This window comes from Lepeophtheirus salmonis, chromosome Z, assembly GCF_016086655.4.
Source record: "Lepeophtheirus salmonis chromosome Z, UVic_Lsal_1.4, whole genome shotgun sequence".
NCBI classification, from domain to species: domain Eukaryota; kingdom Metazoa; phylum Arthropoda; class Copepoda; order Siphonostomatoida; family Caligidae; genus Lepeophtheirus; species Lepeophtheirus salmonis.
The window spans coordinates 17041294-17113382 of NC_092584.1; the positions used below are offsets into that span (position 1 = coordinate 17041294).

Below are 72089 nucleotides of genomic sequence, written 5' to 3' on the forward strand. Positions count from 1 at the left end.
ATGGTTACCAAACTAAGGCTCTATAAAAATGAACTGAAAGCGATAGAACCACTGAACCTCAACCTCGGTTATAACTTATTAATAGACGGTGGATTTGTGAGCGATCGATCAATTGCACCAAAAAGTTGATCATTTTAACCTTAGATTACAGAACAGCTTGTAATATATTTTTGCACGGAAATCCTCGTGCAATTGCCGTACTTCATAACTTTTTCCCGGTTGGTAAGTAAACTATTAAATTAGGATATAGGTGAGGGAGGGAGATTAAGACAACAGCTAACGAGAGGAACAGGAAATTTGTCGGAAAAATATTGTGGAATAATCCCCCCTGAATCTTGCAAAAAGGAAAAATACTTTATTGCAATGTTTTTTTCACTCTTGTCCGATGTTCTTCAATTGTTTCTTGAATCTGTTAAAATTCTATGTAATGCGCAGATTTTAATGAAAATTGTAGTGATGGGAAGATTAATCGGACTCGAAAATAGGATAGTTGGTTTTTTTCCCCCAGAATCAGAGTAGTGCCTGGAAAGTAATGTTTAATTTGTGAATCCGCTTCTTATTATTATGGGTCTTTAACTATTTATTACTTTTCTAAGATATTAACAAAATATCCGCCCCCCATTAAAAAAGAAAAAAATTAAGGAATTTTTGCTTTTTACCAGAAAATGTAATATTTGAAATTTAATTTTTTTCCAAAAAAAAATTAACTTATTGGGAACAACTGTAGATTTTGGGAATTTTTCTTCAAAATATTTAATTTTTTGTTAATAGCTGTAGATTTTTGTAATTTTTTGTGAACGGTTGTGGATTTTGGAAAAAATTTCCATACAATTTAACTTTTTGAGAATAAAAATGGGTTTTTGTGAATAGTTGTGGATTTTTGAAGAAAATTAAATATAAAATTTTAATTTAGAATTTTTTTTTCAAAAAAATTAATATTTGAAAAGTTTTTTCGCTAAAATTGATTTTTTCAGATTTTCCAATAACCCCCCTCCCAATAGAATCATGTGGACGCCCTTAATAGAAAAATGTAATTTTTTAACTATTAATTAAAATATTAAAGAATCAGAATTGGAATCCTAATTTTAACTAGAACCGCATCGGAGTCGGCATCATAACTTTTTTTTTGGATTCGTCTCATCACTAGCTTTTAGTAACTACCAATATTGATTGAATATAAAAATTAACAAAAGAAAATATTTTTTAAATCTTGACTTTAAATTATACTAATTGAACTGAATTTTTATTTGAATACAAATTGCTCAATTTTGATATTTTTGGAAAGTCATTGTGCAAAATTTTAGTGGTTTTTTTTTTCCTCACTTGAACAAAACATTGCTCAAAATCCTATATCCGTATATTAGTACTTACTTAATTTACGAGAGAATCGAGGGCTGAAAACAAAACACGAGGTGTGTTTTTAGGTGAGGGACGTAACGGTGTGTGAAATCATTATCTAAATATATATTCTATTCAAGAATTTGTAGAAAAAAAAACAACACATCAAGTTTTATCAGATTCAAGTTTGTCTTGAATTTCACTTCTTTTCAATATTCTGTATCACCTTATCTGGTTGTTTGTAGAGAATTCAAATACAAAGAGCAAAAATTGTACATGTCTTGTACGTACAACACATAGGCAATGAAATTCCCTTGTCTAAATATAAAGATCGTCTCGTACTTATTTTATTTATATATGAAACGTTTAATGATCAAATGAATATATATATTAGTGTTGCAACTCTGGCTCAGATCGATTTTTTTTTTCAGCTCGGTCTGAAGGGATTTTTTTCTAGACCAATTGGACCAATTTTTTTGTCCAAATCGCAATTTTACACACATCCTTACCTTGCCAACACAAAATTACATTTTTTTATGTTGTCAGCTGTAGATTCCTTCGTCTATCTTGATACGTCATGCTCATTTCATAAATAATTATTTTTGATAAATAAACAAAGTTATAAGCTATTCTATATTTTTTCTTCGTTTCCAAAAAGACAGAAATACAATTTCTTGGTAATCCTTCCTCGTTTATGTAATATATATTTTCAGGGGTGTCCGCATGGGATGGCCTTGAAGGGTTGTACCTTCCTAAATTAAGGAGTTTTTGCTATTTACTATAAAATTACAAATATGAACTTGTGTTTCAAAAAATTTTATCTCTGAAATTAAATTTATTATTTAAATTTTTTTCGCAAAAATGGAATTGATTTTCCCAAAAATGTAATTTTTCAAATTTTTTTCCAAAACATTTGATACTTTAAATTTTTTTTTTGTCAATAAGAATGGATTTTTAAAATTTATCTCTAATTATTTTATATCTAATTTATTTTACAAGAAATTTAATATTTTAAATTTATTTAATTTTTGTAAACAGTTGTGGATTTTTGAAATTTTTTTTCAAAAATTTAATTTTCTTTTACTATTTAAATTTTTGAAATTTTTTTCCAAACATTTTTCATTTTATAATTTTTTTCATATAAATTTAATTTTTCAAATTTTTCCAAAAAATCTGCAAATAACTGAATAGTACTTACATAGACTATAAAACATACCATTAAATAATGGTGTGATAGAATATGAGTGAGTCATTTTATATCAATCACCGTAGCCCTCATACTGATAAGGTGAAAAGAGGGATGAATGTCGACAGCTGACCAAAAAATACAGTGGTAATTAATAAGTTAGTGAGATCACTCAGTAAAAAATGTTCATAACGATTATACCTTTGAAATGCCATACGTGATTCTTACGTATCACAACAATCAAAACTAAGATGATATATAAAAGTAGGATCTACATATCTAACCGACTTCCTAACACTCATCCCCCCCTCTACTATCGTATGAATGGAATTATCTCTTATTTTGTAAAATGGTTTCAAAATGACCTTGTAATACCATTATTTAAGAGTGTTTCTCTTGTATTTAGCTACCTAGGTAGATATTAGTGATACAAATCAGTTCAAGCCCGATTTTTTATCCCGTTGGGTCTTTGTTGCTGTTTTTGTACACCGATTTGGTCCGGTATTTCCCTCCAGACCACAATCTCAGACCTTAGAGAAAATGTAATCATTTCAATCGTGCATCAATCTGAATTCTGCAGATATAATTCATCCAACATAAAGCCTTAAAACAAATTAGTGAAACAAGATCACGTGATCACTATTTGTAGAAGGTAGTGGTCGTCGTAACATATTTTTTGTCCGCTAGGAGCGTCGAATACTGCTTCAGAACTAACAGCAATGTCTACAAGAATTCCCCGAAAGTAAATTCTGAAAAGGGAAAAAAATCTTGCATAAAGCATCTGAAAAAATGACAAAAATGATATAATTACGTCATCTGCGGTATTATGGAAACTAACATTTTGCCTAGGAAAAAAATATAAGCCATCAACCGTTTCTCTACTTTGTGTTAAAGGTTGAATACAAGGTATTGAAGTTCATATGACGTAATGCTTACAATTTTGAAACACACATGATGTCATCAACCATTCATCTATATAATTTTAAATGAAACCGGTTTTTACTTTGGGACCGATACCAAATGAATTTTTTTGTTGAGACCTGTACACCTTTTCTTAGTCCTGGGTTTTGGTCTGAAAATCCAAGTCCAGTCTGAGACAGTAATGTTTGTTAGTAGACCGAACTAATTTGGTCATTTAAGAAAGTTCAGTTTAGAGTGGTCTCACAGAAAAAATCGGTCAAGATTCCTCCCAAATAAAAATTTGGTACGGATGAGTCTGTGTCGTTATTATTTCAAATTCGGTCTATACCGATTCTGAAAATTACCTTATGATGACGTCATGTGAGCGTCAAAATTGTGCATATCGAACTACAATGCCGTCACTCAAAAATTGCTTTAAAAATTATTTAGTAGATCAAACTAATTCAGTCACCTAAGAAAGTTTGGGTTTGGAGAAATCTCTAAGAAAAAATCGATCTAGATCATCCCCAAAAAAAAAAAATCGCTCCGAATCCATCTGGATAAAAATAACTTAAGATCCAATTTAAAAAAATAACTATTCGGTTTCGGACTGTGTCTCAACACTAGTATTTAATTAATGTATATGCTTGTTCATACTACACCAATGAATAAATAAATTTATTGATAAAAATATCGTAACTTTCTCCGGAGATTTTCTCTAACTTACATACAAATATTTATGCGGCTATTTTTCTGTTAATACAAATATTACATTATCTCAGGACGTCATGGAGATATTTTGACTATGTATGCATATTTGAACATTAGACTGGTTCCTAAAATGGTGTGGTTTTCCCCCCTTAAAATATTGGAGGGATTTATGTTTATAGGTTGCATATTGCCTTGAAGTTATAAGTATAAAAAGGCCTACAAAATAGTCAACATAAGTGCAAAAAGAGTATTTAATTAAGAATAACTATATTAGATGCATAATTCTTATTTCACGCGATGAGGAAGTAGTTGATTTATTCTGGGTCAGACTCCGAGCTCGCAGTCTTGCAACCGCTTCCCTGAGCATCAAGAAGCCCTCCCTATACTCCAAAATACACCCGGCTTTCAAGTTGTATAGTTGAAGTGCACGGCCAAAACATAGTTCCATCTCTACCACCTTCGTATTTCTACGCACCAAGAAACCCTTTTAATATTCTATTATACACCCCAGCCCACGGATTGTGGAGGTAAACTGCTGAGACGTGAGTCAAGTTAAATGTATCCAAGGCTCCTTCATTAACACCAAGGAATCTTCCTCATATCTCAAAATACACCTTGAGGTCCATGTTGAGGTCTAGATGAAGTACTGGGCCTCAAGGGAGTTTAAACTGATCGTCGTCCCATTTTTAAGCACCAAGAAGAAGCTAGAATACGCCCACGGGTTATAATCTTCTGTTCCCTAAGGTGTGTAAACTCTTTCATCGCTGCACAACTTCCTTCAGTTTCAAAGAACCCTTCTAATATCTCAAATGCACCCCGACCCTCAGTTTCTTCAGTTGAAGTGCCTTAAAGGGGAAAAAAATTATTACCAGAACCGTTTCTGGAGCCTTTAGAGCTTATATCCAACATACAAACATTCACATTTCATATATAGATAAAGGATCTAATCTTTTTCTATTCTTAAAGCATTTTTCAATATATGTACATAATACTTGCTGAAAATATGGCTTATATCCCCCCATATAATACTAGAAACCTGTCAGCACAAGCACGCCCACTATATATGGGTTAGAGAAATTGAGAAATTACTACAATCTCATAACCTTAATTTCAAAAGGTTATTTGAAATCTTTTTTGGCACAAAAACCATACATTTATTAGATATCAATAGTCAAATATATACCTACATCTTTAAAAAAAAAAGGCCTGTTATAAGCTTGAAATTGAAATTAAATAAAAACTCTGATTTATAAATTTTAAGTGCCTAATTTTTTTATTTTGGTATATATTTCCCAATTTTAATCCAATAAATAGTTTTTTCATAAAAATATGACAAATGGTTTACAAATGGACTTATAAACTTATGGCAGCTGAGTTTTTGGATAAAGTTTTGAAGAACAAAAAATTGAAAAATTAAAAAAATCCATGGCTATTTACAAAAAATTGAATTTTTGGAAAAAAAAATTATCCAAATAAAATTTAAAATATTAAATTTTTTCCAAAAATTTTCAAAAATCCATGGTTATTCACAGAAAAGTAAGTGTTTTTCTGAAATTTTTTTTTCAAAGACTACATTTTTTTTTAAATTTTTGACAAAAACTAAAGAATTTTTATTTTGTAAAGCTTCAAAAATTCAAAAAATAATAATTTTTCAAAAAAAGTTCAAATTAGGTTTCTAATTTTAAATTTTTTGGAAAAAAATTTATAAAATTAATTTTCAAATATTCCATTTTTCGGAATAAAATTTCAAATTTTTTTACTCTGCTTCATAATTTACGCGAATGACGAGAAAAAAATCTAATTACAAACAAAAATTCCTTCATTTTGGTGGCGACAGCCCCCACAGCACACACCCTGTGGACGGCTCTGCAATATATGCCATCCACTTAGCATTGTAAAAACCTCTGTGACAGTCAAATTGTATTCTTCGTTGTTGTGTAGGAGGCAAGAAATTTTCAGGGCCAGCCTATTCTACATAATATATATATAAATGCTCTTAAAAAATGTAATAATTTTTTTTATGTACAATTTACATTTCCGTAGCTAAATATGTGATGTCATTTTCAGAATGTAATAATAATATGTTGTACATAGTTTTTGGCCATTTCTTTTAACAACACATCTTCATTGCCTTTGTCTCTCAACATTTCTTCCTTCATAAGGGTCCTGTCACTTCAAAATATATTTATGAATCCGTGAGAAAATTGCCCGTGGAAGATTACCACGGAGGAAATTGCCTTGGAGGAAAATTGCGAGTTAGAAAGTTGTATTTTATTCGAACTTTATGATGAATAATAAAATATTATAAATTCGAAAATATTATTTATGACAAACATCTAAACATGTTTGTTTGTTCCAATCCCCCCAGGTTTGAATTATCTCGTCCCTTGAATTTGCCAGTGTCCTGGGGGTAGTGTTCTATACATCTAAGGAGCCCCTCTAGCACCAAAAAGTATTTCAAAGCCCTTGAGTTGGCCAGGGTCACAGGGGTAGTCTGACATAAATAAAAACCACAGCCAAAGTATTACATACATCGAATGAACCACTTTTAATATCAATAAATAGTTCCAAGGTTGTGTGGGGGTAATTGGAGCTACCCCTGGATCTTAAACACCACCGCCAAAGCATCACATAAATCCAAGGAGCCCCTCTAACTACCCCCGGATCAATCCCAAGATGGAGGGTATTCAACCATATTTTAAGAGACCCTAAATCCTTCCCCTACCATCTTGATCCATTTCTTAGAAGATTGGATTGAATTTAAAAAATTGCAAGGAAATAATAATACTCTCTTTTTAAGCGATAAACTTGTGGGACTGAAACAAAAAATATAAGTTATTATTCATTATGATGTTTGAACTTGCAATATTCCTAACAGCCAATTTGTTCCTAAGCTATTTTCCTAGTACATTCTTAATTGTAAAAATTTCCAAAAAATATATTTTCTGTAAGACTTTACAGATCAAGCCTGGGTCTGTAAACAGTTTATTGACTAACAGCAACAGTAATAAACGTGGTTTAAGACCAAGGACAGGCCATGACTTGATTTTTTTTAATGTTATTATTGAACTTATAAGTTGAAATAAGAATCAAATTGAAAATAATCTTATCAGGGTCCCTTACAAGTAGGACAGGGGCATCCTCATGGGTTTGGTTGGAGGGGATTTAGCCCCTCCAACCCAAATTAACATTTTTTTTCTTTTTACATGGAAAATTTAATAATTGAAATTTGATTTAGTTATACAAAAAAAAATTATAGAAAGTGTAATTTTTTTTCAAAAAAATACACTTTCTGTCAATAGCTAAAGTTTTTTTGAATTCTTCTCCAAAAAAATTTAATTTTCTGTCAATAGCTAAAGTTTTTTCTAATTTTTCTCCAAAAAATTTAATTGAACTTTTTTTGTATAAGAAATGTAATTTTTCGTGAGCAGTTGTGGATTTCAGAAGTTTTTCTTTTTTTGCAAAAAATGTAAAATTTGAAATTAAATTTCCCAAAAATTTAATTTTCTGTAAATAAACATGAAGAGTTTGAAATTTTTCTCAAAAAAATTAATATTTGAAATTTTTTTGCCAAAACAAATAATTTTTTTGTAGACAGCTGTGGATTTTTCAAAATTATAAGATTAAAATAACATTTTGATTTTTTTCCGAAAAGTTTAACTTTTTGTTCCGCAGGAGTAGATTTTTCAATTTTTTTAAATTGAATCAAAATATAAGATATTTGATATTTAATTTATAAAATTTGTTTCCTAAAAAATGGACTTTTTAATTGAATGAATTTTCAGTGCTAGCTTAAGCTGATTTAGATTAACTTATACCATTTGGCTCACTTTATGTATTTGAGCAAACTTTTTCCGTATAAACTTATATTAAACATAAATATAGATCGTGGCTTAACGGGGAGGATGATCTTCGAAATGATGTGTCCAAAATTAAACGTAGAATAGACATGCATTGCTCAATGCACATCCGTCAAATTAAGATCTGGATTCCTTTATAAAACTATTTTCACATCCACATCCTGTAATGATATTTTTCTTTTGTGAGTCTCAATTTAGGTATACTTTATTTACAGCAATAAAAAGAATTGAGAGTATAAAAAAATGTTTTTATATTTACAATGTATTCGATTATTTCCTAATTGAATTTCATATATTTTTCAATGAATATAGAATTTAAATCTTTATTTTTGATCAATATAGCTAATATGATTTGCCTCTGGGTGGAACTTTACAGGGTTGACGCGGGCTTTAAGTCATTCATTTGCATAAAATGCACTCCAAATTTTATATTTATCTCAGAATAAAAGGTATAGCGGTTGCACATTCTATAGAATCATATTTTAAGGTCCAAACTCGAACAAGTTTGGGAACCACACTTGCAGATAACCAATTAACTTTTACATTGATAATATTAAGGTGTTTTCATGCCCTTAATATCGCTGTTAAGCCATGGCATCAAGTAGTACTCAATCCATGTATTAAGTGCTTATGAATTCTTAACGCCATTTGACAGAGTTTCATCAAGATTTATGAGAAATTTTATGAACTAAAAGAATCAAGTTTCACTCTTCATGATCCAATTTATGACGTTAAGAAAAAGGTTTTTTTTTTATCATTGGTCGGTTTACTTCTTTTTCCCCCTTTATTTGTGCTCTGAACCTTGATTGATTGCCCACAAATTAGCAATTCTTCTTCAGTGAACAATTAATTCCTTACAAATTGAATAAAAATGTCAGGAAGAATCAAAATTATACCCCAAGTGGGGAAATAGGGTACTCCTGATCATTCAGTGTTCAATGCAATATTTTTTTGTTCGCTAACAATTAAGTATTTAAGAAATTATTCCCATACTATGAACGCAACCTTCATGAATTTATCATTTTACTTGAATTAACAAGGTGAATTCTGCGAAGGGAAGAAGAAATTGCATACGTGACGGGGAAAAATGATAAAATAATGTCATTTGTGGTATTTTAAAAGTAACATCGTGTGGAGGAGAGGGTGGGGATTTCTTCTCGTACCACGCAACCTTTCATCCAAAAAAATAAATTGGAGGAATAGGCTCAAAATCATTTAGTAGAGGGTTCATTCTCCCCAAGTATGGAATTCTTGCTCAATAATCTCAGGAATTGTTAACAGCTAACATGGAGCCGAAAAGGATTGCTTTAGCGAGTGAAAGCCCTAATAGAAAACACATAATAATGTAAACAGCACCAGTATATGCTATTGCTATTGGCAAACTGTCATATATGACCCATCAACACAAAAGGAAGGTAGAATGATTTACCTTGAAGTTATGTGCGGATTACATTCGTATTCTACGACAAATTATCGTCAATTCCTATCAACAAAATAGGCTGAGTAATCCCTTGATTGTGTCGCAAATTGATCACTACAGTATAATAATGATTAATAGATTTGAAAGGGGATATATTGGGACCAATCAAAGTTTATTCAATCAAATTAAATTGCTCAGTCAAAGCTAAAAATTCTTGTGTATCATAATCCATCTACAACAGGGCTTTCAATCAGTATATGTAAGTAGAAGTTGTTCCTGATTGAACTATTCTTTAATTCATAGTAGTTGACTGCTTAACGAGTAAAAAATTTAATTTAAGAAATAAGATTCAGAATACCCATAAATTAGGAGATGACCCTCAAAAGTGGTTGTGATTTGAAAAATATTATTTTGATATAAAAAATTATTCATATAAAGAGTCCCTTGAAATTATTTCAGAGTCTCTGATACGTTTTTCCTCTTACAAATAATAAATACGAATTGCATTAGAACATAATTTATTCAGTATTATTTATGTATTCTTTATTTTATGTCTGAAGGGTTTTTCCCTCTAGTAAATTGTATTTACCTGCGTAGCAAATTTATAGTTGAATAAGAACCAAAACGTTTTTAAGTGCATCAGCAAAGTAAAGGTTAGTGTCGAAAGGTCATTTTTATACCGACGACAATGTTTTAATAAATTAGAGCAATACACTGACGGAACTAAACTATTTAGTTATAGGAGTGTATAGAGAGTCGTATCAAATATGACCTGAGGATATCTAAAAATAAAAGAAACCTAGAAATAACATGTTTGTCCTGAGAGTTTAAAGAATGTCTGGGAGCGGAAGAGCTCAGCTGTCACGACTTTTAATTCAATTAATTGAGAGTAGTCATGCTAGGAAAGAAAAAAAAGATACAAATACGACTACGTATCTATCAAGAACAAGTGTTGTTCAAGTCCTTATTTAGGGCTGAATACCCTGAAGTCCCTCCGAGACCAGTAATTTAATTCTTCAAATATATATTTTTGAAATTTTATCATTCGGGTTTTCATTATTGAATTTTTGTCCCGAAAATTAATAGTTAAGATTTCATTTTTGAAATTTTTTGGAACAAAAAAATTATTTTTATTAACAACTGTGGAGAAAAAATTAATTTTTTTTTTTAAAAAAAAACAACATATCTATGTGTACGCCCCTGGACAGTCTTAAGGACCAGTTCTAAGACTGGTCTGGACGGAATAAATAAGGGTTATAAAGGACATATTATAAATTGGAGTTACTCATTTGTCGATCCTCAATTCTACTCAATATCCAACAAGTAGTACTACACTTCTAACTGCCAAGAAAAGCCTCATTGTTACTTATAAACACACGCACAAGTGATACAAGTTGCTACTTTTCATGTGTCACGCAACCATTCTTTCGAAAAGAACCCGAAAAGAGTCCCAACCCCACTTGGTATTTAGAATATTCTTTCCAACAAGAAGCGGGAATAGAAAACTATACATTTTGAATCTGGAGTTTCAATTAGTTTAATATTGTAAAGTAGGGGAGAATCGTTAACTAAGCCTTGTGCATAGGTTGACGCATGTCATTTCTAATTTTCATTGTAGCCTCCATCGAATTTGATAATGGCCTTGATGTCCTGCTAGAGGCTCCAACAGGTCGTAATAATGTAATTGAGGCTCAAGGAGTTGCCATACTCATCAACGGAGACCTTAAGAGCATTGAGATGCAGTGCCCTTAGTGGTGGGCTCGGGCCTCGACATGCAGCCAGAAGAAAAAGTCGAATGGGTTGGCATCTAGCGAGTATGGGGGCCATATTTGTTTCTGCATGAATGAAATGTTGGTCTCCGCAAAGGACTGACTAACTTTTGTCGTGTGCGCCGTTGCACCATCTTCTTTCAGCTCGTCTCGATGCAAATACCTTTCTTAATGACCGTCTTGACTTGTAAATAGTCTGCTTCCTTGCATTAGTTAAGTTTCCCATCTCTCTTGATGTGTTCCTCCCCAAGTAAAGCATCCATCTGGATTCATTTGCCTCTTTATTAGACCATTTTTCCATTGATTCTGTTCATTTTTGTTTTGTTTTATGGGAGTGACAATGTACACAGTCTGCCTGCTTAAATTCCTATCATTTGTTTTCTTATTCCTCTCTTTGATAAATGTTCGGATGTCAACTACGCACCTGGTATGGGAATATCATTCAATAATTGGAGAAAATTGTAACCAGCTTATATAGAACTAATTATCTCTAACAACGTTCAGAACATTGAGTAGAAGAAAAAAGCAGAAACATCAATAGTTCATAACAAAATAACACAACTCTACTTATACATGTATTATGTAACAGATCTTTTAATAAGTTAAATAAGGGGTGATTAAAATCATAAAACGGCCAGATCCGAGCCTCTTCTATTTTGATTACTAACATGGAATGTTGATAATAACTATCAATTGAAGGGTTTCTTTATTCAGATATTTATTGGCCTTCTATAAACTTTATGGTACTTTCATTTCAAGGAAACCTACCCCCTAATCCAAGCGTTATCCGTCTAACATACAAAAAAAAATACATTGTGTGTTTCGGTCCACTGTCGATTATTTTTCTACCTCCCTTGTTTATCTTTATTACAACATGATAACTTCCAAACAAAAGTATTTTCTGCATGGCCTCCCCTCTAGTCAATGCTTTGAACGTTGATCGGTTGAATTTGAATTCAAGGTTGTGCCCGGTTCAATAGTGCTATCAGTCTCAGGTTCTTTCATTTCAATAGTTTCGCTCTCGATACAGCTTTAACGGGCTCGGTTCTTTTTTATACAGCCTTAGTTTGGTAACAGGCACTTAAAACAAGGTACGCTAGACTACACTGCTAGATAATTCGAGGCCAGGAAATTATACAACATGCAAACAGGGCTACGGCTACCTTAACCCAGGGTGTGTAGTTTCCAAAGTTCCCGAAGAGCCCCGAAAACTAAGGTTGCTTTAGACAATGTTTTTCAAAAATAGATTAGGTTAGGGTGACCTTGGCAAATATACTTTTACTAAATAGTAGGGTTTAGTAGCGGACCTGGATCCATAATCTAACCCCACATCTTCCCTTTTTTTACTCTTACTTTTTGGATGAACTGTCGTTATCTTTATTTATGACGTGTTTCATGAACATAAAATTTTGTACATAGTATAATGAAAGGTTCAAAATATACAAAAATAAGCAAAATAACTGAGACTGATAAGCAATTTATTGCACTCTTGGTTCGACTTTGTCGGTTCCGGTTCTAGCGGATCAAGAACTGGTAGACAGATAAGGGCATAACCTTATTTTCAACTAGATTTTGAGTAGCTGCAAACAATTCTGAGCAATTATTAACTAATAATTAATTCGAAAGTTGTTAAACAATTGGCTAACTACAAATTTGACAAAATTTAATGATTTTTGTCACATCTTATATACACTTATCAATCTGTTTTGGATGTTATCACACTTGGAATACAAAATGGTAGAGCAGATCAGACTGAAAATTTAGCAAGTAGACGTGTAAAATAACTAAGCATGTTCCTAGCTTCCCTTGATGACTGATTCTATCAAGGATATAGTCTTGGAATAATCACTGGAGCTTTCTATATAGGTACACGCGTATCACACATATATTTATATTCAAAATCCTGTAAGAAAGATATTTTTTGGGCCCCCAAGTTCATTAAGTCCCTTTTTTTGACCTTATTGTACCGTTTGAAACCGTAGCTATAAGAAAAACACCCCCAATTGGCCTACAAAAAAAAGTTTGTTTGTTTTTCATTATGACAATGCAACAGATCACGCCACAGCTGTTATGACCGCGAAATTAATACAAATGGGCTTCCTAATTGAAACTCCCACAGCACTCACGTATCCTCACTCTTTTGTCATTCATCGCTATATCATGGATTTTATCTATGATTTCTGGCGTAGTAACCTCGACAAGGCGTCCAGAACGTTCAGCTTCAGAGGCTCCATATGGCCCTCCAAAATTTTTGAAACACCTTATAAACTGTTCTAATTGAAGATGCAGACTCCCCATAATGTTTAGCAACCTTCTTTTTAATCTTGTGCGGCGTTTTGCCTTTCATTAAGTAATGTTTTATCAACAAACATAATTATTTTTTGTGCATCTTTTGAAAATCACTCCATTTCCTCAATTCAAACGAATATTATACAGAAAAAAATAGACCGATTTGGCTCAAAACTGGTGTGTTTTCTTCCAAGAGAGGCTAACAACTAAACCATAACCTCAATACGTGCCAATAGTGTCATCTCTCGGACTTTGCATGGATTTTTCAAACGACCCTCGTATATATACAATATGATTTATATTAACGTATCCTGTAAGTATGTGTTATTTTATGTCCATTAAATACATAGTTGATTGACATAGTTGAATGTGTACATATATGTATATACCATTATGAAGTAGTTGCAACATTCAATGTCAAAGAAACCATTAAGTGCTAATAAATTGAATCTGAAACTAAATACAAAAAAAAACTTAACTGGCCAATAGACTTGAAGGCTCTTCATTCGAAAATAATGTTTTTTCCCATTGATAATCGCATGTAATTTACATGGGTGTAAAATAGATTATCCTGATTGGAGCTAATCGTAATCTTATCTATACACTCCCTTATATAAATATCAATAAGTACTACAAACCCTAACTCGACAATCTTTGAAGGCTCAATGGCTTATATTTTAATTGGAAATAAGAATAATCTGTATATTCGATATATAAAGTTCAATTTGTGTGTTTATGTGTATCCTTCATGGGTGATCACACCGTTGGACCTAGGAGGCTGAAACTTGGGATGGGTACCTCTTCTGGGTTTCTCAGGCTACTTAGTATCAAGTCATTGGACAAAAGAACTACCTGGCTCATCACGTCACTTTAAAAAAAAATATTCAAGCAGTTATTTTCTTTTTCTTTTATTCTTGAGGAGAGAAGATCTAAGTATTGAGTAACGACTTGTGAGTGGTCTCATGAAAAACGGAGAGTATCAATGATGACTTCTTTGGAATTCATATTGTATACTATTAAAGCAATGTTTGTCGGTTAGTCGACGGCTAATAACTCTATAAAATGACGAGTACTCCGACTATTAAAATAGTATTATCATTTAGAGAGTTGTATTACTTTGCCGCAAGAAGGCGACACGCCCTGTCGCTTTGCTTACAAACTAATATAAGCTATACAATATTATTTTCAAATTGAATATAAAAGTTACCTCCGCCAACAAGTTGAACGATATTATATACGGTCACAATAAGAACCCAATAAATTTTGACAAGTCAGGGTATTACAAAACGTTAAAAATACATAGTCAACCATCGCTTTGGAACGGTACTAGGAAAACTGTCTGTGGAAGATTGCACTGGAGAAAATTGCCAATTAGGAACATTGACCGTGAGAAAATTGCCCGTATTTTGTTCAAACTTCATGATGAAAAGCATACCATAAATTCGCTTAATATTATTTATGCCAACTATCTAAACATACTTGTACAGGGTTCAGAAGCAAAAATTTAAGAAATTAAATTTTTTGTTAAAAACATCCCAAAATTCATAATTATTCACAAAAAAATTAAATTTGTTAAGAATAAGTGCAAAAATTAAATTGCAAGTATTACATTTGGCAGAGAAAAAATCTAAAAATCCATAGCTTATCACAAAAAATTAAATTTTTTTTTTTCCAAAAAATTAAATTTTTTGGAAAAAATTCGCAAAATTAAATTTTTTAGATAAAATTTAAAAAATTAAATTTTTATAAAAATAAATTGAAAAATTAAATTAAATTTCTAATTTAAATGATTTTATAGTAAAAAGAAAAATTCATTAATGGGAGAGGTGGTAAAGTCCCTCCAGCCTACTCCTTGCGGGCACCCTGAAATGGGACCAACAAATATAAGGACTTAAACCTTATTGTTGACCAAAAATAAATCCTCTATTGCCTTGTTATATTAAATTGTCTAACGCTAAAAGGTACTGAAAACCCCTAAAAGGTACTAAAAATCCCTAAAAGCTACTAAAAAACCCTAAAAGGTACTAAAAATATGTTATTACATCGTTATATAATCTTATTTCCATATGATAGACAGTGATTTAACTATTATCATGTGAAGATTAAGATATTATAATCTATTTATACTACTTTACTGACTCCTAATCGATCAACTACAACAAAATTGTACAAATCCAGCCATTTTTAGGCACTTTCAGGTTCTATTACTCTGATTTAATTTAAATATCAGTATCTATCATAGAAGATAAGTAGTAGAGAGTGGTCCATTCAAATTTGAACACCTTTAATTTTAAAACTCAACAAAATATAATGAAATTATTAACAATATAATTACAAAAAAGTAATAATTTAAATAGATGTGTGTTTGAGCTCTCTGAATCATTAATGAAGCCGCCCTATTGGGCAAAGATGGCTTCCAGGCGGCAGAATGCCTGGCACAAGGTGCGGATGTATTATTCTGTTGTGACGATCTATACCAAGATGACAATGTCTTTGAGGGCCTTAGGTTTGGATAACAGACACTGAAGGCCTTCCCCTCGATATGCATCCAAAAGGTGTAGTTAAGGGGGTCGTTTCAGGCCAGGAGGTAGGCTAAAAATGTCTAAAAAGAGTTCAAAAGACTTATTCAAAATATACGACGGAGATGGATTTCTTTCATTTCTGGTGTTACCCACACAAGGCTCCTTCCATTCAATTTTTTGATAGCTCTCTGGGCAGGATAGTGAGAAATCCCGAGATCTCTTGCATGAGCTCTCATGGACTTGAGAGGATTGACCTGGGTTGTTTCCTTTAATTCATCCAGATCCGGTTTGGGCTTTTCGACAGAGCCCTTCTTCCTCTCCAACGCTTCGGACTTGCTAACGACATAGATAGTTGTTTGGGAGACACCCAACCTCTTGGTGTGATTGAATGAAAATTAGTAGATCACGTTCAAGCGTCATGTTTTCGACTTGTTTGTAAGCTAGAGAGTTCAGGGGCCTTTTAAACTAATACTTTAATATATCGAAATATGAATTAATTTCAATCACTCAAACTTCATAAATTATTAAATTAGTAAGTGCTTCAATTTTAATGGATCACCCGATATTCAATGGATGTACAAGTACTTTTTTTAATCTTAAACCCATTTGATGAAATTACATCAAGATTTATTAAAAATATGCTCATTTTATCTAAAAAAAATATCAACTTTGAGTCCCCAAAATGGCGTTCCCTTCAATTATGATTCAATTTATGACGTCAGAGAAAACACTTTATTCTCTGTTTGAATATATAATATTACATCTAAAACGGACAACCTCAAAAGTTGCCATATATCAACTCTCTAAAGTCTACCATTTTAAATTTTACGCCTTGCCCATATTCGTGATTTTATTGAGTAGGACCCGGTTGATACTTTGAGGCAAGGGTCTTGACATAGTTATAAACAAAGCTCCAACAAAATCTAAATAGCAACAGTGAAACAAGAGCTGATAATATGGAGAGACGTCGAGTCGTAATTTTGGAACTTTCCACGCGGGGAAAAACTCCCACTGAAATTGCCTAGGTTCTGAACTGCACCCGTACCACCGTTTACAGCGTGGTAGCCAAAGGGACTCCTGAGGCGACCACAAGATCTAAGTCAAGTCCTCGAAGGTCGAACAAAATGGTTGCTGCCGTGAAAAATTATGTCGAGGACAAGGGATTTCAACGTTAGCAGAAAGACCATGGACCGGCTAGTTAAGAAAGATCTTGGCCTTAAGGTCTACAAGAGAACCCCTCGTCAAGCCCTCAGGGCGTAAAATTTAAAGGAGTGTTCAGTTTTAGACGCACACACCTGTATACTGTTATAAGTTTGTATTACTTTAATAGTTTGTAGATTTTGTTTATCAGATCGTTTCTGAAATAGTTATTAAGCGTAAATAGAGCATCTCAAGGAATTATCAAAAGTAAATATTGAATCATTTATAGTAAAAACAAGCAGTAATATGTGCCTTTAACTATTTCTTTTGCTTTTAAAAACATTGGCTTATCATCATTGTGGGATTAAGATAAGAATGGTCTACAAACACATTAATTACATATACACAGTGATATTCTTTAGTTTTCATTGATTCGCAATTCAATTGTTTGAAGTTAAATCTAAATTCAAAAGGGATACAAAATTATGGGGGAACAGGAGCGTATGCAGCCTTATATTGTGGTATAGGCTTAGTTTTGGGTGGAACTTTTGGAAAAAAAAAGTTCCACCCAAAAAAGAAAAAATATTTAAATATAAAATGTTCTAGTACAAAACAAAGATCCTTATATATTTCTTTATGGGGGGAGGGGGGGGGCTACAGCCCCTGGAAAGAGCAAATGTTGAACCCGTAATTTTAAATCAAAAATCTTCCATTTTAACGAACAACTCTTTAACTTAAACAATACCTCCAAACAGAAATATCCAGGTAGCAAATAATTAAGTAAAGATTATTTTATCAACCGTCACAAAAGGGTTATTTGGACTTGAAACGTGCAACTCGACTTAGACTATAGTCTCACTTTTAATAAAACTTGCGACTTCACTCGAACTCGAAAGTTAAGTTGTTTGGAGCTAAGGAAGTTAGTAACTTTCTTAGCTATTTTTCTTCTTGGAAGGCTTTATTGGATTTTAGACCATTCGTATATAACATTTTATCACAATGATTTCAACTTTTTCTAAGAAGTAAGTAGAACACACTCTTCACAATTATTGTGATAATTGGTAGCATATCTAAGTTTAGTCTTTTTTTTTTTTTTTTTTTTTGAGTTGACAACCTCAAGTTTTTTTTTTTTCCAAAGCTGTTACCATTTTTATTTTCTTTAGTATCTATCATTTTTTTTTTTGTATTCTATGTTTATAACCAGTGGTGTATGTAAAAAATGAAACCGAAAATGAACATGATAATCCTGACAATTTGAAGAATATTTGGGAGGAAAGAGAAGCTAAGCTGTCATAACGTAGCTGTAAGCAGCTGTGAGATGTGTGAAATACCCCTAAATCCCACGCCTTCCTTAATTATAATCCTAGTCCAACAAAGGACTTTCTCTTATAAATAAGGAATTTTCTTTTCTTAGGCTGATATCCTTATAATTCTATTCCTTAGATGTGAACTTCCTTTCCTATAGGAAAAAGGTATGTATACACATAGTTTTGTACACAAAAACTGGATTGAGTATTTGTGTGTGGTCATAAAAGTAGGAGATAACGCGGAGGAAGGCTGTCAGTCCTAAGAGTTGTCCTTACCGGGTAAATAGATGAAGTGGCGTAGTTACTAACAATATTTATACTAAGAAGGTTCGTCATCAACGAAAATCCCTGAAAATTTATTAGCATAGCTTGAACCCAAATCCAGGAACATACCCATTGATGAAAAGTGTATTTTACCAACTTCCTTTTTTACAATATTCCAATATATTCGAAGCCTGATTCTGTGTGTTCAAACAAAAAGGACACTAACCCTGAGGATTTGTTGCGGAGTACTAACTGAATGTCTTTATTGGACTTAAAGTAGAATTGAGGATCGACATTGGTGTAATTCTTGTCAATGTTCTTATTAATTAAGCGATCGTTTACGAATCCTAAGCCTACTTAAGAGTATTTTTGGATTATGAGGTCGTGTCCGAGAAGGAACTTCCTATTAGTCCATATAATTATCGCAATTTAGAACATGATTATTATTTGACATACTTATATATTTATTTAGATCTGAGCGAAAAGGAATTGTTAAAGAGAAGAATGGGATCTAGACTAAGTACTTGAAGGATTTGAAATATAAAAAAATCATTTCATTTCATAAAAAGGTATTTTTCTTTTTAAAAGTAATTGAGTAAAAACGAAGACAATTAGCTCACACACACACAATACTTACTTACCTTTGCTTAGATTATAATCGAGGTAAGATATAATACAAGAAGAAGGTTTTAATTAGCTCTTCTTCTCTCAAAAAGAAAATAAAGCGAGGAGACATTTTTCAAAAAATAACATTGCCTTTGTTGGCATTAGATGGAAAATATATGATAATGGAAGGTATTATTTTTCTAATTGCAATTTGAAATGTTGATTTTATTTTGCAAATACATTTTTATCCTTGAAGAGAGAAAAATAAGTATAAAATAATCACAAGTGCTTGAAGGACAAAGTCTACAACTGAGGATTTATTGCAGAGTTATACGAAATCTTGAAAGTTTGAAGAATGTTTATGGGGAGGGCGGATTAGCTCTAATCACTTTTCATTGAATCAGCAATGAAAAAATTCTTGAGATAAGGAAGTAAACACAGGAACCACTTTGTATTTATTAATAATATGGGCAACGAAGTCGATCCCCAATTCTACTCCGATTCTAGAAAGGACTTGCATTTATAACTCTACAAGAATTGTGATTATTTTATAGTAATTGTCATAGATGAAAATAATATTATTCGCGGGTATACTAAAACAACAACCGATAATTAACATGGTCCCTCGGAGAAGTTGAATTATGTTGTAGGAGAGAGAGTGTTTCATTACATGAACCCTTTAACCCCATGCTCGAGCGCAGGTTAGAGCACATTTTGAGTAAATACATCTTATTGAAAAATGTGTCTTGATTAAATTCCACCTGTTTCAGCAATCTCTTACATTTGGTTGATGATTGTAATGCAAAATAAATCCATTTCTTATAACTCTATTTTTTCAGTAGCATGTATTGCAAGCAAAGCACTCCACACAGAAAAATAGCAACGGAATAATTACTCCTCACATGAAGACACTTTTTAGTAAAATTTTGAATGAAAAGCTATGTTTTTTTTTCAGTATATTATTGTGTCTAAGACCTTACTGAACAAAATTGTGTAGCAGATATAATATAAGAAAGATTTGAAGGTGTCTAATAATTTTTGAAAAACATGCTCGACCAAACGGTCGATTTGACTGACATTTTACATAAAGTAAAAGAAATTGCATATAAATCCCACTGCATTACAAGCATCTATTTATGCATGAAGAAACAATTTATATGTAAATCCCCTTGGTTAGAAATAAATAATGAAGGTTTACATAGAAATGGTTTTGTCAAAATGGAAATGAAATATATAAATAAAATATCACCAAAACATCAAGCACCACGTTGCCTTTATTTTATCTTGCAGTTGGTGATAGACACATTTTTCGTAAACTGTGAAAAGACTATTCTTAAAGTTGTATAAAATATATCCTACAAGGCGTGCAACAGCTTTTTTGTGTACCCAAACAAAGTTTTTTTATTGTACAAGGCTGTTATTATAATTACATTATTCTTGAAGAGAGAATTTCTGAGTATAAAGCAATCACATATGTGTCTGCTCATCAATAACTGGGGATCTGTTGGGGAGGGTTTTTTTGTTTTTTAATCATTATTAGAAGATTAAAAATCTTTTTTCCTCAACATCAAGGTCTTTATTAATCATTATTAGAAGATTAAAAATAAAAATAAATAAAAGGAAAATTGCGTTTATTCCCGTACAACCATTATTATTTAAAACAGAAAGTATTCAAGTCCAAAGCAGGATCCTGAGTGAATTAGGAAACAACTTTATCAACTATTAGTTGAAGCCCCTAGAACACGTTCTAGTAAATGTATTCGCCCTCAGAATTGATGGTGAGCTCCAGGTAGTGGCGGAAGCCGCTTCACGCCCTCTGGATGTACTCGGCGCTCATGGAGGATCAGGGTTTGTTTACAGAGGTCTTCGGGGGTGGTTACTATTGTCGTGTCTCATGAAAGAGTTGGTCTCCACGTGTGCCTAGATGGAACAATCGAGTGGGGTTGAGGTCTGGACTCTGTGACGGCCAGAATGCATTTTCTCAGAATTGCATCTTGTCCTGGAGCGACTCTTGGATTTTTTTTTTGCGATGTGACAGGTGCTCTATCTTGTTGAAACACCCAGGGAGAATTGCCAAACATGGGTTTGATCCATAGGATAACTTTGATGTCCAGAATTTTGACATACTCTTTAGCCTGTATCCCAAAGGGAACCAAACGGGATTCATGGCCTTTCCCTTGGATGCAACCAGACCTAACATCATCACTGAAGCAGGATGCTTGGTGGTGGATACATATAGGGGCTCACTACTACCTCCCCTAATGTCACTACTCGGTTGATTTGTCCTTCTACCTTTCGTCTTTCGACGTTATGTCTGAGTACGAATAGTCCCTAAGCGGATTTTACACGAAATATCTCGTTTTCAATTAATATAATTTTATTTTTGAGGCATACACGATATCTCGGAATAAAAGGAAAAGTTGGGTAATAAAAAATGAGTATAATTTCAATGAGTTTAGACTGGGATTCAAGTGCTTCGAAAGATTTCTAATTTGTACAGATTGAATTGAAAATGATGAATCCTTCAGGGAAAATGAATAGCTACCCTCTCTCCAAAAATTCAAATAACGACAGCTGTCTTTCATTAATTGGGACTTCCATATTTATTTTACAAAAATATAGGCTATTTTTCAGAATTTGTTTGCCCAAGAGATTGAAATCTATTTTTTGAAAGGGTTTACCAACCAAGAAGAACCCACTCCAGCAATAATATGCCTGAATTCTGGCCTACCTCTATCGTCCCCTCGTCCAGTTTTTACCTCAACCCCTGGACTCTTTAGTTTAGAGTGTCTGCGTACCTCTCGTCCAAATTTGGTTTAACTCCACGCTGCCGTCATGACAGGTTGGTACGGCATTGCCACGCCTTCATTGTCAAGAGCTGCCAATTTCTTTGATGGCGTGTAGAGGCTAATATTCCTTGTAAAAGATTACATGCTAAATAAAAAATATAGCTAAATATAGTATTCAAATAATTCCCAAATTGGTTTTGACTTATCAATGAAATTGTACAATTAGTTGTTCTTTAAGTACAAAAACGATACTGAAAATAGAAAGTTGCACGTTATCTATCAAAATCCAAGAATTTGTTGGACACCAGCTTTACCCTAATGTTAATTATTAAATATAAGCAGGGGGCGCCTGCAGGGGCTGGTCTGAAAGGCTGTAGACACCTCTCCCAAAATTAAGGAAGTTTTGCTTTTTACTAGAATTTTTTTTAGTCATTCGTGTTAATTATGCAAGCAGAGGAAAAAATGTAATATTTGAATTTTTTTTCCCAAAAATGTAATATTTGAAAAAAAAATTTAAAACTTTGTAAATAGCTATGAAGTTTTGTAAACTTTTTTCAAAAAAATTTTTTTCTAAAACTTCTTTAATTTTTTTTTTTCAGAAAAAAAAACAAAAAAACTAATTCCTTAAAAAAAAAAAAATTTTTGATTTTTTTTCCAAAAAATTTAATATTAAAAAAAAAGTTCTACAAATTTATTATTCAATTTTTTTTCTACAAATATAATATTCAAAATTTTTTTCTACAAATTTAATATTAACATTTTTTTCTAAAAATTTAATATTCAAAATTTTTTTCCAAAAATTTAACATTACAATTTTTTTTCCAAAAAAAAGTCAATTTTTGTGAATAGCAATGAATTTTTAAAAATGTAATTTTTGACATTTATTTGCAAAAAATTTAATTTTTGGATTTTTTTTCCAAAAAAAATCAAATCCCTCCCTAAAATACCCTGCAGACTCAACGGATAAGTATACCTCCCTTTACGTATGTAGGTGAAATTCTTGTTCAATGTCATTTATGTAGATATTGACTACAGGTAAACGAAATACACGTACTATTAACCAACCGTCTATCCAACTTAATTTTACCTTTGATGATACGTATAGATGCAGACTTCTTTTTTGTTTTTTAATGGTAAAGATGTACTCTTCAACCATATGTTTTCTCAAGAATAAAAAATAGTAAAAATATGATATTGATTGAGAAAATATAAATGGATTTTTTTCCCCTTCAAGGAGTTTTGAATCGGTCTAATAAAAGCTACAAATATTCCAATGCCATCAATCCAGTTCTAATAAAATTTGTCAGTCCTATGAGGGTCCTTATGGGTCTTTTATGAAGACTACAACAGCTGAAATAACGTAGTTACTAACTACGTCGAATGTTTTCACGACATTACTGCAATCACAAAAAAGTACCCTATATATTTTGGTGTCAGCTGTCGATTCCCTCCTCTCCCTTGATACGTCATGGGTATTTCATGACTAATTATTATTTGTGATAAATAAATAAAGTAATACGTAATGATATTCTTATGGTCCGTTTCCACAGGAATACAATTTCTTGTGGATCTCTCATCTATATATCTTGCATAAATACGTTGACTAATTTTTAAACGCTTATATCTCGAGGTTCCGTGACCGGAAATAAAAAATTCTACCACATGTAACTCGGTAAATCTTTTGGCTTTGTTTTTGTTTTTCTTACTCGCATCAAACAAAGTCGTTTACGATGAATGACGAGGCCAAACGTCATATGGTTGCCACTCTCCTCATTGCGGTTAGGTCTGTCAAGGAGATAATCAAGGACATTGGACTATCCAGGACTACTGTGTTCAAGGTCCAGAAGCTTGACAAGGAGGGGAAAGATCTGAAAGACCTGCCCATACCTCCCGAATCACTCAGGATTGGCTCGCTGCCAACATGCCATTTTGGAACAAAAACATTTGCCCACCTCAATCCCCTGATTTGAATCCCCTTGACTACAGTGGGGGTGGCAAATTGAGAAGAAGGCCTGTGCTACACACCACCCGAATTGGGACACATTGAAGGCCAGTGTCAATGAGCAGCCATGGAAGACCATTACATTATCAATGTCTGCAAGGCCTTCCGCGGGCGCTTGGAGGGTGGTATAGCAGCTGATGGTGGTTATATTCAGTAATTATATATTAAATTGTATACCAGAATAAATTTTCTCTATTATATAATTCTCAAAATAATAATACGTCATACGAATTTAATTACACATTTAATTATTTGCCACAAATAGTCCGCGTATTTATGCAACTACCGGTATACGACATCTTAATATTTCCACGAATGAATATAGAAGTACGCAGCAAAGTATATATTAAAATACTATCTAGTATTTTAATACAATTAAATTCATTTTAAAAATGGTGAAGAAATACTAATACAGTGATAGTCATGGAGAACCTAAGAAATAAATAGTAGTTGGTATGATTGACTAATTTGGCTACCCTGCCAAATGAGTTTGGGCCTTTTTTCTGTATATTTTTTTAAAGAAAGTTTCCGATATACAATAAAAGTAACGACGTGTATTAAAATAAGGTTAGTCAGCATTATTTTCCGTCCTTACTGAAAATTTACTAGCATAACGATAGCGTCATTGGGATCCCAAAAACAAGAATATAACTAGTCATGAAAATCCGGTGCATTTTTTAGGTCCTCTGGTTTTTTGTTTTTTTAATTGGTAATCTGAAGAATAAATTTTCTTGAGTTGCGGTCATAATCATTTAACTTCTGAGGAGGGAACTATCTTTCTACCACATTCAATAATATTCAAAACCTGATTGAACATTTATTTGTGCTTATACAGGACGGAGACTAACCCTGAGGATTTATTGAGGAGATATAATTGTAATTCCTTGTTGGACTGAGAGTATAATTGAGGATCATCATCAAAGACTTTCATGTGAATGCTTTTGTTTATTTCCTTCTCCTCCTCCTCCCTTCTCACAGCTGATTGTAGCTGATCTAATGAAACGTCATGACAGCTAAGCTTCTCCAAAATATTTTTCAAATTGTCAGGGTTACCAAATTAACTTTCCCTTGTTTGTTTTTTTACATGCCCAAAATGCACACGATCCTCATTACTAAATAACCCTGTAGAGAAAAATTGAAATACCTAGGTTGAAGTGAAGAAAATAAAATATGGCTAGAGCCGTAGTACCGACTAATCGGTCCTTAGGATCATTGAACTGGTAAAATTGATTAGACCGATAAATTTGAAAAAAGACTGAAAGGTGTCGGAAAAGACGGATTAAAAAATCCGTATTAGGCCCGATCCAATACAATCTTCAAGGACTCATGTTATTAGAGAGTGTTTTCATGGGACGTCAGTATTTTTAATCTCGCTTAGCGTTATTTTCGTCTGTTGTTGCTTTGATATATTTTCTTTCGTCTTTGTCATTTTTAGTCTGGTTTTAATATCATGAACAAAACAAAATATTGTAATTTTTCAAGTGAGACGTAAAATTCAAAGGAAGGGTTACATTTCGTTTCGTAATTATCATGCAAACAAATAAAAAAAATTAGTTGACGAATACTTTTCGTTTAGTCATATTTGAGGAAATTAACAATGATGTCAGTCATTTGGTGGTTATATACTAGAAAGTTTTATAAAAATCAAAATGATATTTTTGACAGCATTAAGAAAAATAGTGAATTACTGTCATATATTTGAATGTCCAAATAGGACTCATAAATAAATGGTCTTTTGTCAACCAATGATTTAGACGCTCAGACTTTTTTATTTATGTTTAAAGGAATTTGATGAAGTTATATCTAACTATTTTGGGAATTGGAGAATTCTACACCAAAAAAATAGAAATTGTTTTTGTTTTTTTAGCTCAAGGAGACTAGATAGGGGGTTGGGCTATCTATTAAAAAGTGACTGACGTCTCCAAAAGTAACCATACGAATAAGAACGTTTTCTAAATTTAATCAAAATTAAAAAAGTTATAGGCGAAATAAGACATTGCACCCTAGTTTTTAAGTGCAAAAAAATGCAAGAAAACGATAGAATATTTGATTTGTAGATAAAATAAAGTTTGTAGAAATTTGTTAGGAGATTCATTTCCATACAAATTCTGAGTTTCTGGGGGACCTCAAAAAGAAGATGAAGGAGGACCCCACAAAATCCATGAATCGTCTCTCTAACGAGTTTGACAAGGACGAAGGCACAATCAGGAGGGCTATGAAGGAGGACTTGGGGGTTGTCCTCTTACACAAGTTCACCACGCCACCTCTTGACGGACACTCTGAAGGAAAGGAGACTTCAGAGGTGCAAGAAAGTTCGTGCGTGGATCAAAGCAAATGGATCCACAGTAAAAAAATTCTGTGACGATAAGATTTTGACCGTGGACCAGGTCTACAGCCTTGGAACTACCTTAGGCTTGGGAGATCGCCAGAGGAGGTTAAGGCCGTGTTCCGTACAAAAATTCGGGCCAAACAATGGTCATGGGGCTGTGGCGTCCGACGGCACGAAGATGCCTCCCTTCTTTTTGAAGGCTGGGGAGTAAATCGGCCAGGAGGCCTACTACAATGTGCTGAGGTTCACCATCTGCAATTGCTCACGGTCACATACACAGAGGACAATTATGTGTGGACCCTATGTGTGGAGACACAATGGTGCAGGGTTTAAAAAAAATGGTTTTGGTTTGTTTGTTTTTTTGGAAAAAAATTCAAAAATCTACAACTATTTAAAAAAAAATCCAGATCCCTGGCTATTATCTAAAATTTCCAAAATTCACAATTGTTGACAAAAAATAAATTTTTATGGGAAAAAAATTCAAAAATACATAGCTGTTCTAATTAAAAAATTGTGGAGAAAAAAGACAAAAATCATTTTTCTAATATAAAATTTTTGAAAAAAAAATTCAAATAGTAAATTTTTCCAAGGAAAATTTACAAAATGCATAGTTATTCACAGAAAGTTAAATTTTTTAGAAAAAATTTTGATAAATTTTTCTAATATTAAATTTTTGAAAAAAAAAAATCAGATATTAATTTTTTTTTTTTAAACCAAAATTCCTTAATTAGAGGGGGGTTTCACATTTTAGAAACGTAATAAATAGTTCAAATACCAGTAATAAATAAGAATCGGAATGGAAAATTAAACATTATTTTTCCACTGCTGATTCCAATTCCAGAAAAAATCCCGATTCTCCGATTCCGATTAATCGACCCATCAATAATGGGATTGATGGAAATACAAATATATAGTTACTCTTTTAATAAAATATTATAATTCAGTATGGAATAAAATCCTATGTAATATTTAAGTATTATAAATATGTATTATTATTTGAAGATATTAAAAGTTTCAAAAATAGGAGACCAAATGTTATATTTGTATGATTGTTGAAATTTAATTGTACTTATAGACTATTACTTTGTATATAAGACGAAAATTACAATAATGTCGATAAATATACTCATAATATGTGTTTTTTAAATTTGTTGATTTCATATTTTAGGTGGCTAAAGGTTGTATAAAATAAAACTTATGTATATATAGAATACAAATATACTTAAAAAGAGAATGTCTTTGTTTTCACTTGATATTCCAGAAGACTTGGTTGCTTCGGAAGTGGCTGTTTGACGTTTCTGAGTGGGGAGATATTTAAAAGATTTAGAAATCTGGGAACCGTCACTTTTTTTAAGTTTTTTCCTCTTATAGGCTATGTGTATCCAGTATTTTCGAAATTCCCTTCGTTTCTCAATAATACCACAAATGAAGTCACCATATTGAAAATCCCGAGAACCAACTCTTGAATACTACGAAGGTTCTTTGTCTAAGAATTACTCATAGCCAGGAACTTTGAGTATTCGTACGGAGAGAAGAAATGAAGTGATGTGGAGAGATTTGTTGATTCAGTTAAATAACCAGAATAAAAATCAGGAACAAAATATTTTTTTGACATGATGAGAAAGGAACTTGACAGAGATCATATAGAAGAAAAATTACCAAAAAACTTTCAATGTCCTCACTCGATTCTCCTAATGATAATTTAAATTGAAAATATATCCGCTTTGTAAATATTTCAGCCATTTGTTATTGCACGTAATTGATAAACAAACACATTTATGACGTAATACCTATATGCTGATTATGAGCGCAGTGTAATGTAAGGAATTTTAAGGGGAGTGCATCAATTGAGACGAAGGAATCGAAAAACAAGATACATGGGGTATTTTTTTGTTAACTGTTAGGACCACAAAATCCTCAACATCAAAAATGCTGACGTCACCTTCTATTTGATTTGAATCAGTTAAATTGATCTTTTAATAAAGTCCGTCTAATGTTCTTGTTTAAAAGAAAAGAAAAAAAAATGACCAAATAAGAGAAAATCCTGGTACAGAATACCATCATCCCATCAATACCATCAGTGCTACCTTACCTAGTAGTATTAGATGACCCATCTGAGACAGTTAGAAGCCTCAAGCAAAAAGAATGTATTATGTAGGTACCCTCTTTTCCTCATAAATTCCACTGAAATCCGGGGGGTTTCTCTTTGGGCGTGGTGGTTGAAACATATGTGGAAGGTACATATATAATAATGAAAACAGGTGATAAAGCATAAAAAATAAAAAGTAGGGGATTTCATCCCTTCACACACAAAAAGCAACCCTCTTCACCAAATGAGAAAATGTATGTCTGTCATTTAACCTAGAAGAGTTCTAGAAATGAACGTGGACAAATGAGATGTCCTAGAGCGTATATACTGTTATCATGTATACGTACACTTGAACTCATAATCAAATTATGTACTCATCAATTTCCAAGATACGTATATGAAGGAACTCCTTTATAGATCTATACATCAACTCGATGATGGGACGACTAAAGGCGAATTAGCACATCCATCGTGCCTGTACACTAGAACTATTCAAAAATATACTCTTTTGAATTTTTGAATGTGTCTACATTTTTCCCCAAACTCTAAGAGTTGAGAACCTCAAAAATCGTTTTTTGGGGATCTAAATATAACTTATACCCAGCCTCATCGCCCATATTTTTTATTTTATTTTTCAAAATGACATTTTTAATCATTTGGGGTAGTTTTTAGGTAAAAAGTATAAATAAAGCACACGATTAAATGTAAAAAAATACATTAAACTAAAATGCAATAATTTTTGGTAGAATAGTTTTTATATATTGTATTATCTAAGTAATAAAATTGCTCAGTAAAATAAAATAGATAAATGAAATGCCCAATATACAAATGTTTATAAATATAAAATGAACTTATATCATTATTAAATGTAGGTTCTTAAAATATTCACAGGGTGACGTCCTTGTACAAGGGACGAATATCCTTCACTCCAAAGGCCAACTTAAAACGGTTGACCGAAACCCCAGTTTATTCGATGTCCCACGTCAGACTAAACGTCCTTCCCGACGTGGACAAGAATTTAAAGGGGCCTAAGTATGAAGAAACAAGGCCTGGTTTGATGGGTTTATTTCTAACGAACACACAGCTGGAGCTTACAATTATATAAAAGAGGTATAAACCGGTCTTGCCTAATAAGTCATACATATATATATAAAGAAATCCATCATTTTTCAAATAGATGACTTTAATAATGTGTTTCTCACGTAGAATCAATTTAGGGTGGATGGTGTTAGAAAGATAAGACTTTGTACTAAAAAAACTGTTCAGACAGTTTTGTGATTGTGTGACTCGAGTTTGTTTGAGTGGTTGTCAAAAATGGATCGAAACAAAGAGAAAATACGCCATATTATACCGCTTTTCTTCAAACAAAGAACAAACGCAATCCCGGTGGCGAAAAATATAATTAGTATTTATGGTGCTGATACTGTAACAGCCAATCACGAGGTATTTTGGATACGCTTATCCCCTTCCGGTAATTTTGATGTCAAAGATAAGAGGGTAATTGTCGAAAATGTGGATAAATAAATCATGAAAATCTTCGAGTACGGCCCTCACTGTTTTGATTGCCAAGGAGATACAAATTAATGGAAAAAGAAAGGATAAATCCATTCAAAATAAGGGATTTCTCAGTACTAGACCTAATATACTGGGTGAACCAGGTATATTTGGCGCGTTCTCTTGGACAAACGCAGGCACTTATGCAGCGGACTTTTACTAATATACGGAGCTTTCCTTGAAATCCGCCCCTAGAGCAACAACATAACAATTGCTCGAACTATGAATGGAAGCCCGTGCATGAGTTATCAGGACTTGGCTCCCTCCCACACCTCGAAAAAAAGTCTAAAAGGAATCCAAAACAATTTTGACGACTGCGCCTCTCCAGACTTTTGGACACCAAACTCACCGGATCTGAATCTGATGGATTTTTTTTTTTTTTTGTGTGTGGAGTGTTATCGAAGACAAACTAACTGAACCTCATGCAACACCAAAGACTAACTTATCAGTCGAATCAAAAAAGAATTCCAGGACTTGCGGAGAGACCAATTAGCGAAGAGCTATTCGCGCTTTCGGCCACGTTTAGAGGCTGTAATTGACGATGTAGGTGCCTTTCTTAAATTAAATATATTAGAATCCATGAAGCTTTCAGAATCTGGTTTTACATTTTTCATTTGGCGGGAAAATTGCGTTTGAAAAGAAAAATCCTTTTCCCGCCAGGGATAGCCTGTGCACCTTCTAAAAATTAATTTTGAATAATGACATTGTAAATTGAGACAATGTATCAACTAACTTCATTTTATCGGAATTGAAGTCATTTTCGATTCTTTACAATATTCACTCTAGGCATTTTATTATTTTTTTCTTTTTTTGGGGGGGATTTTCAAATTTTTAGGAATTTTGGGCTCTGACCAAGGTAGAAGTTGTTATTATTGAGAAAAGGAACAAAGAGAAGGAATTCCCACAAGGAATCCATCATTTTACATAAAATACCTGAAGTATTATATAATCAAAATTTCAACATCTTGATGGGATTAACCACAAGGGGGGCGATGCATTGATACTAGTATTATTCTACCAGTCTCATACATACAATCACAGTACTATTTCGTCATCATTCAAACTGGGGATTTATGTAGATATAAAAATAAAACCCTAAAAACTAAGACGGTGTTTTTTTTTTTGGGGGAAGTGAGGGCTTGGTTTGAAAAAATCCCAAAATTAAAATATTATTTACAAAAATTTCAGATATTACCCATTTTTAGAAAAAAATTTCAAATGTAAAATTTCAAAAAAAAAATTAAAAATTTCTCAAAAAAATTTTGTATGAGAAAAACTCCAAAAATAAAATTTAGAAGAAAAAACATTCAAAAATTCCTAGCTATTTACAAAAAACTAAATTTTTCAAGAAAAATTTGAAAAATTTAATTTCAAATATCAAATTATTTGAAAAAAAATCCTGAATTTCACATTTGTTAACAAAAAAATTAATTTTTTAGAAAAAATTTATAATATTAAAATTTAAATATTTGATTTTTTGGAAAAAAAATTCAAAAATTTATATTTGTACACAGAAACTTAAATTTTTTTGGGAAAAAAATGGAAAATTAAATTATAAATATTACATTTTTTGAAAATAAAATTTTCTAGTAAAAAGCAAAAATTCCATAATTTGAGGGTGGGATACAACCCCTCACGCCTAGCCCTGCGTGCGCCCCTTTTATTGCATAGTGCATCATGTTTAAAGAAGTCATTACTATTCATCAAAATTTATGAATGTTTTTATCAGTCTATATACGAGCTTGTGTACAATAAATTGAATATATGTAGATGTTTACTCAATTTGTAAATATATATAGTCATTATTAGGTATATCATCATCCATTTAGGTATACTGACATATTATTATATTGTCTATTCAGTAGAGTCCTACAAAGTACCTATATATTTAACATATCGTTAACAGTGCTAGGTGACTCGGCTGATGACGCAATAGAAGAAAAAGAGTGTGCGTCATCATAGCTAGGCTGTCTTCGTGTAATGTTTGGTGAGATCGGGGTTGTGGTGTCCCCCGGATCGTAGCTAGTTATTATTTCTTTTAAAAGATTGAGGATCAGAGTGCACAATTTCAATTCAGTTGTCGAGGAGGACTGGTGTGAAGTATATTTGGAAGAAGAATTAATCCAAGTCATTTCCTAAGGTTCGTTATCATTTATTTGCCTTTATTTAAGTATAAGTTATTACTTATAAGACAAAAGCACTCCTGTTTCCTGTAACTTCTTCTCTAGCTTGAAGGAGGATGGAAATTCATAGTGAAGTATATATACATATTACTCTAGTGTGGATTATCAATTATTCATGCTATTCTGAATTGATACAAAGAGGATAGAAAGTACTTTATTGTGAGTCAATTTACCTTCTCTTTAACTTTGATAATCCTTTCAACAAGGGTTTTTTTACGTTTGATATAGTCAATGTTTGTTTGCTGTTAATATACCTACTTAATATACTAGGTAGGTCCTTCAGATATTGAAGAAGGATCCCCACTATAGATTAAGGAGGGATATTAAAAAAATACGCCTGGTTTATTTGAGTTGAGTTTGTTACGCATAATATGTTTAACATAATAATATTTAAAATATGTGTGTATATATTCTTATACACGTTGTAAAAAATTATTCAACCATTGCAAACCACATTAAATTCAACAACAAAATACGATCATGGATAACAGTTTGTTCCTGATATTCCATAGAGATTGATCTTTGTTATATACAGTTATACATACATACATATATTGAAAGTGATACGTGACCCTTGTGAATCCCTTCCATCTATTTATAAGCTCATTAACTAATTTATTATACATATATATAAAAGTAAGTTGTTAACTCTTCTTAATTGTTCATAATATTTATAGATGTTTGATAATTGTTCTTCAAATAAAAATACGTGTCTTTAATTAAATGACGTTATTTTCTTTGGAGCAACTATCCATTTTTGGAGCACATTGATTGTGAATAAGGAATATGTATTAAAGTTATTTCTGTTCTCTGCATTTATTGTATGAGTGCAGGGTACTACAGGAATTGATTTTTCGAAAGTTCCATATGTATGTAGGTATATAGGGAAATGACCTTAATTGATATTCATAGTACTTGTATTTAATGTATTTATGTATCAATATATATTCAAGCTATGAACATAGACAAGTGTAATGCTACTCATTATCATTAAAATAAGAACATTCTTTTGGCAGAGTATTAATTCTAATTAATCCTTCACATTTTTGACCATTAAAAGGAAATTATAACATTAATCCCAATGGAAATATTAATACTCTATAATTACTTAAATTAAAGCGTTACTTTATAGGAACTGTAATTATACATAGGTGGGCCCTCAACACAAAAATCAAACTAAAAGAAATTGAATGTAAAATACATTTGTATCATTTACGAAGTGTCGTGTATTTTACATCCACAAATCATTCTTATTAACCTCTTGGGTAGTTTGCAAATTGCATTTGAAGTAACCAAAATAGACTGTTGCAATAAAAGAATGATACATTTACAAATATTTTATAAAAATGATCCATATCCGGGACAATACAAGTCTCTCAAATTAAATTAAGGCTTTAAACTAAAGCCTAAATTTTGTGTTATCTTAACTCATACCACAAATTTCAATAATATGCATATATTTGATTCAAATCTAAGAACGAAATATTGGAAAACCCGGACAATTGGAAGAATTTTTTAGGAGGAGAGTAGCTTCATTCAGCTACAATCAGCTATGAGAAGAGAGGAAGGGGAGAAGGAAATAAACAAGTCAAGAAGGGCTTGAATATTGATCCTTAATTGAGTCCAACAAGGACTTATATTTCTAACTCTGCAACAGATTCACTTAGGTTTTGAATATAATTAAATGTAGTAGAAAGGAATAACTCACTCCTCAGGAGAAAATGAAAAGCCATACTTCAAATTACCAATTTTACGAACAAGGAGCAGCTAAAAAGTATAAACGATTTACATGTTGACAAACTAAATAATGTTTTATTTTCTAAGGATTTTATTCCTTCATTCTTGAGGAGAGGATATTTAAGTTTAAAGTGTATCACGAGTCTGTGCTCATAGAAGACAGAAAGTAACCTTGAGGATTTGTGGCGGAGTTGTAATTTTGTAATTGTAAGTCCATGTTGAACTCACTCAGAGTTGTCAATGTCCTTGTAGATTTCCTTCTACACCTCCTCCACTGTCATACATAGCTCTTTGTAACTCCTCTCTTTCAAGATATTGCTGCTCAAAATTGTGAGGGTATTCCTCTTGTTTTTTTTAACAGTCCCCAAGTACACACGATTTTCATTTGAAACGTGTTGATTACTGATGAAGACCAAGAGTGTGTATATATATTATTTTTTACATGATAGTGCTCGCATAAATGCATCAATGTATGATCCTTTTTCGATTTAAATGTATCTAACAGATCAAAGTCTAAATATAGACAATCAAGAGCCCTACTTTTGTCGGAAATTAATCAGTTCTTGTTTTTCAAGATTTTTTTTTTTTTATTATTACTTATAGAGGCGCCATTTGCTCCAAAATCAGGATCTTAATTTTTCTCTTTCTTGTGGTTGATGCATGTTTGTAATTAATTATTATATCTAGCTAGGAGTTGTAGACTTCTACCTTCCTGGTTCCTTGACTTGAAATCAATATATGCCTGTCCTTGCTAGGCCCATGCAAAAAAAAAAGTAATAATAATACGTAACCATTTCTTAGTAAAAAGGAACGCCCTGTGACGTTCTCATTGTAAATAATAAGCATTTTCCGTATGTAAAAAATCATGAATAAGAAACTCAGAGATTTTATTTGTAAGGGGCATATCGGGCCGAATACAATTCTCTCATATAAAACAAAGCTTCTAAACTACATATTAAACTATGGAGTGTATTAATGGATGCCAGAGTTTTGAATAATATGCTGACACACGACATATATTAAATATGTTTTGCTTTCAAAATCTCGACGTTACGTCATAGAGCAATTTTTCCTGAATAACATATAAATACATATGAACCAGTACCAGGTTTGGCTCGGTCCTTGGACTGATTTCCTAATCAGTCTTTTTTCTCCCCCTTTTCAGTCTTTTTTTTTTATCTGTCCGATCCTTTTTATCATTCTAGGGTTCTAAGGACCGATATATCGGTCTTTCAGTCCTACAGTCAATGCTATTTTTTTATTTTCTTCCCTCCTAGCTAATAGGATTGAAGAATATAAGAACTAAAAAAATTGTGAATGACTAGAACATACAATAATACGTCCTAGTCACAATCTTCTTACTTTTAACTTCAGGTATCTTGTCTCTTTGAAACTTCAGCGAAGGACTTAGTTAGTAGTAACTACAATATTTCAGATGTTGTATTTTCCATAAAAAAGGGATAAGGATCGGTCCTAGGATTGACAAATTTTATTAGAACTACAGTCTTTTTATACCGATCCAATACTAGCCAGTGCCCAGTAGCAATCTACTTCAGCTATCTGTGAGTTATTATTATCTAATGTTTATAAAATGATAGTGGCAGACTATAATTGTATATACTAAAAACTTAACTAAATGAATTCAAATGAAGCGATGAGACTTATTGGACAAGGCTCTCGGATAAAATGATTTTTTTTGCATTCATTGTTTGTAGGCTCGATTAAGATTACATTATGTATAGGGTTTTAAATCTAGAGCATTTTCGGTAGGTAAGAAAACCCTGAGTCCAAGAAAGAGTTACTTTAATAACTCCGCAACAAATCTTCACTGTTACTCTTTGTCTTTATTAAGTACAACCACTCCTGATTAAACTTTATACTTAAATGTACATATCTCCTCCTCAAGAATAACAGCTTTAGAATATACAAATAACCACTATTAATGTTGCCAAAAACAACAACGAAAACTTTCACGCTAACAAAATGCTTTAGATTTACAACTCTATACCTATTTTGAGAGTAAACATCGTGATGACGTGTTTCTGCACTTTTTGTACAACAACAAACGATCTTTAATTAATAGACTATCAGTTTAATCATTTGATGATTGAAAAAATTAGTATTTCTTGTCTCATTACGAGTCTTTTATAACAAGTTACTTTATGTTCCTGACTGTTAAAGGACACTTAATTAGTTTCTTCAGGAGGTAGAAATTATTAAACCTACGCGATCTTCTTCCTCTTTCATTTAATATTTTCTATCACGCATGCAAGGGTATTAAAATGAGGTGCTAGCTAGCTAGCACTGTATGCGTATATTATCTATATTTGTGGTTTTCTAACACTCTATGTATTTGATAGTGTTTCATAATTACGTATATTTCAAAGGCTTTAACCTTCTCTTATCATAGACATTTTTCTCGGACTGGCATCCTTTTTATACATGTATAATCATTGATCAAATAGTTTGAGTTTCTCATGGCAATAATGCACTCTTCAAAAACTCATCAATTCATTTAATGAGACCCTGATGAAAATCGCGTGATTTTGTTTTGTTTTTTTGAAATGGTAATCTGAAGAGTAAATTTTCTTATCCTTAACTGGTCTCATTATTATTATTAGTTAACTCCTAAGTAGTGAACTTCCTTTCCCACTATATTCAGTTATATATATTAAATACTTGATAGTAATAAAAAATTCATGGGTGCTCTTAAAAGACGAAGAGTAACCTCGAGGACGTTTTACGGAGTTATATCTATAAGTCTTTATTTGGGCTCAGTGTAGAATTGAGGATAGACATTCCAATCTCTTTGTTTATTTTATTTTCTTCCTTGTAGCTGATGTAATGAAGCATCTTATGCCCAAAATAAACGCAATTTCCATCATCACTCTTTATACTATGAAGAAAGAAAGTGTCAAACAAAGAAAGGGATTGATTGATAATAACAATCTTTTTATAAATAAAGACACAGGGTATATATTACTCCCTGATGTACATCATAAAAATATTTGATATACAAAATAACAATGTAGTCGTATTATTTAACTATTGCAGGATTGTGCATATAGCATTGGGCATGTATGTATTGGGTGCACTATATATAGTACACCCTGTACATACACGTTTTTTTAACATGCAGTTTTTTGTTAGTGAGCCCTCTAGAGACTTGGAGTATTCATCATCATGTAAAAAAATTGACAAACTTTTATTATTAATCTTTCATTCTTGAGGAAAGAGTACGTCAAATGAATTGATATACGACATAAGTTTTGAGAAGTTACGTATTAGCGAGCTCATGAAAACGGGCGAGTTATTTTATATAGATTATTAAAGGGGTTGATGCGTGTGCTCGTTCTTCTTTTTTGTTCATTATTTAATAGGTCGTGGGGGTGTGAACATCTCCCTCTAAAAGATGAATTATACCCTATCTTTGGTGTAAATTCTATTAAAAAAGCATAATTAAATAAATATAAATGAATTTAAATATAATTAAAAATATTTTCCCTGCACTAATCCTATTTAAAATATAGAAGGTATTTCATTTTCTCCCTCCAAAATCAGTAAACAAGCAGCTAATAGTAACAAAGGTATTATTTCAGGTGTATAAAAAAACAATCTCTGCTAATAAGATACCCAAACGTCGCCTCAATTATTACATATTTATGTTTGTTCCTTTTAATGGCTGTCATGCAGGCTGGCCTATGTCTTTTACGACTTTACTACGAGTGACGTAACATGTAATTAACTTTTAAGGAAATAAATAATACCTGCTATGCTTCATAAAGTTTGTACATTTTAAGCATTGTAAGTGAGGAGCAAGGCAATATTTTTTTATTGTGTTCCTGGTCAGGCCAGAAGAGTGTGTTGTAATCATTTGTTCAAAACCTGTTTTGGACCTTTATTAAAGGGAGTCAGTCGTGTCTATTCTATAGCCAGGTTTGTCAATATACAATATGAAAAATAATGCACTCCTTAAATAATATATAGGAGTATTTTTACATAATATTTAGAGAGTTTCTTAAACTTACATTAGTGAACGTCCTTTTTATAACGGGGTGAGTGAACTGAGTAAAAGAAAAAGAAATCCCCGAAATTAAAGGTATTTAATTACATGATAAACAGCATAACTAATGTAAAATGACGTTATTTAAATGTTGTATATATATATTTATTGACATTCCATTCATTTTGCAGTCGTACATATCGATTGAAATACTAAAAAAAAATTCTATAGATATAAGACATTGAGAAATAATAAATCCATATTTTAAAATACTCCATTGCAAAATGAGATGTAACAATATCAAAGAAATCAAAAAGGAAAAATTGTAAATTAAATTCACTAAACCTCGATCTAAAATGACTGAATAGACGAATTAATCCTATACATTGCATTCTATCAAGATACAAAAACAATTTCATATAGTCATATTGAACGTTTCAGGAGCGTCCTCAAAATTTATGGTCAATAAAATATAGATTCAAAGGAATGAGAAGAAGCATTTTGATTGATCTTGCAGTATTTGATATCCCATTTCTTCAAGGGAGGGTTAAGGACAATGTAACTTGAGAAGGAGTGGGTCGGTCACAACTTCCATCATTATTTATTTATAAGCCCTCTTTGGTTCTTCCTCATTACAGAAAAAATATTTTGTAATAAATTTAATGAGCAATCCCCTCCAAAACAACAATCCGTCCTCCGTACGCCGCTAACAAGGGGGAGTCCTCAAAATTTATGAATTTTGGATTTCTACTACAAAATTTAATATTTGAATTTTTTTTTTTTTTTTTGAGAATAGCCATGGATTTTTGATTTTTTTTTTTCAAAAATAAATACTTTTTTGTAAAACTATGGATTTTTTTTTTTTAAATCCTAAAACCAAGCCTCTCCCGAAAAAAAAGATATATCTAATCCTGCGGACGCTCCTGTTGACAATATAAATGTATTTACACTCTCCAAACATGCTAATGGCATCCTTGATCACTATGAATTTCGATCCTCTTTATCCACCTAAAATGTAGTCTTTTTCTTTACGGAACTACATATTAAACATTTATTTTTATGACGTTATAATAAAATAAGAGAAGGCTTTGCATATTATTTATAAAAATATTTATGTACAAACTCAAATGGTCCTTCTCATACTTTATCTCAATAATGCCCTTATTTGACCATAGAAAAATAACTCGTAGACACTGTATTTAATGAATGTGTCAGAAGCACTATTATTTAATAACTCCTTGGATTAGGAAGGGATTATGAATCTGACATAATATTATGCACTCGATAAGGATTGCTGTATATATTCCTTTTGTTAGTCACTACTTTGAATAGTAATATTACAGAGGATTATTGACTATTTTCTTATATCCTTAGACTGTTAGAAAAGATCCTCGAGTAGTAAAAAAAAAAAAGAGGTATATGTATCGACTTTCCCCTTATTTTATTTTTAGTGCCTTTCAAAGTTATTAATTCCATGCATGCTTTTTATTACAGTGGGAGTTTGTTTTTCTGTTAAGGACAATAAGAAATCCGCATCGTTGAAAATGTCTGAGCCCGTAGCAGATATTGCCCTCATTGGTTTGGCCGTCATGGGTCAAAATATCATTCTCAATATGAATGATCATGGATTTGTGGTCTGTGCATATAATCGTACCACTGAGAAAGTGGATAATTTCCTTGCTAATGAGGCTAAGGGAACAAAGGTTGTTGGTGCACATTCTCTTGAAGAAATGGTTGCTAAGCTTAAGAAACCCAGACGCGTCATGATGTTGGTCAAGGCTGGGGGGGCCGTGGATGCGTTTATCGACAAATTAGTTCCTCTTTTGGAGGCAGGTGATATCATCATTGATGGAGGAAACTCAGAGTATCAAGACACACGTAGACGTACAAAGGATTTGTCCGAAAAAGGAATTCTCTTTGTGGGATCTGGTGTGTCTGGAGGAGAAGAAGGTGCTCGCTATGGACCTTCCCTCATGCCTGGTGGCAATCCAAAGGCTTGGCCTCATATCAAACCCATTTTCCAAGCTATTTGTGCAAAATCTAATGGGGAACCATGCTGTGACTGGGTTGGAGAAGATGGATCTGGCCACTTTGTAAAAATGGTTCATAATGGAATTGAGTATGGTGACATGCAGCTCATTTGTGAGGCATACCATTTGATGAAGGGAACTTTGGATTTATCGCATGATGAAATGTCTAAGATATTCAATGAATGGAACAAAAGCGAATTGGACTCTTTCTTGATCGAAATATCTACTAATATACTCAAATATAAGGATACTGATGGATCCCCCTTACTTGAAAAGATCCGTGATTCTGCTGGACAAAAGGGAACCGGTAAATGGACTGCCATTTCAGCTTTAGAATATGGGATGCCTGTAACATTGATTGGTGAATCCGTTTTTGCTCGTTGTTTGTCATCTCTAAAGGAAGAAAGAGTTAGGGCATCTGCGATCTTAAAGGGCCCTTCCAATACCAAGTTCTCTGGTGACAAAAATGAATTTGTGGAGCAAATTCGTCAGGCTTTATATGCTTCAAAAGTTATCTCATACGCTCAAGGTTTTATGCTTCTAAGAGAAGCAGCCAAAGTTTTTGGATGGAACTTGAACTATGGTGGCATTGCTCTCATGTGGAGAGGTGGATGCATCATTCGTTCAGTATTTTTGGGTAACATTAAAAATGCTTATGACAAGAACCCCAAACTCGAGAATCTTCTTCTCGATGACTTTTTCAAAGACGCCATTCATAATAGTCAAGTTTCTTGGAGAAAGGTAAGTCAAATAGAGACAACCATACCAATGGCATGGATAAATATCTTACACACGTTCATTTTATTATTAGGTTGTTGCCAAAGCCGTTGAATTAGGAATCCCAACACCCTGTTTCTCTACTGCTTTAGCCTTCTACGACGGATACAGATCTGCTCAACTCCCTGCAAACCTTCTTCAGGCACAACGGGACTATTTTGGGGCCCATACATACGAACTCCTTAACAATCCAGGAAAGTTTATTCATACGAACTGGACTGGTACTGGTGGAAACGTTTCCGCCTCAACCTATGATGCTTAAAACAAGCATGACCATGATTTGACCATTTACATTAAAAACTAATCGAATTAGAAAAATAAATATTCAAATGTTCGCGCGTTACTGTGGAGATTCTTAAACAAAGTTTTATTATATTTAAGATTCTATTATGTTTGTATCATTATTATTATTAATTTTTATGTTTAGATATTAAGAGGATTATTTAAAAAAATAAATTGATTTTGAAAAAATGTCTCTCTTATTCAAAAAGGATTGAGAAATATCAGAATGAATATAAAGAAAAAATGACTTGCTTTCAGCACAAAAGAACATTAAATTAAATATATGTATATAATACAATGCTATTCATTTTTAGGGAAATAAGTAAAGCAAAAATAACTTCATAAATAATATTGCAAGTGTCTCTTCTTCATTTTCTTTTTTTATATTTGGAGTTATGACAATAGGCTATCCTCGACAAAGACTAGTTTTGGTTCTCTATACATTATCGTCATGATATAACCAGAGAGTTTCCTTGGGATTTCGACTACATTTTCTTACATAATCCAAGTCATCTGGTGGAGGCTTCTGTAAAAGAAAAGAAACAAACTATTAAGAGTAACATTTTAACATTTTTTTTTACATTATTTGTTCAACAAAAAAAAAAAAAAAAAAGACTTTGAAGAGCTGAGGTAAAGCGCAAATCATATTAAATAACTGTAAGCTTATATACAAGATTTACAGCTGTCATGTCAGGACTATGCAGTTAAGGCAACTGCATAATCTTTAATTAATACAAAAAGTATATATATTTGGGTCATCAACACAAAAGCCCACTAAAATGATTCCTATCAAAATTGAATGTGGATTACATTTGTATTCTAAAACGAATATTAGCCAATTTAAATGTGCAAATTATTCTCATTCTCCCTTTATAGGGGCTGCTCTCTTCACTTGAATTATCAAGAATTGATCGCCTCAATTAAAGAATGAGAAATGAATGGATTTTATGGTTGAAATATAAGTATCATACACCAAATAAAGGTTTGAGACTTGTATGTATAGCTCTTGAGTATCTTAATCATCTCACAAATAAATTTGAGTGTAATACCAATACTTTTCTCAAATATTGGCCGAACCACATATTAATATGACAATCAAGATTAAAGCAGAAACAACACGCCACCTTTTCACTTGCTGAAGCAAGTACAGACATAACAGAAAGACAAACAGATCGGATGGACATTGCAGGACTCCAATCATCCGTTAGTATAGATAGACAAATATGCCCATTGGAATAAATATGCGGATGGATAGGTATTGCATTTCCTACAAATACAACTTGCGGAGAATCAAAGGGATATTTAGAATTGAATTTGAACTCTAGTTGAAAATTTTCTCCTTCATAGAGAGTGCCCTTAGGACCCGCCATTTCCACAACCAACCTAAAAATATAAATAAAATAGAAAAATAAGTCATAGAATAAACAATCATAACTTACGTAGACATGTCCTGTTCTTGAAGGGTCTCTTGATTGATATGCATTCCTTCTGGAGGCTCCTTGATCAAGCAAATGATCTCTTTTTGAACACGTTTCTATTAGAAAACAAACAATATAATTGAGTGTATAACCAAAGATTCTTATTAAAATTATGCAAAAAAAATAAAATACATATATATAATATAAAAAGGGGGTACCTCCCATCGAGTGCATGATAATTTATGTGCTACACTTGATTTCTCAGATATATTTAGTTTGGAAAAGAGTTTTTTTAACTGATGGAGGCATTATGATGATGTGTAGAGTTTAGGGAAGAATAAGGGATTGGAAGAGTAAGAAACAGGATTCAGTGACATGCAATCAACACCGGGATCCTTATCCGCACAATCACACAATACAACAAAGAGGAAGTCATATAACTATTTGAAAAAGCTAGACAAAAAAAAACACATTGTCGAGGGGGAAAACAAAGTTGGTGGTTCTACGTATCAAATCTTCCTCCCCCTTTCATTTGAAGGAAGCTGCATTAGTACTACAGTGGGAAAAGCTACTTATATATATATAGCGTGATGAATAAAACCCTTTTTTCTTATGGTAACGGCCGGTTATTTGATAAACCAAGCACGCAAGAAGAATGAAAGAAATGTAAAAAAAAAAGAGGACAAAAAGTGCTTTCTTTTCCAACATTTATATATACTGTTATGTATATACAACATAAAATACTCATATTATTAACCCACGCAAACGCTGATTTATGAGACTAAAGAGCTTAGCATAAATATATTTATTTACAATATATTTCCCTGGATCCTAGCAGATAGGTATGAGCTGTACCATTTGTTTGTAACACCAGGGGAAAAGCAAATGTCTGTACACAAGTCAAAATATATTGTGTTGGACAATATGTGTACCTTGGTTTTCTGCAATGAAAGAACCAATGTATACAGATAATCATTAAACATGTTCTGCATTAATATATACAATTATAATATTGCGCATAAGTGAAAATGCTTGTGGCGTTGTTTGTTTTTTTGCACTTAAATTAGGAATGAAAAAAAATATATGGCAAGGACAGGGCCGGAGACAGAAGGTAACATTTTTAGCGAGACCCCAAAGCTCGCAAATTAATTAAACTTTTCCACGTCTATGATGCCAAGTTGGTTGTTAAAATACGCGCCGGTGTATATGTCGGAACAGATAGTTGATAATGTGGGTAGATAGAAAGCCAAGAAACTGCTTAAGATGATAGCTTAACCATATCTCGAGTTGTAGGAGATTCGTATCACACCCGGCAATGAAAATTGTCAAAAATAATTACCCTCTAAAATGGACATCCCTTCACCCACTCTTTAGTATAATTTAAACCATGAATATGAAGGGGCGACAGCAAGGGGTGGACTGTAGCCCCTCCACCTCATCCCAAATTAAGGATTTTATGCTTTTTAATAGAAAAAAAAATTCAGGATGAAATTTTTTTACGGGAAAATCGTTTAAAAATTTCTTTATTCCGGCAAATTATGCAGAAGAGCAAAAAATGTTAATATTTGAATTTTTTATATAAAAATTAAATATTTGAAATGTATAAATATGAAAATTTTTTCCATAAAATTTAATTTTTTTGTAAACAGCTGTGGATTTTTGAAATTTTTTTCCAAAAAATGTAATTTTTCTAAATTTATGTGAATAGTTCTGGATTTTTGAAAAAAATTTAAAAAAAAAAAATCCAAAAAATTGAATTCAAAAAACCAACCTTTCCCACCAAAAAAAAATGTATATATATATAATCTGGCGGACGCCCCTGATATGGATACTGCTTCTATATTAACACTTGTCACTTGTAAAAATAGAATTTCCATAATTTTCATTGTTCTTAAGAACACAAATAAAAATGTACATCATAAGTTTCAGTAGTTATTTTACAAAGTTTCATTAGGTTTTAAAAGATGGATTATCTTAACCTTTTGTAATTATAATGATTTTTAAGTTATGTAGTTAACTTGGTTTTTGACTAGATGAATGTGGTTACATTAGGAGCTGTTCCACAGGAGGGGGGAGGGGGATATTGTATCTCGTGAGAGGTAGATTAGGGTGTATTGACTTTGGTTAATTTACATCACGAGAGAGTATCTGAACTCAAAACATCTTAATGCATACTGAATAAAATAACAGTATACCAAATAAGTATGTTTTTTGCTGAATACCCAATAAACCAGGTTCATCCGCCGAATCATTATTCAGTATTATAGCACGGCAGGTTGGAATTTCCTGCGAAAAGTAATCTTTAAAAAAATATATTTAATTATTGATATACAGACTATATACATTAAATATTGGGTTCCAATTACACTTTAAATCAAGTTTATTTTCAAAAAATTCTCGGGGAAGAAACTCCCGAACCCCCATTTATAGAATCCATCACTGACTATATACCCTCAAGGATGTCCGTATTAATCATGATGTAGATTTTTGAAAAATTTACGCTATGGGAAAAAAATATTAAAGAGAAAACAGAGGATAAAAAAATTTTTAGGGCTTCCTTTTCTAAAAAAAAAAGAAAGAAATCATTCCATCAAATTATGCAGCGTTGCAAATAATTTCTAAAAACCCATCACTATATAATCCTGAGGACACAAAATACTTCTAATCGTTATGCTTCTCACAAACAAAATAAACTTATGATATAGCTAAAAATATGATCATGGGGAGTGTACAAACATTAAAAAAAAAAAGTCCAGCATAGCAAATGTACATTGCCCGCGAAATTTGAAAAGTCACCTTACTTTTTGAACACACCTTGTATACTCGATTTGAGACATTCAAATGACTCCTCCAAGTTTGTTGAATATGAAATAAATCAATTTGTAGTTTTGTTTAATAAATATAATATATGTATATATAGCATATTAAACAGGAGTACCTCGGTACTCGACCATAATTCGTTCCGATTTTGTCATCTTCTTTCTTTATTAAGAGATAAAAGTGTCGAATACTCAAATGCTCAACTTGTGACTTGAACGAGTATCGAGGTACTACTCAACTAGAGTAAAAGCAGTCAAAATAATGGGCATGTAATCACTTTACATCAAATTCGCATTTAATTGAATATACGGGGGATTTTTTAATAGTATGAGCTCAAATTGTATCTTTTAAGGATATATTATTTTTAAAAAAACAATTAAAAATTTGTACTTTAAAAGGTTTATAGTCGGTTCTAGGAGACTTTACTTAAAAGAATATAAATAGATTTTATTGTCATTTATATTACAATACTATATAATCATAATTCCATTCATGGTCCTCCAATTTAAATCGATAAAATGTATGATTTTTTACTACGAATGGCAATGAATAAGTGTTCATTCATTAATTATCGTCTCAGACTCTATAATTATCAAGATGTTTTAGTCGTTGGACGATAAACTTACACAACACATATCCCTGCAAAAAGCAATTTGGAAAATATTGACCCAATAAATCCAAACATCAACGTCAAACAACAAACATATACTATTGTCTTAGGGAGGAACTGCCATAGGGTGATTGTCATGAGTCTTGTTACATCCACTCTCATAGGGGATCGAACCAACTGTTGAAGCATTCTCATAATGGAATAATACCATTAATTAACACTTGATGATTGCAATTCGTAGCAAATAATTTAACATTTTAGATTTCACAACTAGAGTATCATGGATAGAAATCATACTTAAATAGTATCTATTCCAGCGTGAGGCATCATTAAATATATGTATAATTTTTTTGGCAGTGTAAAAGAAGGTTTTTGGCCAAGTGTTTATAATCATATCAATTATAATCATTAAAACTACTTAATTTTAAAGATAAAAATGATCCCCAATTGAATTTCAATATCAATTGAAATTCAATTGAAGACCCTTCAGTTTAAATGATTTAATAGATAGATATTTAAAAACTATCTATATCTTGGTTGTAGTATTTCATGGCTCTGTAAACAGATAGAAACATATTATTTTTGAAAGATTATATACATATTAAAATCAAAAAACTGTTTGAATTTAATGGATATCCATCTATAAGCTATAGGTAATTATGATCAAAACATATACAAACATATTTAAGCTTATACTTCCAGGTTTTTAATAAATATAAATTGCATGTAGTTTAAAGAAATTTGAAATATTAATAACTTTAGCAAATAAAAAGAATATTTTGTTTATAATCTTCTATAGAACTTTTCGCAGAAAAAAACTTCTAAAATTACATACAATTGATATAAATCTGTTACTCGAAGGATAATTATGAACTAGAAATAAATTCAATGAAGACAAATGAGTTAAAGACTTGATATTTTGAGGAAACATCAAAACTAATTTTGGAATGAAATACTTTTCGGTACTTGGATCTATAGTTAATTAATAATTATAATGTATACTATACTTTATATGACGCCTAAAGAGACTCAATCAACGGATTTGATTACAAAAGCACAAAACGTGATTACTTAGAGCCTCATACTAAATACCTATTACAAATAAAAGATGTATGAGAAATCAAACCCTAATAATTAGATCATAACTAAACAATATAATTAATTATGGATTCAATAATATGAACGGAGCAATTAAAACAAAGGAAATGAATAATAGTAACATTAGTGATGAGTCCATTACAAGAGCTGGTGTTTTTTTTCCATGACTTTGACGAAGAGGAGCTGACACTCATGATTTATTCCCGAATATATAATAATTTTGTTTAATTCAATTTTACGATGTGGACTACACAGTACACTCTACAGATAATTCATAATACCCAACCAGTTAAGAGATAAACGCATTGAATATCAGAGCTACGAATGACAGTTCCACACTATGACGTCAATGTACTGCTAGTTCAATCACGCAACCTTTTGCATTGAAAAACATCATTTTTAATGATAAATTCGAGTTGGTAGACTCATATCAACTTTGTACAATTATTAGCATAATACAATACTTGGCCTTCCTGGTATTTTATCTCAACATCACGTGGTATTTTAAGCAACTCTTCCACAATGAGATGATTTTTGATATCCTCAAAAATATTTGTCAGCAAAAAAAAAAAATGATTGATTGAATTAATGTACGCAACTCAAATTCAAAGTAGATATATCTTCAAGGGTTTTCTAAAGTAAACTTTTTAAAAAATTAGTAAAGTAATCATTTAGACTGATGAATTTGCCCTTCAAAAATAAAGTGTTTCTACATAATTATGTAGTAAGTTTCATTCAATTAATATGAAATGTTATATCCTTCATTAATCATTGAATAATAATGTAATTACTTTTAACGATGACTATATATTTAAACGTTATTTGCCCAACATAAAGGGATAGGATAATTCATATAGACTGTATCGATTGCTCATAAATTAAATTCATGAGTTTTAAAAGATCAAAATAATGTAAACTTCAGTAATTACATTTAATTGAATCGGTAGTAAAGTCCCATGTATTTACGTATGGAGTTGAATGGATTTGGAATTGAAATAAGTTATATTCAATTAAAATGAAATAATTCCCTATTCATAATGCAATTAATTCATTGGGATGAAGAAGATACTTATATTTGGTGCTGAAAGAGAAACAAATTGAAATATCAGTTAGACTGTATCTATTCTCTAATTCTCCATCCATAAAGTTAAAAGGATCAACATAATGTAATTTTTAGTAATTAGCTACATTTAATTACCACAAAGAATCATTCATAAATACATACGTGTGACCAAGTTCAAATCGAGTATATTATAAAACTCTTTTCGCAGACATAGACATTATTGTGCTTGCAAAATGTTGATTCGTAATCAAAAATTAAGAAGGCTACAACACATGTGTAACAGATTTTTATAAATCTGAATATAAGAATAGTTTTTTATGTTAGCTACAACTATGTGTAAAAATATAAATTAGTTTAAATAGCTGCAATACATGAAAAATTACCTTTTTAAAAATTTGTCTGTTAAAAAATGTTAATTTTTGTCAACTTTCAGAAGAAATCTCCGGTAAATTACGTGGCAACAAGACATAATAAATACATTTGTCTATGGATACGAATAAATTTTTTTGTCGTCTACAACTCTTTTTAAAGTAAAAATCATTTTAAATAACTCAAATACATACATTCAAAATGGAAACTTTACTATTTAAATTTGGTGTTTTAAAAAAGATTCATTTTCGTCAACTTTCAGACATTTCCAGCCAACTAAGGGCCGAATTCGGTAAACTTTAGAATTACATCTATAAAGTGGCATAATTCTATAAAATTATATCCATTGATATAGCGGTTATTGGACTTGTGAAATTTTGCTTCCTATGCACAATGACTCATAAACAAAATATGAAAAAGATTTTAAACGAAAGTGTGATAAGGAAATGTGTTCGAGGGTCTTATTTAAAACTGTATTTTATACATTTATGTTAAATAAAATAGTATAATTATTAATTTATAAAGTATAACCTCTTTAATTTAATGAAAGGTTGCGTTAGAATATAAATAATAAAATAAACATAAGCAGATGGGGCTGCCTATATGATGATTGATGTGGCATCTACCTATGTAAACATAAAATTTAAAAGAACAACAGACGTCATTTCTTGAGGAGGTATGAGAAGAAAATTCAAAATTCAATTTTCGTCTTAGAAAAAGTGTAAAAGCTCAGTGCTTATCCAACAAATAAAAGTCATAAATTCTTCACTCAATATGCATCGTAGGAACTTATATAAAGTCCTTGATTCAGTTATTTTTGATCTTTTGTAACCTACCTAGAGTATTGTTATTAACTATTATTTGTGGAATCCAGGTTTATTCCAAGATGGTGGTAAAATGTGATGCTGTGGATTGCAAGAACACTTTAGACTCGTTGTCTCATTTCACAGACTACCTTCGAGAAAAGTGGATCCAAGCTCTACGGAGAAAAGATTGAAAAGAGTTGTTGCTCCATGTATTTTCCCCACGTTTCCTTCTTACCACCAGCCAAGAAAGGAACGAGGAAATAAATCAGAAATATTTTGCCAGTTGAAGATATATATGTTTGAATTAAAACAATACAACAAAATATTCATTTAACAATGTCCACATTGTGATGCATTATGAATTATGACAGATATGTTCACTTTTTCTTTTGCAGGGCCAAGGCTCCAAGTACTGAAGGTATCACAAAGCTTAGGAAAAATAACCATGACAAGTCTCATATTGTAAGTGACCATGAGTAGGCATACCCAAAGGACAAAAATCAAGAGCTGAAGTGCAGGGTTGAAATGTTGCAAAGAAGCAATGAAATGTTCAAAAAACGGGGAGTTAGAGCATCTGGGAAGAATAATAAGCTTATAAACATCATTGATGAGTTGAGAGAAGCAAGTTTTATCAAAATGGAAGCTGATATAGACATAGAAAAGTTTAATGGAGAAGAATTGGATCTTGTGAAGCAACTACTCTAAAAGAAATCATAACTGCAAAAAGCTATTCAGAGGAAGTAAGGGAATTTGCCTAGACTTTGCATTTTCATTCTCCTTGAGCTTATGAATTCTTGCGTAAAACAACACAACCTCCTTGTTTCCTCTAAAGACAAATTTTTCGATGTAAAGACAATTCTATTGTTCCTCTCTCTAGCTCCTCCAGATAGTATTAGAACAAATGGTAGGTATGTTACAAAATGCGGATTTACGGAGAGAGAAAAAACTTGTGTTAACTCTTTAGTCTTGTCATCATGGGTTCTATCATTCAGTTCAAGTCACTTTATACATATGTATTGTAAGTACTAATAAGTATTGACTGTCATCATAAGCATTCTTCATTGATTAGAAAACACTATATAGATACTCCTTATCGAATGTGTGGAGTTGAACCGCACCCAGCATTAAAGAACTCTTCATTGTGATCACGTAGAACATAATTACATATAGTGATCATAAATAATTAATTGTAAACATTCCTTTAGTTTAATTCCACTCTTAATATAGTGAGTGTTTTAAGAGATAAGGAGAAATAAATAATACAAATACAAACTACGTACCTTGTATAATGATTGCTTCAAACAAACAACTTTTAGGTTCATTTGTCGTTTAAAATTTTCATAATATACAGTATTGATTTAATTAAATTAAAGTATCTTAAAACTAATACTTTATTGAAATAGAACCGACAACAAATTTAAGATTCTGAATTTAATTTATCAAATAGACCATGCGATGAGGATCTTTCAGCCATATGTATTTGTATGATGCTGTTGGCTTCCTTGGATTTTTAATTTTTATGTTTATACTTAAATGTTAAGTAATAGTCAAAAAATATATGCGGAAACTTTGAGACTTATAGATTCGTTTTTCTCTATTCAAAAAAAAATTTATTCAAAACTGTTTAAATTCAGAAAAAATGTTATACTTTCTATCTTAATGGGTTAAGATATGGCAAAAAATAATAAGTTCCTTCAAATTGGTAGTCTTCGTGTCCGAAATGTGTTCTACATAATCGTAAATTTTTACTCTGTTCCTAATCTTTTCTATAGGTAGAACAATACTAAACTTTTAGGATTGATATATTTTTTTAAAGTGAACATAAATATAATTGAAAGATGAATAAGTAAATAGTAATCATATAATTAAATGATATCATGAGTTTTATTTTTAATAGTTAACCTTTGACAAAAAATAGTGTCTTGCTTTGGGTTCCCGGAGAAACCTCATCCACACTTTAGAGAACAAGTCAATTCTTTATGAATAGTGAATTCTGATCCAAAAATAATTAAATATACCATTTTAATTCCTTTCAGAGCCAATACATCTTTTCTAATATTAGATAGGTGATAGTAGTATTTACCACTCAACAGTAGCCAGCAAATATAAGAATTAGAACCCTCCTTTTTATATGTCCCAGCTCTACCTATATATTATTTATGGTCCTTTTTACATAGTCCTAGTCAGTGAAACTAATTAGTAATTGCTAATCGTAACCATATTGTAACTCCCCCGTTGTTTATTTGGCAACCAGAAGGGTAAATTTCCTTTTCCAACATATGATACAAGCTATCATTTATACATATAAACGAAACCAGATTGTATACATTTGCTTGTGCTCAATAAAAATATCCTATCCAAAGTATACTATGTATAACTATTGAATTAGAGTGAAATTGATAATGGGCATCTGAGTAATTCTTACCTTAGGCCATTTTTATTTCCTTCTCCCCACTCGACACAGCTGTTTTTAGTTGAAGATAATTTAGCTGTCATGATATGACAGCTAAGCTGCTCTCCTCCATTACATTCTTCAAATTCTCAGGATTATCATGTCGATTTTCGGGCTTTTTGTTTTACCATGCGCAAAATGCTAACTATTTCCATCACTACTCCCAGTTTATGGGTGGATCTTAATCATTTTGCAGTCTAGTTTTATTGCTTTCGAAATCCCTAGTTATTATATGTAACAGTATTATTATAAAATTATATGTGCTCTACTTCTTCTGCAGGCTATGAAAACTATGGATCTAGAGATGTATATTGAAGGTGTGCAGGAGAAGATAACGAAATACCAATGTCATCACTGCTCTAGTTCTTTTACACTCTCTGGAAACTTGAAAACCCATACTGAAGGTGTTCATGAGAAGATAAAAAAATACCAATGTAGTTTTTGCTTTAGTTCTTTTACACAGTCTGGAAACTTGAAGCCCCATATTGAGGGTGTTCATGAAAAGATAAAAAAATACAAATGTAGATACTACTCCAGTTCTTTTACACAATCTGGAAACTTGAAGAAGCATATCGAAGGTGTTCATAAGAAGATAAAAAAATATAAATGTGGTTACTGCTCTATCATTCCTTTTTCGATTGAATGATGGTGTGGTTTGTTCGAAGCTCACAGTGGACGTTCCCATTGTGTTTGCAATTTCCAATTTAGCGAAAATATAATTATATTTACAAGAAATAAATTTATATGATAATAATTAAATATTTATATTCATAACTGTATTAGGACTAAATTTATTATTTCACAAATGGTGTTTATTATTCTACTATGGGCCTTCAAGAGTTACGATGACTTGTTTCTCATTTAAGTCATCATCGTTTGTACTCTTAACACCTGATGACTCGTGTCATATACGAAGTGAATGAAGGATTCCAAAAGACGGACATTCAATGAAGCCATCTGAGCAAATCCTCGTGTCCAGGGGCAATTCAGTTCCAAGGATTGCTTGCCACACATGCAATCGTCTCCATTGATGACCACTGATCCCGAATTCGAGATCCTACTCTCAAGAGGGATTTCATTTCACACTTATTATTACTTACTAATATATATGGACTTTCTTAGGAGATCAATTCTAAAAATTAGTTTTATTCTTGAAATATTGACATGACCTTATCTCAAATTGACAAAAATATAAAGCGTTTTAGGGAAGGTTCTTTTTTTAAATTAAAGTTCAAACTATCAGCATTCAAATGAGATAATTTTACACTTTTTGAATATATTCGTCTTGAACCTATGAGCCTCTGAATAAAAAGCACCTATTTTTAACTTGAAACAATGATAACTTGAGTTATAAGCATGATACCGACATTTTAAAAATTGTTTTATACTTTTTAAACATTAGGCTTTAAAATATATTTAAATAATTTATCCGTACCTTCAATACAAAGTCCTTCGAAAAGCTTTGACGCTAAAAAAATGATAAAAATATAAATGACCTTTTTTTTAAGGGCATGAGCCTAACAGAGAAAAAAGAAGTCCATATTTTGAATCATGAAATCAAACTCTACTAATTTTGTAATATTTTGCTCTTGTGACATTTTTGCTGTTGAAAAGGATTATTTGTATTTGAGACTGTAAAATGATGTTCGTAATTTTTTAAAGATAATTATGATTTAAAATTCAGCTCATCATTATCGCATTTATTTTAATTAAGAGAACATATATGAGTATGTTAATCTTACCTATATATTTTTAATAAATAAAGAACTGAATTTATACTAGAAACTTAAGAATATTAAATGAAAATCTATGGAAATAAAATTCCATATACAAATTATATACAGATAATTTGTATGCTCGGATCCAATTGTTCAAAATACATAAATTTATTTTCAAATTCTAATTTTACTATGGAAGAATCTCAAGATAATCTATTGTTTTTTATATATCCAGATACATAGCCTCTTCTATCAATAAGTTTTTCAAAATGAAAGATTACGAACTTTTTTTATTTCTGAGAAATCATTAACTCATGGTCTTGAATTTTCTAGCGAAGATCGAGATCTCATCGAAACTTTTCACGATAGTGTTAATAGGGGTGGTCTTAAAATAGCTTCAGATTTATTATTATATTTAACCACGTTACATGCTAATCAGCTATACACTATAATATTCTCAGCAACCAAAACTCGACAAATCTAAGATGAGGCTTTACAATGCTATTTGTCAATTTATTAGAAACGGAAGATTCTTATCTTCCAATTGGACTCAAGTTAAAAAAAATAGTCATTTTGATAATTATATTCCTCAAGTTGGATTTAAATAGCTAATAGTAGTATACACTCGGGTAAAAAAGGTAAAATTCTCTAGGTGCAAGTTTTAGAAAAATTATTAGGTTATCTTCTAATTCATTTTGTTTCGTTTGATAAAGGGTTTACTCTAAAAAAAAGTGTTTTATTCATATCTTAAAATAATACAAAATATAATTATAGTGGACTTAGATACTAACGTAAGTATTCTTGGGGTTGTAAAAAATATTTTTTCATACAGAAATTATATGATTAGTGATTACTTTTAAATTGATGGAATTAATAGCTTAGAAAACGTTTAATTATATGGGTAAAAGTTATAGCATCGGGGAAAAGTTAAAAATAATTGTAATATTCATTCTGTTGTGTCTCAAATATCAGTTGAAGAAGTATCTCCAGATATTAGTCATTTTTGAATTTTGAATGTCGATATCTATGTCATTAATGAGTATTTTTAAAATAACTAATAATTAAATATAAGAACTTTTATAGGAAACAATTATTAATAAACTTTATCAGTGTGGAAATCCTAAATATTCACGGCGTGACATTCCAAAATGGTGTTGAACAATTAAGTTTCTTAAAAGAAGATGAAGACTAACTAATTTTTGACATTGCAAGTCTCCAGAAGTTAAGAGGTAACTTATAATTTGTTATCAAATAATCCCTTAGCACACTCAACAATCCACAAAATCTATTTATGCATATAACAGCAAAATATAATATGCATAACAGACAAAAGTATAGAGAAAAAAGGGTGCATATTCATTGAGAGTATAAGATTGACTTCTAATTTTTTCCAATGAATTTCTGCCATATATATTTAAAGAAACTGAATGAAAATTTTTTCGTAAAAATAAAGACAAAACAAGATGTTCATTAGAAGATAAAGAAATACACATGTAGTTACTGCTCTAGATCTTTTATAGGCTCTGGAGACTTGAAGAGGCATATTGAAGGTGTTCATGAGAAGATAAAGAAACACCAATGTAGTTTTTGCTTTAGTTCTTTTACACTCTCTGGAAGCTTGAAAACCCATACTGAAGGTGTTCATGAGAAGATAAAAAAATACCAATGTAGTTTTTGCTTTAGTTATTTTACACAGTCTGGAAACTTGAAGACCCATATTGAGGGTGTTCATGAGAAGATAAAAAAATACAAATGTAGTTACTGCTCTAGATATATTATACACTCTCTGGGAAACTTGAAAATGCATATTGAAACTTGAAAGGGTTCATGAAAAAATAAAGAAATACCAATGCAGTTACTGCTCTAGTCCTTTTACACTCTCTGGATACTTGAAAAGGCATATTGAAGGTGTTCGTGAGAAGGTAAATAATAAATACCAATGTAGTTACTGCTCTAGTTCTTTTACACTGTGTTTTTAATAAGCAAACTCTGTTGTGAATCTAAAAACTACAAAGGTTCTTCTTCTTTCCTTCCTTCTTCACCTCCTTTTATTCTTGTTATTATTGAATATGTAAAGTACTGTTTTACCTTCTATCTTAATAGTATAAATAGCTGTCGAGTAATAATGATGTCAATAATATATTCTTTTATATATAACTCCTTTTAGTCTCATTCTTCTACATATTCTTCTTGTTTATCTCGGTCGTCCTGGATTCCCGGTATTGAATAGTTTGTGTCTTTCGACCTCGTCAAGACACAACACACTCACACGTAATTACTCAATACTTATCAATTCATATGGCGTGTTCCCTTCTTAAGAATGAAATAAAAATAATAATATTTTGAAAAATCTTACTAATATAATGTGATGAATCATGAGTATTTTAGTCTCCCGAGGGAGTTTATATCTTATTCAAATCTAAACATATACTCTAAATGCACATTTATTTATGATCAAAGAAAAAATGTTAAAAAAAAGAAACCAAAAATCAACATGGTAAACCCAAGGTTAATAGAAATACAAGGTTATACCATAACGCATGTACAACTGATGTTTGACTACCCCCACGCTTATAATATTGACATCATAGTAAATGAGTGGATGCGTGTTTTGTCAAAATCTGTTTTTATTGCCCAGCAGTCGGTACGATACATCAGATTGAAAATTCTAGTAAGCCCGATTACATGATGGTCTATCTTTGTATTTCTATTAACCTTGGGTAACCCAAACAATTTGAAGAATGTTTTGGAGGAGAGAAAGAATAATGCTCATGACGTTTTCATTAGATCGGCTACAATGAGCTGTCACAAGAGAGGAAGGAGAAAAGGATATAAACAAGGAAATTTGCTAAAATTACTCAGATGTTTATCCCCAATTATACACCGAGTCCAAGGAGGACTTACAATTATAACTCCGTAACGATCCTCAGGGCTACGCTCCGTCTTTTATGAGCACACACTTTTTCCTCTAAGCCATTTCTTCAAATTGGGGAACCATTAGTAGTCCAAGTGAGCCAAGTCTGGAGAATAGGAGTATGTAAAACGAGTCAGAACCCTATTTCTATTAATTTTGGGGGGCAAAACTTCTAAGGTATGAGCTGGTGCATTGTCATGCTGGAAAAATACTTTTTTGTGGGGCAATCATGGGCCTTTTTCTTACATCCTCGGTTTTCAAACGGTCCAATAACGATGAATAGCAATCTCGCACACCTTTAATCTTATGTCCTCTATCATCATATCATGGATTTTGTCAATTATTTTTGAAGTCATAACCTCAACAGGGCGTCCAAAATGTTCATCATCACCTGTGTCCATATGGCCTGAAATTTTAAAACCTCTTATATACTGTTTTAATCGAAGGTGCAGAGCCCCCATAATGCTTATCAAGATTCTTTTTAGTCTCTTGAGACGTTTCGTCTTTCATATAGCAATGTTTAATCAATACACAAAATTTTCATTATCCATTTTTTGAAAATCCCTCCACATCCTCGATTCAAACTAATGCCAAACAAGAGGAAATAGACCGCTCTTACTAAAAGTTGGTGTGTGCTGTTCCAAGAGATGTTACTAACTAAACATAACTTCTATACGTACCAGTAGTGCCATCTCTCGGACTTTGTACGGACTTTTCAAGCCACCCTTGTACATCACGGATCGTTTATAAAGTGAGCCCAGTTAATGGTTTTCATATGTTCATACATACAAACAGACAAACGATGCTGTAAGAATTTTTAGATTGATTTTTCTTAAAGTTGTTGTTACATTTGTATTCTCATACGAATTATCGTCAATTTCTATCAAAAAATAAAAATAAATAATCCTTTGCCCGTGTTACAGATTGCACTTAAAGTAGCCAAAATTGATTAACACAATATATAAGATTGATAAATCAAAGAAAAGGTTCCAAACTATAAATAAAATTCATGAGTACCTTAACTTATACCACTAATTTGAAAAAATTATCTATAATTGACTCAAATATGTCTATGGAATATCAGACTGCAATAGCTACCGAGTGTTCCATTAAAATCTGCACACTTTGAATTTTAATTTTTAAACTTCAACAAGATATAATTTATAAATTAACAATAATGACTTCAACAAAATTAGTACTATAAATAGAGGTGTGTCTGAACTCTCTTAATCATAAATGTAGCAACCCTTAGTGGCAATGATTTCTTCCAGGTGACGGAAGACCTGGTACACGCCTCAGTTTTTAGATGACTTACACTGCAGGCCTTCCCTCGACATTCAACCAAAATGTGTAGTGAAGGGGACTGGCATCTGGGCTGGGGAGGGGAAGTGCCCCCCATCCTCACTAGGCTCTTTCCACCCACTTTTTCATAGCTCTCTGGACATTCTGATGTGAAACCCCCAAGATCTCTGTAATGGGTCCTCTAGGACTTGAGGAGTTTGGCCTAGGCTGTTTTCTTTCACTCCTCCGGATCCAGTTTGTCCTTGTTGACAGAGCCCTTCTTCCTCTCCAACGTTTCAGACTTGCTGACTTTGGCTCTGTGAGCCAAAGTGTGTTTCGAGTTCGTGGGACCCACCTGCACAGATAATTTCTATACATAAAAATATGTTTAGCAAATAGCAAAGGAGAGAAATTGCCAAGGAGCAACATCTTCCTCGAGCCAATGACAATGTAATCCCATACGTAAGTCCATTCACTCGTAAATGGAAAAACCCACTCATTGACTTTCTCAGAATTTTGCCCCCAGAAAATTGGAGAAGCCAGAATTCAAGATATTTCACTCTCTAAATTGATTAACTATAATAAAATCTCTACTGAAGAATGAAGATGTAAATGATGAAACATTTTAAATATTCAAAAATAAATTAAGAAATTAAGCAAAATCAGTTTCTAATACATATTATTTATAACCATTCCAATCTAATTTTAGTTATAGCGAAATCCTAAACAACTCTTATGAAAATCCAAGTATTAGGGCAGTATGTTATTTCCACAATATCAGAACAATGTTCTCAAATAGTTAATAGTTAGTCTAAATTTTGTCAAGAATAACAAAAATTTATTTAACATCTGATCATTTTTCTTAGAGGGAAAATATATTGAAGAATCTTCATAATTCTTCAGAAACAATTCTTCTTGAAATCATCTGGCAGTTCAGCAAATAAGCCTACCATACCTACAGCTATTTATCTCTGAAGTACTCACAGACTATCATTATTTTCCACAATATTAAAAATGAATTATATATATATATATATTTCCTAAGATTACAATCGTACATAGTGTTTTATTCAATACTGCTTTCTAATATTACTTTGTAATATTTTATAAAACCGCAGCTATACATTTTTATTTCTATACGATAGATAAAAAAATTCATCGAAATAATCAGAATACTTATCCGAGTATTTTCTTAAAATAATTGTTGAATCCAGTGGGATGTTCAAGAGAAAAGACCTTAATAAATTTAATCACAAAATAATCTTTTCACCACTTGAAGGGGTATAGAAGAGAAGTAAACAACATTTATGTTATAATAAATTTACCTAATTCAGTTATGAGTATAAATATTTAATTATTATTATATAAATTTATTTCTTGTAAATGCAATGAGAGACGTACACTTTGAGCAAAGCACACACTCATTGAAACGAAATGGAAATATAAATACATTTTAAATAATAAATTAGATAACTTCCTTCTGAGTTGAATGTAAAAATATGTTTGACTATTTTGCAAAATTTGCAGTTGTGTATGTCTACTTATGATGCCTCTTCAAGCTTTCTAATTGTGTAAAACACCACAGGAACCACAATGGAGTTTTTATCTTCTCATGAACATTTTCAATGTGCTGTTTTAAGTTTCCAGAGAGCGTAAAAGAACTGGAGCAGTCATTGCATTGGAATTTCTTTATCTTCTCATGAACACCTTCAATATGCCTCTTCAATCCTCTAGATTCTGTAAAAGAACTAAAACAGTAACTACATTGGAAGTTTTTAATCTTCTCATGAACACTTTCAATATGCCTGTTCAAGTTTCCAGATTGTGTAAAGGAACTAGAGCAGTAAGTACATTTGAATTTTTTAATCTTTTCATGAACACCTTTAATATGCCTATTCAAGTGTCCAGAGCGTGTAAAAGAACTAAAGCAGTAACTACATTGAAACTTTTTAGTCTTCTCATGAACACTTTGAATATGCGTCTTCAAGTGTCCAGATTACGCAAAAGAACTAGAGCAGGCACTACAATGGTATTTCTTTATCTTCTCATGAACACCTTGAATATGTCTGTTCAAGTTTCCAGATTGTGTAAAAATAAAAGAACAAAACTACATAGGTAGTTTTTGTTCTTCTCATGAACACATTCAATATGCCTATTCAAGTTTCCTGAGTTTGAAAAAGATCTAGAGCAGTAAGTACATGGGTGTTTTTTTATCTTCTCATAAACACTTTGGATATGCATTTTCAAGTGCCCAGAGCTTGTCAAATAACTAGAGCAGTGACTACATTGAAATTTTTTAATCTTCTTATGAACACTTTCAATATCCATCATGTTTCCAGATTGTCTAAAATAACTCTATGTATTTTATCTCTATATAAAAGGCAGACAGATTTTTGTCGCCTTAGAGTACCAAACCCAGATTCACAAATGATCACAATCTGGAAATGGGATTTTTTTTGAGCCAAAAGAGAGAAGTTTGTTTTCCTTGAGTTAAGTATGTATGATATGATACTTTCTTTACCTTTTACATGCAATAAATCATTATGTAAATACTCTGAATTTTGTAGCTCTCCCGTTGTTATGGAATTGGTAATCGAAAAAATGAATTTTCTTTTAGTTAGCAGTATTTTAATTTGTAGGAAATATGTAGAGGAGAAGGGAATACTGACATCACTTGAAAGGAAAGAAAGATATTGCTCTCACACAAAGAGCCTGACTCTCTCTTTTCCAAAAATAGAAATGAATAATATGATTTATTAATATTGATTGATAAATATATCCGACTCGTAACAATGTCTCATGATCTGAAATTAATCATTTTCTTAACTTATCCTAAATTATATTTATCCTTAAACTAATTTATTTTTATTTTATACCTAGACAAATTAAAACTTAATTTATATTACTTTCGATATGCATTTAACATATTATTTTTTTTACATTAGTTTAAAAATAGTTTTTATTTCGTATGTAATAATAAAAATATAATCATCTAGTTGGTTTAATGAATTTTGGCAATGTTTTGTTGTTGTACTCATGATGCCAAATATATTTTATTTTCAGTATGCCACGTAAAATTTTTCATCACAACGTCGACTATTTTAGGAATAAAGGTAGAGAACCAGTGGGCAGATTTACAAGTTGTTGATAATATTTCACAGGATATTGGATAACACACAGATCAAATCCTCAATTACTGTTACCTATTAAAAAACTATCATAAAAGCCTCAACTAAAAGTAATGTGATTCTAGAATATTACTACATTTAGTGTAAACAGATTTGTCTACATAAAATGAATCTCTGATCAGTGCTAAAAGACTTGAAGGTATCGCACTTCCACATAAGTTTCTTTAATTTATGAACAAAGTTCATTTCTAATTGAAGGTATTATTAGTATAACTAAGGGTAGTTGCTCATTTACTTTAATCATTTTAATTGCTTTAAAGTCATATCATAGTTATATATTTTGAGAGATATGCAGACATAGCAAGTTTTAGGATAATGATTGTGCTATATATCCGGACAATATAAATACTATTCTTTGCTGGTGTTGAAAATCATCTAGATAAAGTTATTTAGTAGGGAGATTTCCCCATAATCTTCTCAATTGTCATATCATATTGATCTACTTTCAGGGATAATATTTTAGAAATTATTCTTTTTCGGCTTTTTATCGATCATCTTGAAGGAGTTGAATTGTGTCAAATAATGAAACTTTGTAGGTTTAAATCGTATCCTTTGGATATTTGTTAAAATAAAAAGTTTTTCACTGAAGTACAAGTATTATATATATATTTGCTGGTAGTATTCTCCAGAGCTTCTTGTCTTGCATTCTCCAAAGACACTCTTTTGATGCTTGTTTATACCAGTCTTGGTCTTGGAGGTGGTGATGGTAATGAGAAGTGGCTTACCAGATTCGTCCACCTTAATGGGATGACATTATCTTTCAACCATGTGAATAAATATATAATTTATAAGTATTATCAAGCTAAGGTAACTAGAAATACAAGGTATGTCAATTATACATACTTGGACAGATGTATGTCTTCCAGCGTCCGTCCGTTTTCCCTTTTTTTTCTTTGTCGATGGAGTGTGACGTATTAGTCCATATACTATTAAATTTATTGATTGAATTCACGCATAATTATGAAGTAATAATTAAAAATAAAATGCCCCTCAGTTTTTAAAACTAAATATACTTTAAAAAATAAAATATTATAGAGAGAAATTTTTTTTTTTATTTGTACAAAACTTGCAACAAAAATAAGTTAGAATAATATAAATTTTTAAATTGAATTACTTTCAAAGTTAAGAGACAAAATGTTTCATCTTTCTTATTTTTCTAGCTAATTTATTTTATACGGCTCTTATTTAATTTATTAATAATTTTTAATCGAATAAATGTTCAAGTACGTCTAAATCTTTTTATAACTTCAGGAAGTTCATTAGGGTATTTAATTTGAATAATTTTTATGAGTTTATCCATAAAAAATTGTTTACTATCGACATAGTCGCCGTGGAATTGATTAAATTGGTCTTCCATTTTCTTTGCCAAATTTATAAATTCTTTAGATGGATGAATTAATCCCCTCTTGATAAAGTTTGTAGACATGGACTGGGCGGAACATTAAGATATGAGGTATGGATTCCTTATGTTGGGAATTTGGGGAGGAGATTTTTGGCCACATACCCCACAACTTATATAAATCCCTCTTTCCTCTAATATTTTCAACTTCACTACCAGATTCTGGGTCCTTTTGTTCTTCAAAAAATAAAATTTAAAAAATCGAAATCTTTAATGTCGTCGAACGTTTCCTATGTTATCAACTCATGATTTTCTCTGAAATCTTTTCCATACAATATACTCCCAGTGACTTGTTGAATCATTGAATGAGAGTGATCGTGATTTGAAAATTAACAGGAGCATTTTGAACAATAATCTTTTCATAGCCACTGATTACAATAATACCAAATCGATCTATTGATTCTACAACATTAGAATAAGAGTTAGTTCGACCAATGTATCTAATTCTGGAAAAAAAAGTTTTCAAGGCAATCCTGATTTAGGTGAGATGTCAAAAACACCGGGAAGCTGAATTTCATTTTTAAATCTTCATACAACGCCATCATCGACTTTGTTGAAATAATTATGGCTTTTTGGTACGGCTTTAAAATAAATGATTTGGATAGGATAATTTCGTTATTGTCATTGCTTTTCATTTGTTTCATTTTTCCTATCGCATTCATTATTGAAAGAAGAATCCCCTTTGCTCCTCCAAATTAACTCCATAACCACATCAAAAACTTTTATGTATCATAGGTTGCGAACAATTAATGACATCACACCATTTATCTACAAGTTCGATAAAATCAGTAAATTGCTGTTTGAATTTACCCTCCTCATTTAAAAGTCGAATGACACTAGCTATTGTATGACTAAATAATTCAGCGGCTGACCGAACCCATTGTCTGGTATTTCCAACTACATTTAAATGATCAGAACCTAATGTATGTTATATACAAGCTTCTCATTATCCTTATGTAATAGTTTTCTAATTTTATCGAATAAAATGAGAGTTCCATCCTCTAATCGAATGTCCTGATCAATGAAAGAATTTCAGAGTAACTTCAGTAAGTGAGTGACGTCTGCAAATGTATATATATACGTTTATCCATGTTGAATGGATTAGAAAAATACGTTTTATCAGTAGATAATCCTAATTCTGTCCAAAGGCAGATTGGGTCCCATATCAGAAACCATTTCAATTATATGAACCCCATTATTTTCCAATTCTAAAATAACATTGACAAGTAGCTCCTTGCTTACTCAACAATCATAGTCGAAGAAAATGGGTTGCTTCCAAGGACTTATTATTAGGATTAGTTATAAATTCAATCGTCTATTTATTGAAAAAAAATAGGATGATCTTTTCTTTATATCATGAAAATGTATATCGAGACATAAAATAAGATTAATATTATTTATCTGCGAAAATAAAATATTTTTCGAAATAGTATCACTATGAATTTTCATGATATAAAGAAAAGATCATCCGATTTTTTTCAATAAATAGACGATTGAATTTATAACTAATCCTAATAATCTTTATTGATGAATTGTTACTGAACGTCATCGAAGCAAATGTTTAAAAAAAAATATTACACATTTGTATACTGTAACTTATAGTAAGGTCATGGATTTCTTTAGTAATTCATGGTTAAGCATACATAACAGCTAAATGAAAAAATAAACACAAACTTAAAAACTTTTTGAACTCAATCTCTAAAAATGATGAATTTGTTAGCTCAATTTGTGTACCGATATGAAGAGTTCCACATACATTCTGCCACGATACGAAATAATTTTGTCAGTAAATATATTAAAATAATACTAAGACATACGACTTTATTAACCCCGTTTATCCAAGGCCTTCAATAGTATACATAGATCTAAATGATTGGAATATCATATATACCAAATAAGTCATTATAAAGGATTTAACAAGAAACTATTCCCTCGTGTTTTTTAATATATTTCATGGAATTATGTTCAGGAGTTGATGATTGAATCACACTGATACAAAATGAATCCCAGGAGTTATAAATTGGAACTTCTTATTGGTTAACATTATCATGCATAGGTAAGCTTGACGTGGCTCGAAGCATGATCATATATTAATGTATAAATTAACTTGTGCAAAACTAATATAAAAAAATATGTTAGGTAATCCAATTTATACAATGGCCTCTGATTGATGGCTTAAGACTACGATCGATCCTGATGTTAATTCGTCTCGAAATATAATGACTAAAAAAGATGAAAATATATACCTTGATTTAGCTCTAAAACATTTGGGCATGGATTATCTCTTACCAGGGACATGTTAAATAGAATGACCTAAAAATAAAATACTAATTAGGAAATGTTGATACGGCCCACTATTTTATTTCACCTAAATAGAATATCTAAAATATAATAATAGTTTTTAATGAACGCTGTAATTCTACTGTAATAGCTGTTGGTAGTATATTCCAAAATAAAGAATGTCTACGAAATACGATTTTTGCATAACACCTCCATATTTTTCTTTGGAACATAAATCCATTGATCATTAATAGAATATCAGGCGTGTTTCCTCCTTGATCTTCATTTCATCAAAACATAAGACGTTCAGGGTTCCATTTGGAACTTCTGTTGAACATCAGGCATTGTTTTAAAATTTCGGTTCCATCTTTTTAATGTTGATATGCAAGGAACCGGAAGAAGGCCACTGGACTGAATGTATCTGTAAGCTTTTAAGGGGAGAGACTTGAGTACCAGTCCTTGAATAATATCCTCTTTATTCCATCTACCAGATTTCTTCCCGCTGACGATAAGTTTACTTTGAATCCTAGTATTTCTATTTTTTTTTTTTTCAAGTTCTCCTTTTACTTACTTTTGAAAATATAATCTAGATTTTAAGTTCTTGTTTGCGGATTGGAGGATCTTAACAGTTTCCCAAAGTTGCTGATTTTTTTTCCTAAGGTACTTGAGTTCTTGAGTCAGGAGATCTTCATTTGTCATGGTTGATCTAATTATTTTTTAAAGTCAGGGATCCGCACGCTTGGCTGTATGAATCAGTCATTTTCGCTGTTAAAGTTTGAGTGGACAATTGGTATATTTTTACTTTGCTACGAGACAATGTATCAGATAGTCCCAAGGGCTTTTAAAAGGAGGTTTCTACAAGTTTAATCTCCACAACATGAGGAACAACAGCCGGTGCTAAATAATGGGGAATTGGAGCTGTTTCTTCATTTGCCTTCAAAATGGAATCGACAAAATCCTTTCTTTTCTTCTTTGCCTCCCTTTCGCTTGGGGTCGGCAGAGGCTTTTCTCCTGGTACAAGATTTTTAGAAGGAACCGGATCCAACTTTAATTTTCTTTTTAAAGACAATCCCAATAGTTCATCCCTTAAATCTCTCTCATAGTTGTTTTCCTCAAAATGACTTTCACAAATTCTGGGTGTCTTTCACTGTCTTTGACAGGCTCTTTCCCAAATCTTTCTCCTTCAGCCATCCTTAGTTAAATCATGGTAAACCATATTATTAGGTGAGCCAAAAATGGCAATTGCCATCGCAGGTCACAATATAAATTTAATATAATAGTAATTTATTACTAATTACTATTAAACAATATATTATTATCGACTCTGACGTCACAAAAACAATCCTTCTGTTTAGGTTGATTAGCGATCGGTACGGTACAATAATTTGAAAAGGAGTATTGGCCGGATGTATGCTATTGGCATACATTGTATTTCTAGTTACCTTGGGTTAGATCATCATGTAATCGGGCTGGCTAGAATTTTCCATCATATGTATTGTACCAACTGCTGTGTAAGAAAGGCAGATTTTGACAAAACACGATTACTAAAATTACAAGGGAATAAATTGCAATATATAAGTGCATAATTTAGAATAATTAGATATTGAAGGGATATATAACATAATATACGTGCTTCTTTTCCAAGATTGTAAAGTATCTTTATATAATGTCTTTTATTCCCCCACCCCAATATGAAAATAATTTTTAATCTGGTAAGTAATTACAATAATAAAATAAATTAAAGTATTCACACAGCGTAAATATATATAAACATATTAATGAATGATTATTATAAATACATGAATTACAAACATCATTTTATTTTATATACATATATGTATAATTCACTGTCTAAATTGATTAACTATTAAACGTTATCAGTATTTCATACTGAAGACATCAATGATTATCAAACATTTTTAATATTCAATAATAGGTATATGAAGCAAATTCGTTTCTGATAGATATTATTTATACACATTCCAATCCAATTTTGGTTATACTTATTTTTGTTTATACAAAATTTGATGAAAATCTTGTAACTGATTCAAAGAAGTTATTATTTAGGAATTTAATATATAAACTTCCATTCATACCATTGGACAAGAGATTGATGTTCAAATTAAAAAAAAAACAATCATAAAGAAGATTTCTATAAATCGTCGGAAGAGAATGTTTTGAAGGTGGATGTAAAGATGTTGACATTGCGTATGTAATCAGTAATGTTTAATAATTAATATCAATTAACAACTATCAATATGGAGTGCGAAAATATATTGAAGAATCTTCATCATCATTTCTCAATAATCAGTACTAAAACCGATTAATAGAGAAGAAATAAAGATAGGTTAAGATACTTAGAACTCTCTAAGTATATTGACGTCTCAACAAGGAACGAACCTTTTATTATGTTTTTAGGACCGATATGCAGGACTGGACCGGAACTGAACTGGATGGGACTGAAGTTTCAGTTATAACTAAGGACTGATAAGTGTGATAACCCCTATATATATATAATACAACGAGGGATCAATAAGAAACACAGGACTGAGACATTTTATTAGGACTGGACCATAGAAAAAGAAATATATCGTGCCCAGAAAACTACCCTGGAGAAAATTGCCAGGGAGACAAATTGCCCGTATTTTGTTCAAACTTCATGATGAATTATAACACTTTATAAATTCACTTATTATTTGTGACAAACATCTAAACATATTTGTTTGTTCCATCCCCCAAGGGAGTACCTTCAAGTCTGAGTAATATTATTGGCAATAATATTACTGTAAATAATTTATTGCAATATTGGAGGATTAGGAGGATGGGGGGCTGCTCTTAAAATATTGTTGAATACTCTCCACCCTCGGATTGGCCAGTGTCCCCGGAGTTGTGTGGAATTGTTAAAAACAGGCCATTAATCCAATACATCTAAGGAATCCCTTTAAAACCAAAAACTAATTCGAAGCCCTCGGATTGACCCGTGTCAGGTAAATTAAAAATCCACCGCCAATGCATCACATACATTGGCGGTGGTTTTTACCAAAGTTCCTAAAGTATCAAAGTTCCAAGCCCTCGGGTCGCACGGGGTACTTGTGGGCTTGGAATTATTATTATTTATTTTTCTGTTATTAGAGGGGTTCCATGGATGTATTAGATGAATTGACGTTGGTTTTTAGCAATCCCACACTACCCCCGGCCAATCCGAAGGCAAAGGGTATTCAAACATATTCTAAGAGTCCCTAAGATATTTATTCTCCCCTCCACTCCTTACAATTCCTCTTTATCCATTTCTTAGAAGATTTAATTTAATTTAAAAAATCGCAAGGAAAATCTACTTCAATAATACTACTCACACTTAAAGGTACTCCTTTGGAGGATGGAACAAACAAATATTTTTAGACATAAATAATATTACATTAATTGAATTTATAATGTGTTATTATTCATCCTGACTTTTGAACAAAATAACTGGTAATTTTCCTCCATTGCAATTTTCTCCAGGGTAGTTTTACTAGTACCTATATATATATATATATTTCTCTAGCCATGGATCGGACTGATTGAACTCCAGTCTTTTTAGATCAATCTAACAACCGACCTATTTAATAATTAAAAAGTAACTGGATGCACACCCTATATAATAAAAAGGAGAAAAAGAGTGAGCATTAATCCGTGTAGTGAAAAAAGTCCTTAAACAGCAAGTTATGTCCAAGACCTTGAATATTTTCATAAAGTCCTCAGATGTCACTCAAACTGAGGTTCAAGTCCATAACTATGACATTAATATAGTGTCTATAGTGTTAAGACTTTTCTGGAGTACACAATATACTTTGCTTTGGAGTCCAAGTCAAGTCTCGAGTCTTTGATTGTGAGTTCGTATTCTAAATATGGACTCAAGTCAAATTCGAGTCTCAAGTTCTGCCTCTGGCAAGAATTGAACATTGTAACTTAAATTATACATTTATTATTATAATAACAATTAATATATTATAAATAGGTAGGTTAAAAAAAATCAAAAATAACTGAATCCAGGACTTTAAATTGGTTCCTGAGATGTATATTGAGTGCAGAATTTCGTTGACTTATGGAGACAGTTTTGCGTCTATATTTTGAATGTCTCCAAATAAAAACCAGAACGGACTATATGGAGACAACAGATTATTTAAATGCAATATTTAGTTCAAAATCATTGTCATATTGCTTGCCAGATTAATTATTTTTGCCTTGGATTATGATAAAGCTAATATTACTTTTAATAGGTTTGTTTTTATAATGTTTATCGTTGTATTGGAGTTTTTGAGAAATTAGAAACAAAAAAAAAGTAAAAAAGTCTCAATTGTTCAAACTGTAATACGTAACTTTCAAGGTATTTGGAAGGCATTCAGAAATTACTATTACTACGATCCTTTGCGAAAAATAATCGGCATTCGTATGCCGTTCATTTATTCATCAAAAGACCGTGAAAATATATTGAAATCTTTACTTGGATCAAGGATTGCACTTGTACTAAAGTTATAGTCATAGATCAAGGATGTGGACCTGTCCATGAAAATCTACATGAATTATTATTGTTATGGAACTTACAAAAATGAATTAATTAAAGTGTACATAAATAAAGTCGTAAATAATATTACTTATTTACAAAACCCTATGTTTCATATCTTAAATTTAATAAAATTAGCTAATTAATTAACCTGGTAAAAGTGGTTCTTCCATGTTTCAGTATGAGATTAATATATATATATTATTTCCTTAAGTATCAGTATTTCTTTATGTTACTCATATCACTCTAAAAAAAGAGCAAATATATTGGTAGAGGTTTTAAATACATCATTAGTGCACAGTGGAATGTGAAGTATGATATCTATGTACAACATAGCTATTTCCATATTGATCTTTCGTAATTTATTTATTTAATTCGACTATATTAATATAAATTCTGAATGATTATAAATATTGGGAAGTTGATTTGGATTCAATTTTTCTATGCAAATACAGCATGCATAATATTTTTTATGTTATTTACCTCATTAAACATATTTCATGGTGTATTTAGGACTTTTGTTGCCATAGTAAAATAGGGGGGATGTCGTATTTAATAACATTTTCCAATGTTACTCATGATCCTTCAAATATTATATTTGTATTCAAAAATTAAATTCATTAATGGTGTTTACTAATGAATTAATAATATTTCTACCGAGTGCTATTGATCAAGCAACTATTCCAAAGACTGTTTTCTGAAGATGCTTGTAATAAAGGGGATAATTAAGAGATTGCCTCAATATATTCAAATCCTTTTTGGCCCAGCTTCATAAAAAAAGAACTCTAAATCTCAATGTTTCATATATGATGTCTTTATATAATTATATCGGATATTTTCCAATGCAACGGGGTAGATTGTCTTGATTAAACTAGAAAAATGATCATATTTAAGTTTAGTGTGAACCTGTAGAATAATTCAGTTTACACGTAGCAAATCTGAAGTATTCATTTCAAAATGAATATACAAAAAGAAACTTTTTGAATATATATTTTTTTTTGATTTTCAAACATTAAAGTGAACACTGATAGTGAATTAAACTAGTTTTACAGATTTCTGCTTGGAATTTAAATATAATTTATAATTTGGTAAGAGTTTTAGCAATTATTATTTTTAGTTTAGGATATTTTTTATATATTAAATGTTACGAATTTTCCAAAGACTATACATTAACTCGTATGATAATTTCAAAATATGAATTTTACAGATTGATTGAAATGTTCATTTTAATTACTTATCACCTGTAAAAATCAATGGCAATGTCAAAAGGAATTAAAATAACTTTGTCATTTTAAATATAATTACTTTCCCTCTAGTTTTGACAATTTTAATAGTATATTGAATTTTTTTCGTAGATACTATAAATTTTCCGCTATAAGGAATCCTACATTAATGAAAAACTATTCAAAATGGTGTAAAGAACCACTTTTTATACCTTTTGATTCTGATGATTTAAATATTAAATCCCTTGATATCGACGAATAAAATCAACAAAATTCTAATCACACGAATAAAAATATACCTAATAGATCTATTGGCTCACAGACAGACATTTTGGATAACTATAATAATTTGGAAAAATTAAATTTAATAATAATTAAAAAAAAGTTAGTTATTACAGAATAAATACCATAAATTATCGACTTGTTAAAAAAATAAGAAACAAAATGATGAAATTCAATATGTTAAACAAAAAACTGACGCTTTAATAGTTAATGAATTAAAAAGAATTTAATTTAAAATTTAAAAAGGGAAATTTTGGACTTAAACTGTAAACTAAAAAAAATATAGATAATCTTCATATGAATGTGCTGGGCCATCAAACACGGATAAAACTTCCAGTAATACTTATAAATCTTCAGTTCATTTAAATGTGTATACGTGTATTATAAATCAAGTTCCTACTGCTAATACTCAAAAGATTTTACAAGAATTCTTTACACCTAAAGATAACATATGTTTGCCTAAAATAAGTACTGTAGAAAACCAAATTTTAAACATTTATTATGGCGTCAACATGATTTATTTAATTATCATTCGATGTATAAAATTTTTTCCTCCATGGTCCAGTAAATAATTTTCCAATTAATCCAAGGACATGTAATTCTTTAATAATTTCTGGATTGTTCAAGTCAATAGAATTTTTAATTTATTATAATGCTCAATAAGCTTACCAGCGAGATGAAAAATAATATGAAGGCGATTGCCTCTATATCTGGGTATGAGTGTTAAAGGGAGCTTATTTACATATTTGTAAAAACGCCACAAATCCTCTTGGATTTATTGATATGATAAATGAATCGACCAGCTAAAGATTCACTTTTCCTATAATTATGGCCTTCTAATTTTCTCATAACTCTTTGTATTTCCATCGATATTGTCTCTAATGGATGTAAATGACAATTAAATTCATTTAAAGTTTTACCCCATTCCAAATTTATAATTTTAATGGCGGCTGCGTTTGAAGGTCAACGATCCGTCATCGGGTTTTTTATATTATCAATTATCGTTTGCAGACATTATCGACTTTGTTTGAAATATGTTGATCATAATCTTTGGCTGTAGCTCCTGGCAATTCATCTATAGTAGATAATAAACATTTAAGGGTGCTGGTGAAATGGATGGTATTAATATGAATATTTTCATAAGTAGTAGCGTCGAATCCCAAGACGTAGAAGAAATATCTGTTCAAAACTTCAAAATTATCCATTTCTATGGAATAAATATTGACATCACTGAAATTAGGAGAAAAAGTTGCATCGAATAAAGTTAAGTATCACCTTCAAATCTAATTTTTTTGGAATCCTTTAACATACATAACAATAATTCTTATTCACTATTGACTCTTCCATAAGCTTCAGTTATCTTTGTCACCTGTTTCTCCTACCTGTTGGCACTGGGACCTATCAAAGGGTATGGACAAACGGACAATTGAACTTTAATACTTGAGAACAATTTACTCAAGAGCTGGACATCTCATCTGTTGGCATAGAATGCTGTTTACATAGGTAGGAAGTAGACTTGCTCATTCATTCAACCAGGA

General features: G+C 31.4%; 2 protein-coding genes and 1 long non-coding RNA gene across 6 annotated transcripts; 2 read left to right on the forward strand and 1 right to left on the reverse strand.

Moving 5' to 3' along the window:
• The first annotated feature begins 31100 nt into the window (after positions 1 to 31100).
• On the forward strand, positions 31101 to 41105 carry Pgd (phosphogluconate dehydrogenase). 3 transcript variants are annotated; one of them, XM_040726312.2, is made up of 3 exons: positions 31101 to 32215; positions 39493 to 40769; positions 40840 to 41105. In XM_040726312.2, the coding sequence occupies exons 2-3, from the start codon at positions 39543 to 39545 to the stop codon at positions 41065 to 41067; spliced, it is 1455 nt and encodes a 484-aa protein (XP_040582246.1). In that variant the 5' UTR covers positions 31101 to 32215; positions 39493 to 39542; the 3' UTR covers positions 41068 to 41105. The 3 variants fall into 3 exon arrangements, with proteins under 3 accessions (XP_040582246.1, XP_071749856.1, XP_071749855.1); XM_071893755.1 differs by having other exon boundaries at positions 32140 to 32417; XM_071893754.1 differs by lacking the exon at positions 31101 to 32215 and adding an exon at positions 32410 to 32894.
• Positions 41106 to 41145: 40 nt separating this feature from the next.
• On the reverse strand, positions 41146 to 47335 carry LOC121130567 (ubiquitin-conjugating enzyme E2 W). 2 transcript variants are annotated; one of them, XM_040726314.2, is made up of 4 exons: positions 47156 to 47335; positions 42527 to 42621; positions 42212 to 42470; positions 41146 to 41613 (listed from the first exon to the last, which is right to left on the reverse strand). In XM_040726314.2, exons 1-4 carry the CDS (start codon positions 47225 to 47227, stop codon positions 41524 to 41526), a joined length of 516 nt encoding a protein of 171 aa, XP_040582248.1. In that variant the 5' UTR covers positions 47228 to 47335; the 3' UTR covers positions 41146 to 41523. The 2 variants fall into 2 exon arrangements, with proteins under 2 accessions (XP_040582248.1, XP_040582247.1); XM_040726313.2 differs by having other exon boundaries at positions 47120 to 47333.
• A 1781-nt stretch (positions 47336 to 49116) lies between these two features.
• Positions 49117 to 52502, forward strand: LOC121130452 (uncharacterized). The gene is made up of 2 exons (XR_005868735.2): positions 49117 to 50011; positions 52004 to 52502. It is a non-coding gene; the product is annotated as an uncharacterized lncRNA (long non-coding RNA).
• The last annotated feature ends 19587 nt before the right edge of the window (positions 52503 to 72089 follow it).

What these genes read in the sequence shown, in the direction of transcription:
- Pgd (XM_071893754.1), top strand. An exon ending in GTCAAGTTTCTTGGAGAAAG is followed by an intron (nt 40,770 to 40,839) that starts GTAAGTCAAATA and finishes TTTTATTATTAG; the next exon opens with GTTGTTGCCAAAGCCGTTGA.
- LOC121130567 (XM_040726313.2), bottom strand. Translation starts at nt 47,227, where the DNA reads ATGAGTGTCAGCTCCTCTTCGTCAAAGTCATGGAAAAAAAACACCAGC. An exon ending in TCCTTTGTTTTAATTGCTCC is followed by an intron (nt 42,622 to 47,119) that starts GTTCATATTATT and finishes GTTTTCTAATAG; the next exon opens with AAACGTGTTCAAAAAGAGAT. An exon ending in TTGCTTCAGCAAGTGAAAAG is followed by an intron (nt 41,614 to 42,211) that starts GTGGCGTGTTGT and finishes TTTCTTTTACAG; the next exon opens with AAGCCTCCACCAGATGACTT.